Source organism: Oncorhynchus gorbuscha, linkage group LG17 (genome assembly GCF_021184085.1).
Source record: "Oncorhynchus gorbuscha isolate QuinsamMale2020 ecotype Even-year linkage group LG17, OgorEven_v1.0, whole genome shotgun sequence".
NCBI lineage: Eukaryota > Metazoa > Chordata > Actinopteri > Salmoniformes > Salmonidae > Oncorhynchus > Oncorhynchus gorbuscha.
In genome coordinates, this window is record NC_060189.1 from 41641669 (window position 1) to 41712070 (window position 70402).

The 70402-nt window shown below is 46.0% G+C and overlaps 4 protein-coding genes across 11 annotated transcripts; 3 read left to right on the forward strand and 1 right to left on the reverse strand.

Annotated features, from left to right (window-relative positions):
- The first annotated feature begins 17622 nt into the window (after positions 1 to 17622).
- Positions 17623 to 27124, forward strand: LOC124002236 (protein eva-1 homolog A-like). Of its 7 annotated transcripts, none has more exons than XM_046309601.1 (5): positions 17623 to 18225; positions 19539 to 19630; positions 23651 to 23989; positions 24792 to 25148; positions 25267 to 27124. In XM_046309601.1, the coding sequence occupies exons 3-5, from the start codon at positions 23881 to 23883 to the stop codon at positions 25377 to 25379; spliced, it is 579 nt and encodes a 192-aa protein (XP_046165557.1). In that variant the 5' UTR covers positions 17623 to 18225; positions 19539 to 19630; positions 23651 to 23880; the 3' UTR covers positions 25380 to 27124. The 7 variants fall into 7 exon arrangements, 6 of the variants coding, with proteins under 6 accessions (XP_046165557.1, XP_046165559.1, XP_046165558.1 ...); XM_046309603.1 differs by having other exon boundaries at positions 19542 to 19630; XM_046309599.1 differs by lacking the exons at positions 17623 to 18225; positions 19539 to 19630 and adding exons at positions 22857 to 23299; positions 23411 to 23461.
- Positions 27125 to 27840: 716 nt separating this feature from the next.
- LOC124001805 (XK-related protein 5-like) lies at positions 27841 to 41967 on the forward strand. The gene is made up of 9 exons (XM_046308891.1): positions 27841 to 28051; positions 28933 to 29128; positions 36696 to 36862; positions 36993 to 37126; positions 37212 to 37290; positions 37537 to 37706; positions 37845 to 37956; positions 38054 to 38466; positions 38772 to 41967. Exons 1-9 carry the CDS (start codon positions 27943 to 27945, stop codon positions 39474 to 39476), a joined length of 2085 nt encoding a protein of 694 aa, XP_046164847.1. The 5' UTR covers positions 27841 to 27942; the 3' UTR covers positions 39477 to 41967.
- Positions 41968 to 42803: 836 nt separating this feature from the next.
- LOC124001459 (cathepsin B-like) lies at positions 42804 to 47824 on the forward strand. Its single transcript, XM_046308210.1, has 9 exons — positions 42804 to 42936; positions 45175 to 45386; positions 45609 to 45723; positions 45804 to 45919; positions 46032 to 46117; positions 46222 to 46368; positions 46486 to 46602; positions 46709 to 46837; positions 46927 to 47824. The coding sequence occupies exons 2-9, from the start codon at positions 45181 to 45183 to the stop codon at positions 46998 to 47000; spliced, it is 990 nt and encodes a 329-aa protein (XP_046164166.1). The 5' UTR covers positions 42804 to 42936; positions 45175 to 45180; the 3' UTR covers positions 47001 to 47824.
- Positions 47825 to 48215: 391 nt separating this feature from the next.
- On the reverse strand, positions 48216 to 55978 carry LOC124001460 (cell growth regulator with EF hand domain protein 1-like). 2 transcript variants are annotated; one of them, XM_046308211.1, is made up of 6 exons: positions 55705 to 55978; positions 55115 to 55220; positions 54521 to 54592; positions 49948 to 50018; positions 49750 to 49874; positions 48216 to 49448 (listed from the first exon to the last, which is right to left on the reverse strand). In XM_046308211.1, the coding sequence occupies exons 1-6, from the start codon at positions 55739 to 55741 to the stop codon at positions 49044 to 49046; spliced, it is 816 nt and encodes a 271-aa protein (XP_046164167.1). In that variant the 5' UTR covers positions 55742 to 55978; the 3' UTR covers positions 48216 to 49043. The 2 variants fall into 2 exon arrangements, with proteins under 2 accessions (XP_046164167.1, XP_046164168.1); XM_046308212.1 differs by having other exon boundaries at positions 55682 to 55978.
- Positions 55979 to 70402: the final 14424 nt, after the last annotated feature.

The following is a 70402-nucleotide window of genomic DNA, read 5'->3' on the forward strand; positions in this document are numbered from 1 at the left end:
GTATGTACCGCACCGGGCTATGCACCCGCGCGCTCCACAGCATAACACGGTGCTTGCCCGATCTCTCTAGCCCCCTGGTAAGCCCAGGAAATGTGCCCAGGTCTCCTACCTGGCGTAACCATACTCCAATGAGCCCCCCCCAATATTTTTTTGGTGCTGACTCCTGGGCTTCCTTCCACGCCACCGTGTTCGTCTCGCCAACCTCATTCTCCTGTAACCTTCCTGGCACTGCTCCATCGAATCCCAGGCGGGCTCCGGCACTCTCCCTGGGTCAACCGACCACCTGTCTATCTCTTCCCAAGTAGTGTAGTCCAGATTCTGCTCCCATGTCCCAAAATCCTGACATCGCTGCCTCTCCTGCTCCTCATAATGCCGCCTCTCTGTTTTCGCTGCCTCCAGCTCTGCTTTGGGGCGGCGCTATTCCCCAGCCTGTGCCCAGGGTCTTTTATCATCCAGGATCTCCTCCCAAGTCCAGAAGTCCTGTGATCGCTGCTCCTCCTGCCGCTGACTGTCACCACGCCACTTGGTCCTGTTGTGGTGGGTGATTCTGTCACGGTTTTCTTCTATCTCCTCCTCTGACGAAGAGGTGTAGCAAGGATCGGACCAAAATGCAGCGTGGTCATTTTCATACATGTTTAATAACGAATAAACACGAACAACACAAAAACAAGAAATGAAAACCGAAACAGCCTATACTGGTGCAAACACAGTAACACAGAGACAGGAACAATCACCCACAAAACACTCAAAGAATATGACTGCCTAAATATGGTTCCCAATCAGAGACAACGATAAACACCTGCCTCTGATTGAGAACCACTTCAGGCAACCATAGACTTTTCTAGATAACCCTACTAATTCACAATCCCAATACCTACAAAAAAACAAGACAAAACACACCACATAAATAAACCCATGTCACACCCTGGCCTGACCAAAATAATAAAGAAAACACAAAATACTAAGACCAGGGCGGGACACTATGACTAGGGTGGCTGGGGTCTTTAGCAATTTTTAGGGCCTTCCTCTGACAACGCCTGGTATAGAGGTCCTGGATGGCAGGAAGCGTTGGCCTCAGTGATGTACTGGGCTGTACACACTACCCTCTGCAGTGCCTTGTGGTCGGAGGCCGAGCAGGCAGTGATGCAACCACGTTCATCTGTATGCTCTCAATGGTGCAACTGTAGAACATTTTGAAGACCCATCCCAAATATGTTCAGTCTCCTGAGTGGGAATAGGCTTTGTCGTGCCCTCTTCACGACTCTCTTAGTGTGTTTTGATCATGATAGTTTGTTGGTGACGTGGACACCAAGGAACTTGAATCTCTCAACCTGCTCCACCACAGCCCCGTCGATGGGAATGGGGGTGTGTACGGTCCTCCTTTTCCTGTAATCCACAATCATCTCCTTTGTCTTGATCACGTTGAGGGAGAGGTTGCTATCTTGGCACCACACGGTCAGGTCTCTGACATCCTTCCTATAGGCTGTCCCATCGTTGTCTGTGATCAGGCCTATATGTACCACTGTTGTGTCATTGGCAAACTTGATGATGGTGTTGGAGTTGTGCCTGGCCATGCAGTCATGAGTCAACAGGGAGTACAGGAGGAGACTGAAAATGCACCCCAGAGGGGCCCCCGTGTTGAGGATCAGCTTGGCGGATGTGTTGTTATCTACACCTGTTCCTTTTGTCCAGGTGGGAAAGGGCAGTGTTGAGTGCAATAGAGGTTGCATCATCTGTGGATTTGTTGGACCGGTATGCAAATTGGGTCTAGGGTTTCTGGGGTAATGGTGTTGATGTGAGCCATGACCAGCCTTTCAAAACACTTCATGGCTACAGATGTGAGTGCTACCGGTCATAAGTCATTTAGGCAGGTTATCTTAGTGTTCTTGGGCACAGGGACAATGGTGGTCTGCTTGAAACATGTAGGTATTACAGACTCGGTCAGGGACATGTTGAAAATGTCAGTAAAGACACTTGACAGTTGGTCCACGCATGCTTTGAGTACACGTCCTGGTAATCCATCTGGCCCAGCAGCTTTGTGAATGTTGACCTGTTTAAAGGTTTTCTTCACATTGGCTACCGAAAGCGTTATTACACACAGTCATCCAGAACAGCTGGTGCTCTCGTGCATGCTTCAGTGTTGCTTGCCTCGAAGCGAGCATACAAGGCATTTAGTTCGTCTGGTAGGCTCACGTCACTGGGCAGCTCGTGTCTGTGTTTCCCTTTGTAGACCATAATAGTTTTGAAGCCATGCCACATCGGACGAGCGTCAGAGCCGGTGTTGTAGAATTCAATCTTAATCCTGTATTGACGCTTGTTTGATGGATCGTCTGAGGGCATAGCAGGATTTCTTATAAGCGTCTGGATTAGACTCCCGCTCCTTGAAAGCGTCAGCTCTACCCTTTAGCTCCATGCGGATGTTGCCTGTAATCCATGGCTTCTGGTTTGGATATGTACAGTTGAAGTTGGAGTCATTAAATCGTTTTTCAACCACTCCACAAATGTATTGTTAACAAACTATAGTTTTGTCAAGTCGGTTAGAACATCTACTTTAGGAATGACACAATACATTTTTCCAACAATTGTTTAAAGACAGAATATTTCACTTATAATTCACTGTATCCCAATTCCAGTGGGTCAGAAGTTTACATACACTAAGTTGACTGTGCCTTTAAACAGCTTGGAAAATTCCAGAAAATTATGTCATGGCTTTAGAATCTTCTGATAGACTAATTGACATAATTTGAGTCAATTGGAGGTGTACCTGTGGATGTATTTCAAGGCCTACCTTTAAACTCGGTGCCTCTTTGCTTGACATCATGGGATAATCAAAATACATCAGTCAATGCCTGAAGGTACCACGTTCATCTGTACAGCTGTCATACTGCTCAGAAAGCAGACGCGTTCTGTCTCCTAGAGGTGAACGGGCTTTGGTGCGAAAAGAGCAAATCAATCCCAGAACAACAGCAAAGGACCTTGTGAAGAGGCAACAGGTACAAAATTATCTATATCAACAGTAGAACTAGTCCTATATCGACATGGCTGCTCAGCAAGGAAGAAGCCACTGCTCCAAAACCTCCATAAAAAAGCCAGACTACGATGTGCAACTGCACATGGGGACAATATCGTACTTATTGGAGGAATGTCCCCTCGTCTGATGAAACAAAAATAAAACTGTTTGGCCATAATAACCATAGTTATGTTTGTTTGAAAAGGGGGAGGCTTGCAAGCCAAAGAACACCATCCCAACCGTGAAGTACAGGGGTGCCAGCATCATGTTATGGGGTTGCTTTGCTGCAGGAGGGACTGGTGCACTTCACAAAATAGATGGCGTCATGAGGGAGGAAAATATGTGGACATATTGTAAGGGTTTTCCTCCTCCTCTTCGTCTGAGGAGGAGAAGCGAGAAGGATCAGAAGACCAATGCACAGCGTGGTAAGTGTCCATGGTTGTTTATTTAAAAAACATAAACGGAACACTATGAATACAAAAACAAGAAACGTGAAACGAACTAAAACCGAAACAGTACCGTGTGGTGAAAAGCACAGACACGGAAACAAACACCCACCCACAAACAGTGAAACCCTGTCATGTTTTGTCTTAGATTGTCTTGTCATTATGCTTTCCCTTCTGTTCGTTTCCCCCTGCTGGTCTTATTAGGTTCGTTCCCTTTTTCTATCCCTCTCTCTCCTCCTCCCTCTCTCTCCTCTCTCTATCGTTCCGTTCCTGCTCCCAGCTGTTCCTATTCCCCTAATCATCATTTAGTCTTCCCACACCTGTTCCTTATCTTTCCCCCTGATTAGAGTCCCTATTTCTCCCCTTGTTTTCCGTTTCTGCCCGGTCGGATCCTTGTCTATTGTTCACCGTGCTGTGTCTATGTATTGCCCTGTCGTGTCGTGTTTCCCTCAGATGCTGCGTGGTGAGCAGGTGTCTGAGTCTGCTACGTTCAAGTGCCTTCCCGAGGCAACCTGCAGTTCTTGATCAAGTCTCCAGTCTGTTCTCGTCATTACGAGTAGTATTATGCCTTTTGTTTGTAAAGTAACTTTACTGGATTACTGGACTGTTTTCGCCAAGTCGCTTTTGGGTCCTCATTCACCTGCATAACAGAAGGATCCGACCAAGGAATGGACCCAGCGACTACATTTACATTTACATTTAAGTCATTTAGCAGACGCTCTTATCCAGAGCGACTTACAAATTGGTGCATTCACCTTATGACATCCAGTGGAACAACCACTTTACAATAGTGCATCTAAATATTTTAAGGGGGGAGGGGGTGAGAAGGATTACTTTATCCTATCCTAGGTATTCCTTAAAGAGGTGGGGTTTCAGGTGTCTCCGGAAGGTGGTGATTGACTCCGCTGTCCTGGCGTCGTGAGGGAGTTTGTTCCACCATTGGGGAGTCAGAGCAGCGAACAGTTTTGACTGAGCTGAGCGGGAACTGTACTTCCTCAGTGGTAGGGAGGCGAGCAGGCCAGAGGTGGATGAACGCAGTGCCCTTATTTGGGTGTAGGGCCTGATCAGAGCCTGGAGGTACTGAGGTGCCGTTCCCCTCACAGCTCCGTAGGCAAGCACCATGGTCTTGTAGCGGATGCGAGCTTCAACTGGAAGCCAGTGGAGAGAGCGGAGGAGCGGGGTGACGTGAGAGAACTTGGGAAGGTTGAACACTAGACGGGCTGCGGCGTTCTGGATGAGTTGTAGGGGTTTAATGGCACAGGCAGGGAGCCCAGCAAACAGCGAGTTGCAGTAATCCAGACGGGAGATGACAAGTGCCTGGATTAGGACCTGCGCCGCTTCCTGTGTGAGGCAGGGTCGTACTCTGCGGATGTTGTAGAGCATGAACCTACAGGAACGGGCCACCGCCTTGATGTTAGTTGAGAACGACAGTTTGTTGTCCAGGATCACGCCAAGGTTCTTAGCGCTCTGGGAGGAGGACACAATGGAGTTGTCAACCGTGATGGCGAGATCATGGAACGGGCAGTCCTTCCCCGGGAGGAAGAGCAGCTCCGTCTTGCCGAAGTTCAGCTTGAGGTGGTGATCCGTCATCCACACTGATATGTCTGCCAGACATGCAGAGATGCGATTCGCCACCTGGTCATCAGAAGGGGAAAGGAGAAGATTAATTGTGTGTCGTCTGCATAGCAATGATAGGAGAGACCATGTGAGGTTATGACAGAGCCAAGTGACTTGGTGTATAGCGAGAATAGGAGAGGGCCTAGAACAGAGCCCTGGGGACACCAGTGGTGAGAGCGCGTGGTGAGGAGACAGATTCTCGCCACGCCACCTGGTAGGAGCGACCTGTCAGGTAGGACGCAATCCAAGCGTGGGCCGCGCCGGAGATGCCCAACTCGGAGAGGGTGGAGAGGAGGATCTGATGGTTCACAGTATCGAAGGCAGCCGATAGGTCTAGAAGGATGAGAGCAGAGGAGAGAGAGTTAGCTTTAGCGGTGCGGAGCGCCTCCGTGATACAGAGAAGAGCAGTCTCAGTTGAATGACTAGTCTTGAAACCTGACTGATTTGGATCAAGAAGGTCATTCTGAGAGAGATAGCGGGAGAGCTGACCAAGGACGGCACGTTCAAGAGTTTTGGAGAGAAAAGAAAGAAGGGATACTGGTCTGTAGTTGTTGACATCGGAGGGATCGAGTGTAGGTTTTTTCAGAAGGGGTGCAACTCTCGCTCTCTTGAAGACAGAAGGGACGTAGCCAGCGGTCAGGGATAAGTTGATGAGCGAGGTGAGGTAAGGGAGAAGGTCTCCGGAAATGGTCTGGAGAAGAGAGGAGGGGATAGGGTCGAGCGGGCAGGTTGTTGGGCGGCCGGCCGTCACAAGACGCGAGATTTCATCTGGAGAGAGAGGGAGAAAGAGGTCAGAGCACAGGGTAGGGCAGTGTGAGCAGAACCAGCGGTGTTGTTTGACTTAGCAAACGAGGATCGGATGTCGTCGATCTTCTTTTCAAAATGGTTGACGAAGTCATCTGCAGAGAGGGAGGAGGGGGGGAGGGGGAGGAGGATTCAGGAGGGAGGAGAATGTGGCAAAGAGCTTCCTAGGGCTAGAGGCAGATGCTTGGAATTTAGAGTGGTAGAAAGTGGCTTTAGCAGCAGAGACAGAGGAGGAAAATGTAGAGAGGAGGGAGTGAAAGGATGCCAGGTCCGCAGGGAGGCGAGTTTTCCTCCATTTCCGCTCGGCCTTCCGGAGCCCTGTTCTGTGAGCTCTCATTGAGTCGTCAAGCCACGGAGCGGGAGGGGAGGACCGAGCCGGCCTGGAAGATAGGGGACATAGAGAGTCAAAGGATGCAGAAAGGGAGGAGAGGAGGGTTGAGGAGGCAGAATCAGGAGATAGGTTGGAGAAGGTTTGAGCAGAGGGAAGAGATGATAGGATGGAAGAGGAGAGAGTAGCGGGGGAGAGAGAGCGAAGGTTGGGACGGCGCGATACCATCCGAGTAGGGGCAGTGTGGGAAGTGTTGGATGAGAGCGAGAGGGAAAAGGATACAAGGTAGTGGTCGGAGACTTGGAGGGGAGTTGCAATGAGGTTAGTGGAAGAACAGCATCTAGTAAAGATGAGGTTGAGCGTATTGACTACAGATGCTCGTAACACTGCCGTCGAGATCCAAGGAGCCATGCTCGGCAGACACGAGCAGGAATTGTCTGCTGCTCGCCATGCCGTGGAGAACCTGGCCGCTCAGGTTTCCGACCTCTCTGGACAGTTCCAGAGTCTTCGTCTCGTGCCACCTGTTACTTCCTGGCCTGCCGAGCCTCCGGAACCTAGGGTTAATAACCCACCTTGCTACTCCGGGCAGCCCACGGAGTGCCGCTCCTTTCTCACCCAGTGTGATATTGTGTTCTCTCTCCAACCCAACACATACTCTAGCGAGAGAGCTCGGGTTGCTTACGTCATTTCACTCCTTACTGGCCGGGCTCGAGAGTGGGGCACAGCTATCTGGGAGGCAAGGGCTGATTGTTCTAACAATTACCAGAACTTTAAAGAGGAGATGATTCGGGTTTTTGACCGTTCAGTTTTTGGTAGGGAGGCTTCTAGGGCCCTGGCTTCCCTATGCCAAGGTGATCGATCCATAACGGATTACTCTATAGAGTTTCGCACTCTTGCTGCCTCTAGTGACTGGAACGAGCCGGCGCTGCTCGCTCGTTTTCTGGAGGGACTCACGCAGTGGTCAAAGATGAGATTCTCTCTCGGGAGGTTCCTTCCAGTGTGGACTCTTTGATTGCTCTCGCCATCCGCATAGAACGACGGGTAGATCTTCGTCACCAAGCTCGTGGAAGAGAGCTCGCGTCAACGGTGTTTCCCTGCTCCGCATCGCAACCATCTCCCTCCTCTGGCTCAGAGACTGAGCCCATGCAGCTGGGAGGTATTCGCATCTCGACCAAGGAGAGGGAACGGAGGATCACCAACCGCCTGTGCCTCTATTGCGGATTTGATGGACATTTTGTCAATTCATGTCCAGTAAGAGGCCAGAGCTCATCAGTAAGCGGAGGGCTACTGGTGAGCGCTACTACTCAGGTCTCTTCATCTAGATCCTGTACTACTATGTCGGTCCATTTACGCTGGACCGGTTCGGGTGCTACATGCAGTGCCTTGATTGACTCTGGGGCTGAGGGTTGTTTCATGGACGAAGCATGGGCTCGGAAACATGACATTACTTTCAGACAGTTAGACAAGCCTACGCCCATGTTTGCCTTAGATGGTAGTCATCTTCCCAGTATCAGATTTGAGACACTACCTTTAACTCTCACAGTATCTGGTAACCACAGTGAGACTATTTCTTTTTTGATTTTTCGTTCACCTTTTACACCTGTTGTTTTGGGTCATCCCTGGCTAGTATGTCATAATCCTTCTATTAATTGGTCTAGTAATTCTATCCTATCCTGGAACGTTTCTTGTCATGTGAAGTGTTTAATGTCTGCCATCCCTCCCATTTCTTCTGTCCCCACTTCTCAGGAGGAACCTGGCGATTTGACAGGAGTGCCGGAGGAATATCATGATCTGCGCACGGTCTTCAGTCGGTCCCGAGCCAACTCCCTTCCTCCTCACCGGTCGTATGATTGTAGTATTGATCTCCTTCCGGGGACCACTCCTCCTCGGGGTAGACTATACTCTCTGTCGGCTCCCGAACGTAAGGCTCTCGAGGATTATTTATCTGTGTCTCTTGACGCCGGTACCATAGTGCCTTCTTCCTCTCCGGCCGGTGCGGGGTTCTTTTTGTTAAGAAGAAGGACGGTACTCTGCGCCCCTGCGTGGATTATCGAGGCTGAATGACATAACGGTTAAGAATCGTTATCCGCTTCCCCTTATGTCATCAGCCTTCGAGATTCTGCAGGGAGCCAGGTGCTTTACTAAGTTGGACCTTCGTAACGCTTACCATCTCGTGCGCATCAGAGAGGGGACGAGTGGAAAACGGCGTTTAACACTCCGTTAGGGCATTTTGAGTACCGGGTTCTGCCGTTTGGTCTCGCCAATGCGCCAGCTGTTTTTCAGGCATTAGTTAATGATGTTCTGAGAGACATGCTGAACATCTTTGTTTTTGTCTATCTTGACGATATCCTGATTTTTTCACCGTCACTCGAGATTCATGTTCAGCACGTTCGACGTGTTCTACAGCGCCTTTTAGAGAATTGTCTCTACGTAAAGGCTGAGAAGTGCTCTTTTCATGTCTCCTCCGTTACTTTTCTCGGTTCCGTTATTTCCGCTGAAGGCATTCAGATGGATTCCGCTAAGGTCCAAGCTGTCAGTGATTGGCCCGTTCCAAGGTCACGTGTCGAGTTGCAGCGCTTTTTAGGTTTCGCTAATTTCTATCGGCGTTTCATTCGTAATTTCGGTCAAGTTGCTGCCCCTCTCACAGCTCTTACTTCTGTCAAGACGTGTTTTAAGTGGCGCTCTTACTTCTGTCAAGACGTGTTTTAAGTGGTCCGGTTCCGCCCAGGGAGCTTTTGATCTTCTAAAAGAACGTTTTACGTCCGCTCCTATCCTCGTTACTCCTGACGTCACTAGACAATTCATTGTCGAGGTTGACACTTCAGAGGTAGGCGTGGGAGCCATTCTATCCCAGCGCTTCCAGTCTGACGATAAGGTTCATCCTTGCGCTTATTTTTCTCATCGCCTGTCGCCATCTGAGCGCAACTATGATGTGGGTAACCGTGAACTGCTCGCCATCCGCTTAGCCCTAGGCGAATGGCGACAGTGGTTGGAGGGCGACCGTTCCTTTTGTCGTTTGGACAGACCATAAGAACCTTGAGTACATCCGTTCTGCCAAACGACTTAATGCCCGTCAAGCTCGTTGGGCGTTGTTTTTCACTTGTTTCGAGTTTGTGATTTCTTACCGTCCGGGTAGCAAGAACACCAAGCCTGATGCCTTATCCCGTCTGTTTAGTTCTTCTGTGGCTTCTACTGATCCCGAGGGGATTCTTCCTTATGGGCGTGTTGTCGGGTTGACAGTCTGGGGAATTGAAAGACAGGTTAAGCAAGCACTCACGCACACTGAGCATATTCTGCCCAGGGGAGCTGTTCTGTTCTGCCCAAGACGCAGGGTTTCTGAAAGAAAGGCTGCGTAGTATGCGACCAATCGTCTGATTGGCCCTCTCTGCTCCCAGGAAAATGTGTCAATTGACCGTTAGACTGGGGATGAAACCCGGAAGAGAGACTCGACGGACGCACAATCAAACGACAGAACTCCCTCCAAAACTGTGACGTGAATTGCGGGCCTCTGTCTGAAACGGCGTCTAACGGGAGGCCATGAATTCTGAATACATTCTCGATAATGATTTGTGCCGTCTCCTTAGCGGAAAGAAGTTTAGCGAGGGGAATGAAATGTGCCGCCTTAGAGAACCTATCGACAACCGTAAGAATCACAGTCTTCCCCGCAGACAAAGGCAGACCGGTAATGAAGTCTAGGGCGGGACCTGGACTGCCTCCGTTGCCGCCAGGATTCCTCCTCGGATAGTCATGTTTTGTCTTAGTTGTCTTGTCATTATGCTTTCCCTTCTATCGTTCCGTTCCTGCTCCCAGCTGTTCTATTCCCTAATCATCATTTAGGTCTTCCCACACCTGTTCCTTATCTTTCCCCCTGATTAGAGTCCTATTTCTCCCCTTGTTTTCCGTTTCTGCCCGGTCGGATCCTTGTCTATGAGACCATGGTCGAGAAGGAATGGGGAGCGGTCTGAGACGACCGGCAGGAGGAGAGTTACCCGACTTAGTCTGCGCGCAGTCCGAACAAGCAGCCACGAAACGGCGCGTGTCACGCTCCTGAGTCGGCCACCAAAGCGCTGGCGAATAGACGCAAGAGTGCCTCGAACACCGGGATGACCAGCTAACTTGGCAGAGTGAGCCCACTGAAGAACAGCCAGACGAGTGGAAACAGGAACGAAAAGGAGGTTACTAGGACAAGCGCGGCGACGCAGTGTGCGTGAGTGCTTGCTTAACCTGTCTTTCAATTCCCCAGACTGTTAACCCGACAACACGCCCATAAGGAAGAATCCCTCGGGATCAGTAGAAGCCACAGAAGAACTAAACAGACGGGATAAGGCATCAGGCTTGGTGTTCTTGCTACCCGGACGGTAAGAAATCACAAACTCGAAACGAGCGAAAAACAACGCCCAACGAGCTTGACGGGCATTAAGTCGTTTGGCAGAACGGATGTACTCAAGGTTCTTATGGTCTGTCCAAACGACAAAAGGAACGGTCGCCCCCTCCAACCACTGTCGCCATTCGCCTAGGGCTAAGCGGATGGCGAGCAGTTCACGATTACCCACATCATAGTTGCGCTCAGATGGCGACAGGCGATGAGAAAAATAAGCGCAAGGATGAACCTTATCGTCAGACTGGAAGCGCTGGGATAGAATGGCTCCCACGCCTACCTCTGAAGCGTCAACCTCGACAATGAATTGTCTAGTGACGTCAGGAGTAACGAGGATAGGAGCGGACGTAAAACGTTCTTTTAGAAGATCAAAAGCTCCCTGGGCGGAACCGGACCACTTAAAACACGTCTTGACAGAAGTAAGAGCTGTGAGAGGGGCAGCAACTTGACCGAAATTACGAATGAAACGCCGATAGAAATTAGCGAAACCTAAAAAGCGCTGCAACTCGACACGTGACCTTGGAACGGGCCAATCACTGACAGCTTGGACCTTAGCGGAATCCATCTGAATGCCTTCAGCGGAAATAACGGAACCGAGAAAAGGAGACATGAAAAGAGCACTTCTCAGACTTTACGTAGAGACAATTCTCTAAAAGGCGCTGTAGAACACGTCGAACGTGCTGAACATGAATCTCGAGTGACGGAGAAAAAATCAGGATATCGTCAAGATAGACAAAAACAAAGATGTTCAGCATGTCTCTCAGAACATCATTAACTAATGCCTGAAAAACAGCTGGCGCATTGGCGAGACCAAACGGCAGAACCCGGTACTCAAAATGCCCTAACGGAGTGTTAAACGCCGTTTTCCACTCGTCCCCCTCTCTGATGCGCACGAGATGGTAAGCGTTACGAAGGTCCAACTTAGTAAAGCACCTGGCTCCCTGCAGAATCTCGAAGGCTGATGACATAAGGGGAAGCGGATAACGATTCTTAACCGTTATGTCATTCAGCCCTCGATAATCCACGCAGGGGCGCAGAGTACCGTCCTTCTTCTTAACAAAAAGAACCCCGCCCCGGCCGGAGAGGAAGAAGGCACTATGGTACCGGCGTCAAGAGACACAGACAAATAATCCTCGAGAGCCTTACGTTCGGGAGCCGACAGAGAGTATAGTCTACCCCGAGGAGGAGTGGTCCCCGGAAGGAGATCAATACTACAATCATACGACCGACTGAAGACCGTGCGCAGATCATGATATTCCTCCGGCACTCCTGTCAAATCGCCAGGTTCCTCCTGAGAAGTAGGGACAGAAGAAACGGGAGGGATGGCAGACATTAAACACTTCACATGACAATAAACGTTCCAGGATAGGATAGAATTACTAGACCAATTAATAGAAGGATTATGACATACTAGCCAGGGATGACCCAAAACAACAGGTGTAAACGGTGAACGAAAAATCAAAAAAGAAATAGTCTCACTGTGGTTACCAGATACTGTGAGGGTTAAAGGTAGTGTCTCAAATCTGATACTGGGAAGATGACTACCATCTAAGGCGAACATGGGCGTAGGCTTCTCTAACTCTCTGAAAGGAATGTCATGTTTCCGAACCCATGCTTCGTCCATGAAACAACCCTCAGCCCCAGAGTCTATCAAGGCACTACATGTAGCACCCGAACCGGTCCAGCGTAGATGGACCGACAAAGTAGTACAGGATCTTGATGGAGAGACTTGAGTAGTTGCGCTCACCTGTAGCCCTCCGCTTACAGATGAGCTCTGGCTTTTACTGGACATGAATTAACAAAATGTCCAGCAACTCCGCAATAGAGGCACAGGCGGTTGGTGATCCTCCGTTCCCTCTCCTTAGTCGAGATGCGAATCCCTCCCAGCTGCATGGGCTCAGACTCTGAGCCAGAGGAGGGAGATGGTTGCGATGCGGAGCAGGGAAACACCGTTGATGCGAGCTCTCTTCCACGAGCCCGGTGACGAAGATCTACCCGTCGTTCTATGCGGATGGCGAGAGCAATCAAAGAGTCCACATCTGAAGGAACCTCCCGGGAGAGAATCTCATCCTTAACCACTGCGTGGAGTCCCTCCAGAAAACGAGCGAGCAGCGCCGGCTCGTTCCACTCACTAGAGGCAGCAAGAGTGCGAAACTCAATAGAATAATCCGTTATGGACCGTTCACCTTGGCATAAGGAAGCCAGGGCCCTAGAAGCCTCCCTACCAAAAACTGAACGGTCAAAAACCCGAATCATCTCCTCTTTAAAGTTCTGGAACTTGTTAGAGCAATCAGCCCTTGCCTCCCAGATAGCTGTGCCCCATTCTCGAGCCCGGCCAGTAAGGAGTGAAATGACGTAAGCAACCCGAGCTCTCTCTCTAGAGTATGTGTTGGGTTGGAGAGAGAACACAATCTCACACTGCGTGAGAAAGGAGCGGCACTCAGTGGGCTGCCCGGAGTAGCAAGGTGGGTTATTAACCCTAGGTTCTGGAGGCTCGGCAGGCCAGGAAGTAACAGGTGGCACGAGACGTAGACTCTGGAACTGTCCAGAGAGGTCGGAAACCTGAGCGGCCAGGTTCTCCACGGCATGGCGAGCAGCAGACAATTCCTGCTCGTGTCTGCCGAGCATGGCTCCTTGGATCTCGACGGCAGTGTACCGAGCGTCTGAAGTCGCTGGGTCCATTCCTTGGTCGGGCCAAACTTCACCCAATTTGTTGTGGGAAGCTTGTGGAAGGTACCTGAAATGTTTGACCCAAGTTAAACAATTTAAAGGCAATGCTACCAAATACTAATTGAGTGTATGTAAACTTCTGACCCACTGGGAATGTGATGAAAGAAATGAAAGCTGAAATAAATAATTATCTTTACTATTTTTCTGACATTTCACATTCTTAAAATAAAGTGGTGATCCTAACTGACCTAAGACAGGGAATTTTTACTAGGATTAAATGTCAGGAATTGTGAAAAACAGAGTTTAAATGTAATTGGCTAAGGTGTATGTACACTTCCGACTTCAACAAGTTTAGTATTTGGTCCCATATTCCAAGCATGCAATGATTACATCAGGCTTGTGACTCTACACACTTGTTGTCCAACATTATTTTCTGTTGGACACAAAATAATCTGAAACACAATCGAAATAAACTGCAAATGCATCCAACAAGGTTGTAGAGTCACAAGCTTGATGTAGTCATTGTGTGCTAAGAATATGGGACCAAATACTAAATATTTGATTACTTTAAAGGAGAATTAAGTGCACTTACCCCAACCAGCGATTCACTTCCTGTTGTGCAGTACCGGGGCTCAGAATATTTTTTTAACAAATGCTACAAAAACATTTAAAGACCTGCATCACTGTACTGAGAGCTTTTCAGTTTCTAAAAGGACATATTTGAGTGTTTGTGGAGCATTCGTTCATGATCCCCCGTACTGCACAACAAGGATGAGGATGTGAATCGCTGTTTGGGGTTTCTCAAAAACAAGTGAAATTGCAAAAAAAAGTAACTGGACCCTTCTCAGCTCTAAAACACTCAGGGTGTGTGTGTGTGTTTGTGTGTGTGAGTGTGTGTGTGTGTGTGTGTGTGTGTGTGTGTGTGTGTGTGTGTGTGTGTGTGTGTGTGTGTGTGTGTGTGTGTGTGTGTGTGTGTGTGTGTGTGTGTGTGTGTGTGTGTGTGTGTGTGTGTGTGCGCGTGTGCGTGTGTGTGTGCGTGCACGCCATGTGTGTCTGCAGTCGCATACAGTGAGGTCCATTTGGACAAATGTTTTGTTGTTTTGGCTCTGCACTTGATATTATTACAATGACGATGAGGTTAAAGCGCAGACTGTCAGATTTCATTTGATGGTATTTTCATCCATATTGGGTGAACCGTTTAGAAATTACAGCACCTTTTGTACAGAATCGCCCCCATTTTAGGGAACCAAAAGTATTTGGACAAATTAACTTAGAATGTATATTAAAGGATCATTTTTTACAACCATATCTCTATTTTTGATGTAAATGGCATGTTGAAGCTGTGTAAATGAATTTACTCTTGGAGGAAATCTATATCTGAGTGCACTCTCAGTTCAGCTGAACTCTGATGTTGCCTGAATGAATCGTGTCTGGCACTGAGGTTAAACCCACACTAAAGCCAATATTACACACACACACACCCACACAAACACATAGCTTTTATCATCCCTAACCTGGCCCCGAGGTCAAACCCTCAGTAAAGCCTATATGACAGTGTAACATTAGAGAGGAGCCAGTGGATGACAGGCTGTGTGATACAGTGTGTTTGTTAACCAATCTCAGTCTGTTCACTGGCCAACACACACACAAGGCAGAGAGACTAACAGGAACGCACGGCAGTACACAAACATACACACTCTGCTGCTGCTCTCTTGTCACATGTGGTTAGGACCCGAAGTGCTCTTAAAGATGTGTTACGGTTGTTTGTCAGTTCTGGTTGAAACCTCTAAAGAAAATGTAGCACAGGCAGTGAGAGAATCTCTCCACACGTCCATGTTGTTTCACACACAAACACATACACAGAGACAAACCGGCATAGACACGCACACGCACACTCGCACGCACACATGGTTGGAGAACAACATGGAGAACAACATCTCGTCTGTAGAGAGCAAACATTGTCAACACAACTCGAAACAACGATCTTTGTAACCTGAAGGCAGATGATTTCTTAGGGTTCAGCACAGAGAGACAGTGGCTGAAAGGTTGCATAATGATCCTCCAATGAGATAGAGGCACAGAGGGTTGTGGATAAGTGAGGGGCAGCAGTGCGCACTAACGACTCTGAAGTGTCCTGTACGCCGCTACGTTTGCATAGTGACAACTCTCGAGTGCACTCCATGACACACTTATCAGAGAAGAATTTACTTTTGAGAGCACTCCATCTCCATTGTGCTGTATACTGTGTCTATATAAATCTAACGTGACTAATTAAAGTGAAGCTTCTCACTGGAACTCTAAGGCAGGGGTTTTCTCCACCACTGCACTAACACATCTGTCAATTCCCTAAGGAGCAGAGCTACCCATGCCTGTATCTTGTGCTCAGTGGGCTCACACTTTTAGCTCAGTGGGCTCACACAGTCTTGAGTCATGCAACCAACTGCCATTGCGACATGTTCATGTCATCTTTTGTATTAACACTGCTAAGAGTGTTTTTATACAGTATACTGTATGTGCTGGTGAAAAAGGGAGGTGTATTTTTCCTGACGCACGTGTGTGTGTGTGTGTGTGTGTGTGTGTGTGTGTGTGTGTGTGTGTGTGTGTGTGTGTGTGTGTGTGTGTGTGTGTGTGTGTGTGTGTGTGTGTGTGTGTGTGTGTGTGTGTGTGTGTGTGTGTGTGTGTGTGTGTGTGTGTGTGTGTGTGTGTGCATGTATTTTCCCTGACGTGACCTCTATCTGAATGCCAGTCTTGGTTGGTTTGTGTTTTTGGCTCAGAGATAGTCCCTTCATTATTTTTTGAGATGTTTGTGTGTATGTTACATAAGTCGTGCTCATGCACAGTGCTAATCGAATCATTCCCATGACCGAGTCAGCTGGAGCAGAGGCCCAATCTGCCTCTTTCTCTCCTCTCCTCTCGACCCAGATTTCTCTCTCCGGCTTTCTCTCTCTCTTTCTGTGAGTCCCTCTCCTAATCTAGTCATTAATATGTTATTAACATGTAATATGTGCCCTTTAAAATGAGCATTTCTGCATCTCACCGGTAGACACGGGCCATCTACATTTCCTAGTTGTAAGCAAACAATATCCAGAATTGTGTTCCGAGCTCCAACAGTGCAGTAGTATCTAACAATTCACAACATTACACACACATCTCAAAGTAAAAGAATGGAATTAAGAAATATATAAATATTTATAATATATACAGTATATATAAAGTTGACACACACACACACACAGAGAAAGGGAGAGGACAATCATAGAGGCACACAATAGCTGTTCTCACACAGAGGACTGAATGGCTGCCCTGTTGGCCGGTCAATAGGTAGGTGAAAGGGAGTTGTGTGTAGGTTGTATGGTGGTTGTGTTGTTCTCTAAAAGGTTGTGTGAGAGTGGTGAGCGATGGTGCGTTATTGGTCAAAGTTGTGTATATTTTTGCTCCCTAGGGGGAAAAGTTGCATTGGTATGTTGTGCATTACTAAGGTCTGGTAGAATAAATGATGCAGTCAACAAAGCGAAAGACAGATGTCATGTTTCCTTATCATCTAACACTGATTGCATTTGATTGGCTCTTTCAGATTCTTCAATCATTGTCGCAGCTCTCAGACACACACACACACTCACACACACGCACACGCACACACACACACACACACACACACACACACACACACACACACACACACACACACACACACACACACACACACACACACACACACACACACACACACACACACACACACACACACACACACACACACACACACAGATATCTCATACTGAGAATTTTTCACACCATATTAAGAAGGTTCACAAGGGTTGGAGGTCAAAGTAGGTCTGCTCCCGGGTGTGTGTGGTCGGGCAGTGGGGGTGGGTGTTCGGCCCACTGGATCAGGTGACAACAACAGATAACTCAGGGTTTCAAGCAGACATGGGCAAGACATCTGGAATAACTGTTTTGTCTACTAGATTGGTGTGTGTTTGTGTGTGTGTGTGTGTGTGTGTGTGTGTGTGTGTGTGTGTGTGTGTGTGTGTGTGTGTGTGTGTGTGTGTGTGTGTGTGTGTGTGTGTGTGTGTGTGTGTGTGTGTGTGTGTGTGTGTGTGTGTGTGTGTGTGTGTGTGTGTGTGTGTGTGTGTGTGTGTGTGTGTGTGTGTGTGTGTGTGTGTGTGTGTGTGTGTGTTATAGCATCTGACGCCCCCAGGGAATGTTCTCTGGAAAATTCAGCAGGCAAATTCCCAGTCAAAGCTGAATGAAATTCCCATGTCATACTCACTCCTCCCTCCCTCTCGCTCTCTCTCTCTCCCCCTCTCCCCTGGCTTCTCTCTCTCTCTCTGTTTCTCTCCGTCTTTCTTTGTGCCCCAGTGTTGCTCTCTCTCTGTTCAGTATAATCATCAGGTTGAGGGGTAGGAGGGGGAATGCATGGCAGAGACTGAGGGTCTTACTGAGTATGGGAGATGAGAGTGTGAGGGTTTTTTAGGAAGAAGAGTGTGAGGGGATTATAGGAAGACGAGTGTGGGGCAAGAGAGTGTGTGTATATGTGAGTGAGGGTAGTTTGTTTGTGTGTGTGTGAGTGAGTGTCCGTGGGGGTGAGCTGCTCGCGTGTCACATTCCAGCTTCCAGGGATCGACCCCTGTCTACCGGGAGACGGACCTGGAAAACTTTGAAGAATCATTATTGGAAAACTGTGATTGTAAAACCTCTGTAAACCTGTATCTCGCTGTGAGTTTGAGCTGTTGCTGGTCTCGCTCGGAAAATACTAATCTGTTGAAGGAGGGATTCTCTCTACTCTCCACTTCCTCTGTTTCTGCTGCTGGGTCTCTGGGCTTTGGATATTGGTTTCACTGGTGCCGCACTTTCCACGGCTCAAAAACAGGACGGGAGGAGAAAAAAGAGGAGGGCAGATGAAGAAAGGAGAACATGAAATGTATTTTTTTTTCCGATGGAATGGATTAATAATCTGGATCATGGATGTGTAAGTATGAACAGTAGCCTATTTGTTGACGTTAATGTTCCCTTAACGTTTCTGGTGGATGAGTGGGACATATAGTATGTGTCTTTGTGTGTGTATGAAGTTGTGTGTTGGATAATGTGTGGCATTTAGAGAAGCATAATAATCTAGTGTGTCACATTGTGACTCCACTGCTGGTCTGTGGGTTTGGCTACAGGATGCGCATGATTGTATATGTGTAGGGAACACACACACACACACACACACACACACACACACACACACACACACACACACACACACACACACACACACACACACACACACACACACACACACACACACACACACACACACACACACACACACACACACACACACACACACACACACACACACACACACAGGCACCAGCAGAGAGTTGTTGAGTTGATTTATGAATAGGGGGCTCCTACAGTGTGGTTGTGAGGGGAGGGGGGGGGGTGCAGACTCTTTCTCTTTCTTGCTCTCGCTCTCCAACTGAGTGAACGCCTTCTCGTTCACTCAAAAGATGTGATCTACATTGCTTTATGTTAAAAGCAGACAGTCCAGTGTCACTCTGCAATCGTCTCTGAGTAACCACACACATGCACATACACGCTTTTTTGGCTAAATTTGGTCTGAAAGCTGGAGGTATGGCTTCTCTGGAATATTAATGGTCAGGGCTGTGTCTGTGTGTGTGTGGTGGGGGGGGGGGCTTTGTCAGAATTCTGCACACACTGATCGGAGTCATGCCAAAGTGGGGTAGGAGTTGAGCATTATAGGAGAGAAATAGGAGCCCAGTTTAAAACAGCACAGGGACTCTGCACTACAATGAACTATTGTGCTGTAAGACTGTCTGTCTGTCTCTGTCTGTACATGTCTGTGTCAATTACCAAGCAATAGGTTTTCGTCTGCACCTGCAGTCTCACAGAAACAGAGTAGAAGAAGAAGAAAAAAGGAGAGAAGGAGACATACGAATGGAAAGGAGGGAGAGGGGAGAAGGAGAGAGGAAAGGAGAGGCTAAAAAAGAAGGAGAGTTCATGAACTGTGTTTAGTCGAGTCATTCTAACTGTATTAGACTGTAATCCGTTGAGTTGAGTGTTCTAATGAGGTCTAACGAGCTGTGACCAGTTTTAACGAGCTGTGTGTGAGCCAAGTCTGACTCTTATAAAACTCACCTTTCATTATCAGCTCAGTCTGTTTGATAAGGGCATCAGACAAACCACGCCAGGATAATAGATTTAATTTCACCTTTAGCTGACCTGGTCTATTCCCCTCTTATTCTCTTTGTTTCTCTCTCCCCGTCCATCACAAAGCAGCCTTCATGGATTGTTTCACTGACAGTCAACTAAACTCAGTCTGCGTTCCAGAGGTGGGACCAACCAAGTCATTGTTTTACAAGTCACAAGTAAGTCTCAAGTCTTGGCACTCGAGTCCCAAGTCAAGTCCCAGGTCAGGGCAGGCAAGTCCAAGTCAAGTCTCAAGTCCTAAACTTTGAGTTTTGAGTCCTAAACAAGTCATAATGTGCTCTTCACCAAATGTAATAACATTTCACATTTATGCAAATCATGAATGCTTTTAAAAATATCTCTATATTTATTACACTCCAAATAAATGTTACATTTCCATGGAAATACATGGGTAGCCATGACAAAGACCCCCCCCCCCCAATAGTGATTGACTATCCAGGATCGCTATGGGGCACGATCGGGCGATGTAGGCTTGTACACAATCGTCCAACACACACACACGCACACACTCTCTGTGTGGTTACAGTAGGCTAACATATGTCAATGGTTTTAGGAACAGCAGTAACATCAGGCAGGATTTAAGCTGCCAACTGCCTAGCCAGTTGTAGCTCAATCTTGGGTGCAATGATCACGTTCCCGCACTGACTGACTGTGTGGAGGCTCATTGATGTAACATTACGTTAGCCTACATGATACACCAGTAAAGTAATAAAATATATAGCTGTCGGCTATATTAGCCACGACTTTTAATGTCCTTTGTGCAGCTTCAAATGTCGAACAAAGATGGAAAATGTTGCGCCTCCATCTGTAATTTTCTTCCCGCGTGTTTTGCAAGTTGCAATCTGTTTCTTGTTGATACAGCGTCATCTTTATATCCAAAAATAATACTTTTGGGTATCATCTTTCCAAGGGCTCCATCTGAATTCACCCGCCCACGTTCCTCTGCAATGCCACACACATCCTTTTCTCAGCTGGTAAAATTTGTTGGCTGCTGTCCGATTCAAACTGTAATCTGTTCAATTAAGAGTTGATGCGCTGCGCACTTTTTTTAATAGCATCATTTTTACTATTTGGGCTTGGGGAGGGTATCAAGTCAAGTCGTGAGTCATTGGTGTTAAAGTCAAAGTCGAGTTGCAAGTCATCATATTTGTGACTCGAGTCTGGCTCGAGTCCAAGTCATGTGACTCGAGTCCATGTGACTCGAGTCCACACCTCTGCTAAGTTCACACGCAAACACACACTATTGCGCGCACACACACACACAACCAGCGCTGAAACTGTGTACATCTTCAAACATGTTCAGTACTGTCCAAATCATCTCCACGGAAGATAGATGAATATGTACCTGTCACAAATTTACACAGGGCTTCCTCCCTTATTTAAGTTATTTCTTTCCTTCTTTCTGTTGAGTGTGTGTGCTTGTGCCTGCCTGGACGATTGCTTGAGTTTATGTGAGAAAAGGAGAGAAGACCATGCAACTTTATTTTCTGTCTGGAATATGAGTCCTACTGTATGTGTGTAGGAGGGAAGAGAATGAGAGGGGGAGCGGAGGAAAGAGAGACAAGGAGAAAGTGGGTAGGAGGGGAAATGGAAGAGAGGGGTGTTTTCTTCAGGATTGCCGGTCTGCTATTCTGATCAGACAATGACTCATGGACCCTATATTCCCACACCTTCACTGTCTCCCTCTTCTCTCTCTCCTTCGCTCTTTTTCTTTCTCTCCTCTCTCTCTCCCTCTCCTTGGAAAACCGTAACCCAAGGAACAAGGCTTTATAAAAAATAAAAATGTGTTTTTTTTTAGGGGGTAGATCAGCCTTAATATTGTGGATAGATTGTTGCTTCCATCGATGTAATTGTCTGCATCATTTCCAATCCCCCATATATTTTGGGGGTAAATATATCTAAATACATACATACACATACCCATATACATATACAGTGGAAGTCGGAAGTTTACATACACCTTAGCCAAATACATTTAAACTCAGTTTTTCACAATTCCTGATATTTAATCCAAGTAAAAATTCCCTGTTTTAGGTCAGTTAGGATCACCACTTTATTTTAAGAATGTGAAATGTCCGAATAATAATATAAAGAATGGTTTATTTTAGCCTTCATTTCTTTCATCACTTTTCCAGTGGGTCAGAAGTTTACGTACATTCAATTAGTATTTCGGGAAGGCTTCCACAAGCTTCCACAATAAATTGGGTGAATTTTGGCCCATTCCTCCTGACAGAGCTGGTGTAACTGAGTCAGGTTTGTAGGCCTCCTTGCTCACACACGCCTTTTCAGTTCTGCCCACAAATCGGGGCTTTGTGATGGCCACTCCAATACCTTGACTGTGTGGTCCTTAAGCCATTTTGCCACAACTTTGGAAGAACGCTTAGGGTCTTGGTCCATTTGGAAGACGCAAGCTTTATCTTCCTGACTGATGTGTTGAGATGTTGCTTCAATATATCCACATAATTTTCCTCCTTCATGATGCCATCTATTATGTGAAGTGCACCAGTCCCTCCTGCAGCAAAGCACCCCCACAACATGATGCTGCCACCCCCATGCTTCACGGTTGGGATGGTGTACTTCGGCTTGCAAGCCTCCCCCTTTTTCCTCCAAACATAACTATGGTCATTATGGCCAAAGTTCTATTTTTGTTTCATCAGACTAGAGGACATTTCCCCCAAAAAGAACGATATTTGTCCCCATGTGCAGTTGTAAACCGTAGTCTGGCTTTTGTATGGTGGTTTTGGAGCAGTGGCTTCTTCCTTGCTGAGCGGCCTTTCAGGTTATGTCAATATGGGACTCGTTTCACTGTGGAAATATATACCTGTTCCCTCCAGCATCTTCAAAAGGTCCTTTGCTGTTGTTCTGGGATTGATTTGCAATTTTCGCACCAAGTACGTTCACCTCTAGGAGACAGAAAGTGTCTCCTTCCTGAGCGGTATGACGGCTGCGGGGTCCCATGCTGTTTATACTTGTGTACTGTTGTTTGTACAGATGAATGTGGTACCTTCAGAGGTTTGGAAATTTCTCCCAAGGATGAACCAGACTTGTGGAGGTCTACAATTTTCTTTCTGAGGTCTTGACTGATTTCTTTTGATTTTCCCATGATGTCAAGCAAAGAGGCACTGAGTTTGAAGGTAGGCATTGGAATACATCCACAGGTACAACTCCAATTGACTCAAATTATGTCATTTAGCCTAACAGAAGCGTCTAAAGCCATGACATAATTTTCTGGAATTTTCCAAGCTGTTTAAATGCACAGTCAACTTAGTGTATGTAAACTTCTCACCCACTGGATTTGTGATACAGTGGGATAAGTAATAAGTAAAATAATCTGTCTGTAAACAACTGTTGGAAAAATGACTTGTGTCATGCACAAAGTAGATGTCCCAACCGACTTGCCAAAACTATAGTTTGTTAACAATACATTTGTAGAGTGGTTGAAAAATTATTTTTAATGACTCCAACCTAAGTGTATGTAAACTTACGACTTCAACTGTACCTTTATTATTTTAAAGAGTTTTGAATCCGGCGTAATTTTGCGTGTCAATTCATTAACCATGTGCCATGGAATCGGTACATTGAAAATCTCTTCCCAACAATTTAGCAATTTATATGGCACAGCTGTCCATTTTTTGGTCATTAAATTAAATTGGTATATATTTTTTATTTATCACAACGAGGTTTGCCAAACCATGAAAAGCAGCGCTGCCTTTCTAAGTTTACAGTGTTTACAATTTCTTTCCCTTCACTAAATACTGCCTTTGTGTCCTCTCCTGATTGGGTGGAAGGCCACTGTGTTTGGATAACATCTAAGTGGTATGTCTGGGGTAAATTAGAGCATTTTGTATTGCTTTATTGACTACATAACTGCAATGGCATGTTTACAAGGGGGAAAAGTGGAAACCAATGATTGTCTCGGGCTCTGTAATTTTCTCTAGACTCGTCAAACAGACCCACAATCATCCAGAGCCATCAGAGTTTGAGACGGGGTTCGTCGCTTGCTCAATGTTTTTGTGACACTTTTATTTAACATGTGGCTAACGAGGAGATACCAGGATAGGGACATTTCTCAAACTTTCTTGTAAATCATGCAATAATTATGAGATCAATTAAAATGATCTTACTTTGTCACTCACTACTCTCCTTCCCTCCCTCTCTCCCTCCCCCCATATTTGAAGCCTACAGTGACAGAGAAGACTGCTGTGCTGTTCTCAGTTGAGGAAAGGAGAGAATTCAGTTCAGACTTTATGGAAGGGGGTAGCCAGAGGACCTTATGATGCCCTAAGGGTTCAGATTCTGTTTCCATAAAACCATATTGAATTAAAGACCAGAGTCAGCCGAGTCTGACTTATAGACAGAAGATACTAGTCTAGACCAGAGAGGCCAAAGACGCAGTTAGTGCATCATCATGAATGCCCCGCCCACAGGAAGTCCCAGCCCAAATATGGAGGTGAAGGTGGTCTCCCAGGAGATGGCGTTGTTTAGCAACGCCCTGGCGGCCTACACCTTCATAGCAGGTAAATATTGACTGATACAACAGTTGTACAGCACAGGAGGGTGCTGAGTGGGGGAAGGCTCAAAACAATGGCTGGAATTGAGTGAATGGAATGGTATCAAGCACATGGAAACCACATGTTTGATTCCGTTCCAGCCATTACTATGAGCACATCCTCCCCAGTTAAGGTGCCTCCAGCTGCCTGGATTGTACACGTGTTATTGCTATTGTTTGGAATATATTTTTGTTACAAATGATGACTGAAAAACATATACGTTTTTTACCTTTATTGAACTAGACAAGTCAGTTAAGAACAAATTCTTATTTACAATGATGGTCTATCCCGGCCAAACCCTAACCTGGACAACTGTGAGCCGCCCTATGGGACTCCCAATCACGGCCGGTTGTGATACAGCTTGGAATCTAACCAGGTTCTGTAGTGATGCCTCTAGCACTGAGATGCAGTGCCTTAGACCACCGCGCCACTCGGGAGCTTGACAGGTGTCTGTCAGTCTTACTTGCATATATAAAGAAGATTACTCTTATTAATCTTGGCAGGTAGCCTAGTGGTTAGAGCGTTGGACTAGTAACCGAAAGGTTGCTGGATTGAATCCCCGAGCTGACAAGGTAATAATCTGTTGTTCTGCCCCTGAACAAGGCAGTTAACCCACTGTTCCCTGGTAGTCCTTCATTGTAAATAAGGATTTATTCTGAACTGACTTGCCTCGTTAAATAAAGGTATCATTTAAAAAATATATTTTCTGCTCTCATGCTCTTTGTTTGTCTCTCTTTCTCTCTCCCTCTCCCTCTCTCTCTTGTCTCAGACCAGCCGGAGCGAGCAGCTCTTGTGTTTGTTAGTGGTGTGTGTGTGGGTCTCCTTCTCACCCTCTGTGCCCTGGTGGTGCAGATACACTGTCGCACCGACTGTCACTACAGTAATCGACGGCGACATCACCATCAGCATAGAAACAGGACTCACCACCATCACCATGGGGACCATCACTGTCACCACCACCACCAACCTGGAAACCCTAACACAGGCAACCCTGGCGTAACCACGGAGACGAGTGAAGACAGCGACTCAGAGGACTGGGACGACAGGAACTCTGACCTTACGGCTCGACGACGGAGGCGATTTGAGAGAACGCTGCTGCAAACCAGCGTTTTCACCTCCGCAGAAGGTAACACACACTGTGGAAACATTTGAAGTGCTTTTTTGTTTTTAAGTGTACAGTTTATTATTAAAATGTTCTGGAAGCAGTTGAAATAAAGATGGTTGTGTTTTGTTTTGTTCTGTAGAGTTGGAGCGAGCTCAGAGGGTTGAGGAGCGAGAGAGGATCATGCGAGAGATCTGGATGAATGGACAGCCTGATGTCAACACTGTCACACGCAGCCTCAACAGATACTACTAACAGGAATGGAGAAAGAGAGGAAGAGAGAGACAAAGAGAGTGATGGATACACATACGGATGGAAGAAGAGAAAAAGAAAGGATAGGAAAATGATGCAATTTTAGACAATGTCGCATTGGGTGCGTGAAGCCTACAAATCAAATCAGATATTATTGGACACATAGACATATTTAGCAGATGTTATTGCGGGTGTAGCGAAATGCTTGTGTTCAGTAGTTGTGGATAGTGACAAATGGGAATTGATGAGGGAGAGGACAATGACCTCCCTCCAGTCCCTCTGACACTGGGCACAGAACCATGAGGTTTAGGGTGTGTCTGGCGCAGTGATGTAGTGGTAAAGAAATAGGTGGGTACACGCTTGATTGCCTTCGCAGTGAGTAAAGTAACGTTCCTTATACTTTCAATGCATTTTCCACAAAATTTGCGCAAACATAAAAAAGGTGTGTAAAACAGCTTTTACGTGCATTTACCCTCCACTACACCACTGGTCTGACATGACACCAGGCTTACGCCAATCTAAGGCTCTTGGGAGCTGTGATGGGGAGGGAGAAAGTGCACACTTCACACTAGAGGAAAGAAGTAGGTCATGAGAATGCAGCAGCCTAATCGTTGCCCAGGGTGGTTCCTCTGGAGTCAGCCCCCGCCCGAGACCTGAGGTGGAAGTTGTCATCAACCTGTGTGTAAACTGTGACCTTCCTGACGTCATCCCCATCACCGTTGACAGCGGCTCACAATTCACATCTATAGAAATCTCTGTTTTCCTGGCTAAACGTTCTGTTTTTTTTTATCCTTCGTTCCAGACAGGTACTGACTTACACAGCACAGTTCACTACAAGGACAAGGACCACAGAAAAGACCTGTCAACTGGAATGACATTTTTTTTTGCCTTCACTCAATCTTAATGTGCATTTAATTGATTCACTGTTGTACTTTGTGGATTCATTCCTTTTTATAAAATAGCAACACTTTCTTAGTTTGTCTCAGGGACGCTTTGAAGGGTTGTCGTTGGGGAAATGTTTGCATTTTGAAGATGACGCAACAATCCTTCCTTAGAGAGACTGTGACTATAAAACTGCGTCAGTTTGGTTTGTCAGCAGGAGTGTGCATTCGTGAGGTAACTTAGCACGGCTGTGTGCCTTAAACGTAGTCACGGCAGACAGAGGCACTGCTCCAATTCAGTCAGCTCCTGAACAGTGCCCTTCAGACAACAAGTGCAATACAGTCCCCGTACAGTCCTAAAAGAAGCCACCACCATATTGCTAACACCTATCTTTTCCCTTCAGATGTGAAACACTGAAGAGGTAGCTAGAGTCTCTACTATATGTGTTGCTTTTGGAGTGAAGCTGGGTGGTGGAACACTATGATGTTTTTAATCGGGTAAATGGCGCAACGCAACAGTGTTATTATCTCTGCAGTGTTTCTGGGTGTTTCCCCGAGCTTGTCGTCTATATTAGAAAAGCTGTCTGTGAAGTGAAAAGTCTGTCTGAGAGAGAGGTTCTGTATGCATCCTTCCTTCCGCTCTTCCTTGAGGGAATCGCAGGTCTGAGAGAGGTGTCGAGGTGAAAACAGTCTCGTTCTCACTTATCCAGTCCATACAGATCAGTGATTTCCTCAACAAATGGAGAAAAGACGGGAAATAAACATTGCATTGAAGGATACTTTAATTTAGTACTCAAACAGGGACAGTGAATGACTGAGACTAACACACGGACCTTTTATTGAATAATAAAACCCTTTGGAAACAAATGGTCTGCCTGTTTCGGTCTGTCCTGTGGGATTATACTACCATCTGATGTTAACTGTAGTGTACTACACCGCTTGTTCAATCCCTCCAAAACGAGATGGGATGGATGAAGGGGCTTCCTTTCCAAATATTTGGTCAAATTCTTAGTTATTTTGGTAACAAATGCAATCACGAGACAAATATTGTATTAACTATCTAATACAGGACACTAAATACTGTATTAACTATGTATTATGAAAGTCATGCTTTTTACCAGTGTTATTCATTAGTTTAAATGAAAAAAAATCGGAGACTTTGCCTTTTAAAGGGGCAATCGGTAGTTGAAACAATAGCAAAGCCACACCCCTCCCCTTTCGGTAAAAAGCTGAGGGATGGGACTGGATAAGTGTAACCACTCTCAAATTCATAGACAGAGCTATGAATACAAGGACTAACCATCCATGATATGAACATGATAATTGTAACCATGTTTTGAGGCTATATAATGTTTGTTTACAAACATTTGAATGAAATAAAAAAACGCGTATATTTTGGATTCTGATGCGGGAAAGACAAATGTACTAAGCTCATGAGATATTTACAAGGTATATTCTTCAAGAATCAATGGGTACATATCATTAATTTATACGTCTAAAAACAGATGTAGCAACTGCAGATTGACTTTTTAATGGACCATGACGGGCCATGACGTCAGAAGCCATCTTCAAAGGACTACGGATCCGAGCAGAGAACCGGGTACCCTCCCTACCTTGTACCGGATTATACTGCATGGGACTCATCACAATAACAACACAACAGTTAAAGATTCTACATATCCGTGATGAGACAATACACCACTTCCCGGGACAGGGGAGGCTCCTGCGTGGCCTGCTGCCAAGTTTGCGTTTTCGCGTTTACTGCATTTCTCATTGTGGCTGAGCGGACTGCGCGTAAGTTTAGCACTGCCGTTACCGAGAACGACCGAAACACACCTCTCCGGTGATGGAGATAGGCCTATTATATCTCTCACCACACCTAGGCTACACGTCAAATCATATCAGTACAGGGTTATACCACGAAAGGCTGCATGCATAAAGGTTTAATTCATTCATATTTCCTAAAGTATAAAAATGTTCATCTGCATTTCCAGATACATTCGAATCTTTATAGGTGCGTGCATCACTGGTGTTGTTTTTCTATATTTACCCAGATGGTTATGAAACCATGCAGCAGCACAGCCGCGAACACATTGCAGCTGTAGCTTTAGTTATGCTAATAGAAAAGTGGCGCATTTTTGTCATATTCGAGCGCATTTTTCAGGGTGCCGTGAATGGATAGCGGATTGGGGGGACCCGAGTCTACTCTTTCTCCTATACCGCCCATTTGGTCCGGCAGATGGTTCATATTGCCGAGACAGGAGAGGGAGAAAGAGGGAGGGTAGGGGAGGAGAAAGAAAATGCAGATCTGAAGGAAGAGAGCACTGCATCGTTCGCTCCCAGACATGAGGAGCGTGCATTTTGTAGCCAATTAGAGATACGGAAACAGCGCAGAATCTCCCAGACCCTACCCTGGCCTCAGCCTATAGTCGTGATGGAGGTCGCACACACACATACTATGCTGAAACTGCACTTGTTCAAATGCTTAGCACGTTTGTGGTGTCGAGTCAGAACAGATGTTAATTAGGATATTAATTACACATTAGTTCGATGTTAATTACATATCGATGACATTTTGCCTGTTCACATTTGTACATAAACACTGTCAGCAAGTAGATTACAGACAAAAGTGAACATTTGTGTAGATGTACTTACCAGTGTGTGTGTCTCCACAGTGATCTACTGTTTCGTGTACTACCTGTGGGTAGGGCATAACTATTGCTATGGCCACTGGGCAGGGCTTACAGCCTTGTTTCTCCTCCCTGGATGGGGCCCCCAGTTGCTTAGTTGGCTGTGGTACCAGGCAGATGGACGTATTTGCAGCAAAGATCTCAAATGGACTCACATCCTGCACCTGGGCATCTTTAGAAGGTAATGTACTACATAGATAATTGAGCTGTGTTGATTTTTCAGTGTAACATTTCAAGTGTTAAATTCACGCTGCAAGTGTGAAATTAACACTCATTGGCATAAAAGAGCCCCCAGTGTTGGTGTTAATAAACAGAGTTATTGTTTTACACTGTGGAGAGTAAAACAGTCCCATACACATCGTTATATTTCCCAGCATGCTCTACTGTAGGTAGAATCTTTAGGATTGTATTAATATCTGTATTTGCATGTACATTGATTCATCTTATACACTAAGATAAATAACATACATTTTTCATAACAAATCCAACCAGTTAGTTAGATTTACTGCACCCGTTACTGATTTAAATGGTTTATGGTTTTAGGTCATCTTTTTTATCAATTTTTCTAACCCTAACAGCCATTCTGAATGCAGTTTGTGGGTGAATAAAAACTGTTGGATATCCTAACTCTGGATTTCAATAGGAATTACACATCACTTTGCAAGCCAGCATAATGTGACCTGCAGGCCTGATGTGGCCTGTAATCCTGGAGTTTCCTAAAACTACTGTGTTAAGGCGTCCGCATCCTTCCCCTCTGAAACAGTTCGAAACAGTTTGTGCATATATCATGATATTTTGTGACGTTTTTGTTAGTTTTGGCCTTCGGCAAGGGTTTGTGAAGACAAAACAATTATTGAGGCAACGCCGAAGATCAGAAGCCGAAGTCTACGCCGATTCGACAGTGATTGGTCAACAGTAGGGATGCTTCAATAAAGTGTTTTTTGTCATTCAACGATAGACAACTCGTTTTCATGATTTTTTAAACTTGAGAAATACTGCACCAAACATCCTAGTTAGATGTACAATTACACAACTAAGCTTTCCTCTGCAAAAAGAAGAAACTGAAGATATTGTACAACGCTGTGTACTACTCCCTTCACAGAACAGTACAAACTGGCGCTAACCAGAGTAGAAATAGGAGTGGGAGGCCCCGGTGCACAACTAAGAAAGGGGACTAGTACATTAGAGTGTCTAGTTTGAGAAACAGATGTCTCAAGTCCTCAACTGGCAGCTTCATTTAATAGTACCCGCAAAACACCAGTCTCAACTGGTGGCGACTCCGGGATGCTGGCCTTCTAGGCACGGTTCCTCTGTCCAGTGTCTGTGTTCTTTTGCCCATCTTAATCTTTTCTTTTTATTAGCCAGTCTGAGGCCAGCATCCCGGAGTCACCTCTTAACTGTTGTCGTTAGGACTGGTGTTTTGCAGGTACTATTTAATGAAGCTGCCAGTTGAGGACTTGTGAGGCGTCCGTTTCTCAAACTAGACACTCTAATGTACATGTCCTCTTGCTCAGTTGTGCACCGGGGCCTCCCACTCCTCTTTCTATTCTAGTTAGAGCTAGTTTGCTCTGTTCTGTGAAGGGAGTAGTACACAGCGTTGTACGAGATCTTCAGTTTCTTGGCAATTTCTCGCATGGAATAGTCATCATTTCTCAGAACAACAATAGACTGATGAGTTTCAGAAGAAAGTGCTTTGTTTCTGGCCATTTTGAGCCTGTAATCGAACCCACAAATGCTGATGCTCCAGATACACAACTAGTCTAAAGAAGGCCAGTTTTATTGCTTCATTAATCAGTACGACAGTTTTCAGCTGTGCTAACAAAATTGCAAAAGGGTTTTCTAATGATCAATTAGTCTTTTAAAATGATAAACTTGGATTAGCTAACACAACGTGCCATTGGAACACAGGAGTGATGGTTGCTGATAATGGGCGTCTGTACGCCTATGTAGATATTCATTTACATTTACATTTAAGTCATTTAGCAGACGCTCTTATCCAGAGCGACTTACAAATTGGTGCATTCACCCTATGACATCCAGTGGAACAGTCACTTTACAATAGTGCATCTAAAACTTAAGGGGGGTGAGAGGGATTACTTATCCTATCCTAGGTATTCCTTAAAGAGGTGGGGTTTCAGGTGTCTCCTGAAGGTGGTGATTGACTCCGCTGTCCTGGCGTCGTGAGGGAGTTTGTTCCACCATTGGGGGGCCAGGGCAGCGAACAGTTTTGACTGGGCTGAGCGGGAGCTGTACTTCCTCAGTGGTAGGGAGGCGAGCAGGCCAGAGGTGGATGAACGCAGTGCCCTTGTTTGGGTGTAGGGCCTGATCAGAGCCTGGAGGTACTGAGGTGCCGTTCCCCTCACAGCTCCGTAGGCAAGCACCATGGTCTTGTAGCGGATGCGAGCTTCAACTGGAAGCCAGTGGAGAGAACGGAGGAGCGGGGTGACGTGAGAGAACTTGGGAAGGTTGAACACCAGACGGGCTGCGGCGTTCTGGATGAGTTGAAGGGGTTTAATGGCACAGGCAGGGAGCCCAGCCAACAGCGAGTTGCAGTAATCCAGACGGAAGATGACAAGTGCCTGGATTAGGACCTGCGCCGCTTCCTGTGTGAGGCAGGGTCGTACTCTGCGGATGTTGTAGAGCATGAACCTACAGGAACGGGCCACCGCCTTGATGTTGGTTGAGAACGACAGGGTGTTGTCCAGGATCACGCCAAGGTTCTTGGCGCTCTGGGAGGAGGACACAATGGAGTTGTCAACCGTGATGGCGAGATCATGGAACGGGCAGTCCTTCCCCGGGATGAAGAGCAGCTCCGTCTTGCCGAGGTTCAGCTTGAGGTGGTGATCCGTCATCCACACTGATATGTCTGCCAGACATGCAGAGATGCGATTCGCCACCTGGTCATCAGAAGGGGGAAAGGAGAAGATTAATTGTGTGTCGTCTGCATAGCAATGATAAGAGAGACCATGTGAGGTTATGACAGAGCCAAGTGACTTGGTGTATAGCGAGAATAGGAGAGGGCCAAGAACAGAGCCCTGGGGACACCAGTGGTGAGAGCGCGTGGTGAGGAGACAGATTCTCGCCACGCCACCTGGTAGGAGCGACCTGTCAGGTAGGACGCAATCCAAGCGTGGGCCGCGCCGGAGATGCCCAACTCGGAGAGGGTGGAGAGGAGGATCTGATGGTTCACAGTATCGAAGGCAGCCGATAGATCTAGAAGGATGAGAGCAGAGGAGAGAGAGTTAGCTTTAGCAGTGCGGAGCGCCTCCGTGATACAGAGGAGAGCAGTCTCAGTTGAATGACTAGTCTTGAAACCTGACTGATTTGGATCAAGAAGGTCATTCAGAGAGAGATAGCGGGAGAGCTGGCCAAGGACGGCATGTTCAAGAGTTTTGGAGAGAAAATAAAGAAGGGATACTGGTCTGTAATTGTTGACATCGGAGGGATCGAGTGTAGGTTTTTTCAGAAGGGGTGCAACTCTCGCTCTCTTGAAGACGGAAGGGACGTAGCCAGCGGTCAGGGATGAGTTGATGAGCGAGGTGAGGTAAGGGAGAAGGTCTCCGGAAATGGTCTGGAGAAGAGAGGAGGGGATAGGGTCAAGCGGGCAGGTTGTTGGGCGGCCGGCCGTCACAAGACGCGAGATTTCATCTGGAGAGAGAGGGGAGAAAGAGGTCAGAGCACAGGGTAGGGCAGTGTGAGCAGAACTAGCGGTGTCGTTTGACTTAGCAAACGAGGATCGGATGTCGTCGACCTTCTTTTCAAAATGGTTGACGAAGTCATCTGCAGAGAGGGAGGAGGGGGGGGGGGAGGAGGATTCAGGAGGGAGGAGAAGGTGGCAAAGAGCTTCCTAGGGTTAGAGGCAGATGCTTGGAATTTAGCGTGGTAGAAAGTGGCTTTAGCAGCAGAGACAGAGGAGGAAAATGTAGAGAGGAGGGAGTGAAAGGATGCCAGGTCCGCAGGGAGGCGAGTTTTCCTCCATTTCCGCTCGGCTGCCCGGAGCCCTGTTCTGTGAGCTCGCAATGAGTCATCGAGCCACGGAGCGGGAGGTGAGGACCGAGCCGGCCTGGAGGATAGGGGACATAGAGAGTCAAGGGATGCAGAGAGGGAGGAGAGGAGGGTTGAGGAGGCAGAATCAGGAGATAGGTGGGAGAAGGTTTGAGCGGAGGGAAGAGATGATAGGATGGAAGAGGAGAGAGTAGCGGGGAGAGAGAGCGAAGGTTGGGACGGCGCGATACCATCCGAGTAGGGGCAGTGTGGGAGGTGTTGGATGAGAGCGAGAGGGAAAAGGATACAAGGTAGTGGTCGGAGACTTGGAGGGGAGTTACAATGAGGTTAGTGGAAGAACAGCATCTAGTAAAGATGAGGTCGAGCGTATTGCCTGCCTTGTGAGTAGGGGGAAGGTGAGAGGGTGAGGTCAAAAGAGGAGAGGAGTGGAAAGAAGGAGGCAGAGAGGAATGAGTCAAAGGTAGACGTGGGGAGGTTAAAGTCGCCCAGAACTGTGAGAGGTGAGCCGTCCTCAGGAAAGGAGCTTATCAAGGCATCAAGCTCATTGATGAACTCTCCGAGGGAACCTGGAGGGCGATAAATGATAAGGATGTTAAGCTTGAAAGGGCTAGTAACTGTGACAGCATGGAATTCAAAGGAGGCGATAGACAGATGGGTAAGGGGAGAAAGAGAGAATGACCACTTGGGAGAGATGAGGATCCCGGTGCCACCACCCCGCTGACCAGACGCTCTCGGTGTGTGCGAGAACACGTGGGCGGACGAAGAGAGAGCAGTAGGAGTAGCAGTGTTGTCTGTGGTGATCCATGTTTCCGTCAGTGCCAAGAAGTCGAGGGACTGGAGGGAGGCATAGGCTGAGATGAACTCTGCCTTGTTGACCGCAGATTGGCAGTTCCAGAGGCTACCGGAGACCTGGAACTCCACGTGGGTCGTGCGCGCTGGGACCACCAGAGTAGGGTGGCCGCGGCCACGCGGTGTGGAGCGTTTGTATGGTCTGTGCAGAGAGAAGAGAACAGGGATAAACAGACACATAGTTGACAGGCTACAGAAGAGGCTACGCTAATGCAAAGGAGATTGGAATGACAAGTGGACTACACGTCTCGAATGTTCAGAAAGTTAAGCTACGTAGCAAGAATCTTATTGACTAAAATGATTAAAATGATACAGTACTGCTGAGGTAGGCCAGCTGGCAGTGGGTGCGTTGTTGACACTACACTAATCAAGTCGTTCCGTTGAGTGTAATAGTTTCTGCAGTGTTGCTATTCGGGGCTAGCTGGCTAGCTAGCAGTGTTGTTTACGTTACGTTGCGTTGCGTTAAAAGAACGACAATAGCTGGCTAGCGAACCTAGAAAATCGCTCTAGACTACACAATTATCTTTGATACAAAGACGGCTATGTAGCTAGCTATGTAGCTAGCTACGATCAAACAAATCAAACCGTTGTACTGTAATGAAATGAAGTGAAAATGTGATACTACCTGTGAATGCGACCGGGTTGTGAGTCAATTCGGTAGACGTTGGCTAGCTGTTGGCTAGCTGTTGGCTAGCTAGCAGAGTCTCCTACGTTAAGGACGACAAATAGCTGGCTAGCTAACCTCGGTAAATTAAGATAATCACTCTAAGACTACACACTCTAAACCTAAACAACACAATTATCTTGGATACGATGATACGAAGACAGCAAAGACAGCTATGTAGCTAGCTAACACTACACTAATCAATTCGTTCAGTTGAGTGTAATAGTTTCTCCAGTGCAGCTAATCAGTGGACGTTAGCTAGCTGGGTAGTGAAGACTACGTTAGGACGGCGAAATACGATAATTACGCAATTATCTTTGATACAAAGACGGCTATGTAGCTAGCTGAGAAGAAATTGCTAAGATTAGACAAATCAAACCGTTGTGCTATAATGAAATATGATGAAAAAGTTATACTACCCGCGGGAGCGAAGTGCAGATGCGACCACTCGCTCCAACCGGAACCGGAAATCTTTTTATTCCATTCAAAATCATCAGTTTCCAGCTAAAATAGTCATTTACAACATTAACAATGTTTACACTGTATTTCTGATCAATTTGATGTTATTTTAATGGACAAAAATTTTGTTTTTCTTTCAAAGACAAGGACATTTCTAAGTGACCCCAAACTTCTGAAAGGTATTGTACTGTCGTGGCCAAACGTTTTGAGAATTACACAAATATTCATTTTCACAAAGTCTGCTGCCTCAGTTTGTATGATGGCAATTTGCATATACTCCAGAATGCTATGAAGAGTGATCAGATGAATTGCAATGAATTGCAAAGTCCCTTTGCCATGCAAATGAACTGAATCCCCCAAAAACATTTCCACTGCATTTCAGCCCTGCCACAAAAGGACAGGATGACATCATGTCAGTGATTCCCTCGTTAACACAGGTGTGAGTGTTGACGAGGACAAGGCTGGAGATCACTCTGTCATGCTGATTGAGTTCAAATAACAGACTGGAAGCTTAAAAAGGAGGGTGGTGCTTGGAATCATTGTTCTTCCTATGTCAACCATGGTTACCTGCAAGGAAACACGTGCCATCATCATTGCTTTGCACAAAAAGGGCTTCACAGGCAAGAATATTGCTGCCAGTAAGATTGCACCTAAATCAACCATTATCGGATCATCAAGAACTTCAAAGAGAGCGGTTCAATTGTTGTGAAGAAGGCTTCAGGGTGCCCAAGAAAGTCCAGCAAGCGCCAGGACCGTCTCCTAAAGTTGATTCAGCTGCAGGATCGGGGCACCACCAGTACAGAGCTTGTTCAGGAATGGCAGCAGGGGCCTCCCGGGTGGCGACACACAATTGGCCTAGCTTCATCCGGGTTAGGGAGGGTTTGGCCGGTAGGGAAATCCTTGTCTCATCGCGCACCAGTGACTCCAGTGGCGGGCCGGGCGCAGTGCGCGCTAACCAACGTTGCCAGGTGCACGGTGTTTCCTCCGACACATTGGTGCGGCTGGCTTCCGAGTTGGATGGCGCTGTGTTAAGAAGCAGTGCGGCTTGGTCGGGTTGTGTATCGGAGGACACATGACTTTCAACCTTCGTCTCTCCCGAGACTGTACGGGAGTTGTAGCGATGAGACAATATAGTAGCTACTAAAAAACAATTGGATACCACGAAATTGGGGAGAAAAAAGGGGTAAAAATTCAACAACCAAAAAAAAAAGAAAAAAAGAAAGGAATGGCAGCAGGCTCAGTGATTTTAATTTGGAAATCTGTTCTAAAGTATTCCTACAAATAATAGAGAGATATATGTGATTGTTTTAAAAAATGTAAGCAAGGTTTGTAATGATTATGTTTTAGTCAAATATTATATCTGTGTGGGCTTTTTGCGGTCTACAAATTATTTTAATTATTTTCCGTCCCCCTGATCATCCACTCAAGAAAAAATTGGGCCACGGCTGAATCTAGTCCCTGCCATACAGTGTTAAAACAACACCCAAAATGACTTACTGTAACAGTGTTTTTGTTTAACACTAATATATATATATATATGCAGTTTACATTTTCTACACTACAGAGTGTTACATTAACACTATAATTAGAGCACTTTTTACACTCAGAGATAGTGTTAAAATTAACTATTTAAGTGTTGATTTAACACTGCAAATTTTGCTGTGTGCTACTGTAGTACCTCTTTAGGGTTAGGGGTCAGTGGCCAGCGATGAAACAAAAACTGTGTTCTCTCACTCCCTCTAACTCTGTTTTGTGTGTGTGTGTGTTCCAGGTTATGGGAGACTATGACATCCACTGGAGAGGATCGGTGTAGTGAGATAATGCAGCAGGCTGATGTTTCAGCTCTCCGCCTGTTGGAGGCACTGGTGGTAACTCTGCCACAGACTGTCTTGCAGACATATGTCCTCATCTGTACCGATGTAGGACTCTCTTCACCAGGTACTACTTGTCTGTGTGTGTGTGTGTGTCTGTGTGTTTGTTTGATACAATCACCCTACAGAGTATTCCTTTTATCTATCCCTCTACCTCTCTCCCCAACCTCTTTCTCTCTCTCTCACTCTCTCTCCAGTGTCAGTGTGTTTTGCGGTGTGCCTGCTGTCCCTGTCCTGGGCCTTAGTGTTGTATGCCAGAGCCTGTTCCCTCATCAGACCTGGACATCTCCCCATGACCCCTGCTGCTATTGCCTGTAGACTGCTCTGGAGGGTAGGAGGGCTGGCTGGGCTGGGTGTGTTTTTGTGTGTGTGGAAGTGTGTGTGTGATAGTAACAGACTTGTTGTATTGTGTTTAGGTCAGTATGTTGGGAGCACGTCTCGCCACCCTCACTCTCTTCACACGCCTGTTCCGCCAGTGGGTACTTGGTGTTATTGGTGAGTGTGTGTATATATATATATGTGTGTGTGTGTGTCTCTTTTAGTGTGCGTTTGTAGATTGATGTGTGTGTGTGTGTGTGTGTGTGTGTGTGTGTGTGTGTGTGTGTGTGTGTGTGTGTGTGTGTGTGTGTGTGTGTGTGTGTGTGTGTGTGTGTGTGTGTGTGTGTGTGTGTGTGTGTGTGTGTGTGTGTGTGTGTGTGTGTGAACATTCAGTGATGTTTGTCCTGCTCCTGTGTGTCTCAGGTCTTCACTGGTTGGGTGCTACGTTCTGGTTGGTGTCGCAGCATAGTGACATCATTAAAACACCATTGCGCTGGCGCCTGTTCAACCTGGTTCTGGGAGCTGTTCACATCTTCCTCTTCCTCAACGTCAAAGATGGAGCCTCCAGATGCCGCATGGCCGGCTTCTACTTGGTGTGTGTGTGTGTGTGTGTGTGTGTGTGTGTGTGTGTGTGTGTGTGTGTGTGTGTGTGTGTGTGTGTGTGTGTGTGTGTGTGTGTGTGTGTGTGTGTGTGTGTGTGTGTGTGTAACTCTCTCTACTCTCTCCTGCAGGTCATGTTTATCGAGAACGCTCTTCTTCTGCTGGCAGGTTCCGACTTCTTCAGTGTTGCATCATGGGATAGCATGGGTATCCCAGCCGCCGTGTTCTGTAGTTTCCTCATTGGTGAGACACGTGCACACACACACACACGCACACGTGCGAGCACACACGCACACACTCTCATACTCACACACTCAAATGTCGGTCTTTGTTATTACAGGAGTGATAGCTTTAGTCCTGTACTACCGGTTCCTCCACCCTAAGTCCTTTGAGATCTTCCAGAGCATACGTCACCATGGAATGGGCGGAGCTTGTGCAGTCCGGGGCTCTTCTCTCTCATTGGAAGAGAAGAGCCATCGCCACAGTCAACTTGTGGGTGGCGGGAATCTGTTGGAGCTCCCTAGCCAATGGCAGGGCTGGAAGCACCACCACTGGTTGCTGATTCGCCTAGCCATGAAGACAGGTGATGTGGCTAGAATAAGCCATGCCTATGTTGAAGGGGGATTGGTCAGGCTGCTGGGACTAGAGGAAGAGACTCTGCCAAGGTCCCCAGACATTCCGCAACGTTCTCTCAACGTTCCACAATCTTCTCCCATCGTTCCCCAGGTTGACGAGGTCAGACAGGTGGAGGAGGTGAGATGAGCACCCAATTCCATTTTTCCCCCTTCTGCTTGAAGTGTATCCTTGACAGGTTATTGTTTTGGTCAAGTTTCTGTGTCATGTTTAGATGTTCAAAACGCCAATATTTTCCAAATAAACCCGCACTCTGGTATCTGCTTTTGAATGGGTGCAGATTTATTTGCTATTCTCTACTACTGTTGGATGTTCTCTGATAAGTTATCTATTTCCTGGATGTGAAAACTGGACAAATATAAGCACCAACCACATTATTATTATTATAGAATATCATTCACCATAGCTGTCCTTCTTCTTCCTAGGTTATAAAGGCAGCCCCAGCCAGAGACATCATCAGTGAGGTGAGACAGGCAGTGAGACAGGGGGAGGTGAGACATGTGCTGCCCTCACCCTCTCCCATCCAGGAAGTCAACCCGCCACTGGTGGAGGTCCTAGTTGAGGAGGTCAGAGTTCACCTCTCTGAGCCCTCCAACCCACAAGACGACTCCAGCCCCCCTCATTCCAGTCCCCCTCCCTCTGAAGAACGAGATGAGGAAGACTTCCAGAGCGCAACCTACTGCTCCCCCACACCCTCTTCACCCAAGTACCCAGACTACCGCCACATCGACAGCAACGTGGTCACCTCGAACACCGAAGGGTCATCTTCTGCGGGGTCATTGGATGCCAGACGTGATTCGTCTCCAGAGAGATCACCGTCCCTGCTGTTGGGCATGGGAAGCCCCCAGCGGAACTTTAACCCCACGGAATCTGGCACCGCCTTGTACTTCAGCACTGACACAGTCTCCCCATCCAGTGGCAGTTACCTGGGCTGGGGCTCTGAGCTGTCGCCCATCTCCACCTACCGGAGACCCTACCGCATCAGGGAGCCCCTCTTTACCTCCACCCCCAGACAGGAGCCTCGTGCTGTTCCAGAGGAACCAGGTCCTAGCCCCTCTACCACCGCCACCACCACGCACGCTAGAAAACAACTGGTCCAGTTTGTAGACCGTAGAGAAAAATTGATCTAAAGGAGGACAATGGGTGGAGTGAGATGATCAGACCTGGTCAAATACATGTAAAATACTCTCAAATAATTATTAAGGTGTATTTGATTTAGCTTGACCGGGGTGGAGCTGGGTGGGTGAGGTTTACACTTTCGGGACTATTTAATTGGTTCCATTGTACCACTGTTCCATTCCATTCCAAGCTAAATCAAGTGTACCTGAAGTATTTAAAAGTATTTAACATTATTGTATTTGACCCAGGTCTAGAGATGATAAAGAACACAAAATATAGAGAATATGTTACAAGATATATGACGTTAGCCTGAGTGTCAGGCTGGTTCTGTATTCAACAGTGCTATTACAAAATTGTTGTCATGCCAGATAACTGGTCTATTACTAGCCAAGGGCTTATTGACTAAATTAGAACCAGCTCGGCACCCAGGTTAGCCAGATGTGTTTCACACTAAATAACAATAGCTTGTCTTGAGTATCCATTTTAATTAGCCGGTGCGAGGTTGTGAATCCACATGTATCTATCACACACAGACACACTAATAGAGAAACTGCACTGGAAGTAGTCTTTAGTTAAGGAACAGAGGGATGTCCTTTTGCTCTTAGGCCCCGATTCAATCAATCACAGATGAATGATAATGTCCGTGAGAGTAATGGCGTGTGTGGTGTGTCAGATTTAACATGGTTAAAGCCTCTGCTAGAGGATATACCATAGAAATATAATCTAAAACTAGATTATATTTCTATGACATAGAAATTGTGAGTGAACTCTCAGTGTGGTTTACTTCATGCTATGGATTGAATTAGTGCCATTATAAAGCGTTATGATTCATCATTAGGCTATGATAGCTTAAGTTGGGGTTTATTAAGGTTTGACAGAGAAGAGAGTTTATATGTTTGTCTTTGCTTCTTTCTTTCTTGTATATAACTGCAATAATTTGAGGCAGTTTGCACTTTTATGAGGTATTATGATATGATTGGGATAATTGAAGGGGTGCTAATAGTTAGTCAATGGAGACGCTCTGATCACATGTTAGGTTTTACTCTACTATTATAGGCTACTGTATATACATTCATTATTATAGTATTCAAATGTGATATATAATCTAACGGTAACCTAACAATAATAGGTAATGTACGTAAATACTTTCATTATGTGAAATTTTAACCGATATTCTTACTCTTATTTACAATTTGTTTACAGCTAGTCCCGACATGTCAAGCAGACCTTTAAGTCTGATAGGTACTAGTATTTAAATATATACAAAATTATTCAAATGTGTTCAGTGTTCAATTCATTTCGGTCAGTATAGGTGCTATTTCTAAGTCTCGAATTGACCTCAAATGGCGAAGATATAAGATCTTTGTGAACCATTGTCGGGTTCATTGAGACAGGAGAAAGATCCAACTAATCGTATCTATTCACGTGGCATCAAAGCAGACTGTATCTATCAGTGTGGAAGTGCCTGAAACAAGCTGCTAGTAGTATTGATGAGCTTCCAGATCCTCTACAGCCTGGTCCTATTCCTATCCCTATCCTATCCCCCCTAAGGGGCCCTTTGTTCCTAGAAGAAGCTAGGAAGAGAAATAGAGCTAGGCCAATCTAGAGGTTATAGGTCATGTGCTGCTATGAATGTTTGGAGGTCAGTGTTATCAGAATGTTGTGTTTTTTACATTGTTTTTACTGTTGTTTATTTTTGTTTGATTGTGTTTATAGTGAATTCAGAACTAACTTAGTCCCCAGGCTCAAGAGAGAGAGAGAGAGACAGCTCGGGACGAGATCAGTTCAGAACTATTGTTTTATCTCTGTTGATATAAAGGTAATGTGTGAGCTACCTAGAGCTGAGGAAAATGGTACTATTGCATGCTCGTTCTTATTTTTACACAGCCTGTCAAAGACAGTGTACTGTATCAAATGATAGATGTGAAAAGAGAAATCACTTACACACACATTGCATTAACCAGCTTTTAGAATGTATGTCCATGCAAAGTTAATATACTAGCTAATATAGCCTACTAATATCAGTATGGACTTTTAAATGTATCTTGGTGCACAAACACGCTTTAGAATGCTATCTCAATGCCTGGCTTGATAATGAAATAATCAACGCTTGCCTTGTAGAAACGACAGCATCAGCTGCAATGGCTGTCAGTCTCATTGCCTTATCTGTATATGCTCGTCACAATGAATGGAATGGTGCACTTCAATTTCCAGCTTCCTGCATTTGTATACATCTTTCTTCTTTTTTTGCCCACATTTACTGTATGAAATGTGTACAGTAGTGTTGTACAGTAGTGTGATTCACTGTGTTTTGACTCGGTAAAGTTTTGTATCTGTACTTGACAATGTATTAATAAGATCTTGTTGTTGTTGTTTTTATTATTGTTACACCAGGTGAACGTGATGCATCTGATTGCTTCGTCTAATGTCGTTATTCAAATAATATAATGGTTATTCATAATTGTATAAAGTACACCTGAATAAACACGAGCGTTACCACGATGGAAGGATGCTGTTGCTGTTGTTTATCTAGTCATGCAAACGACCAGGGTTCAAGCCCAATCTGTCACACCTTCTTTATTCTGTTTCTTCATGATTATCTAATAAGTTGTTTGTCAGCTGAGTCAAACGAACAGAGGAACAGAAAGAAGACTGATCATTCATTAGTTACACAATAGCTTTGCTGTGGTTTATGTCTTTTGCCCTCTGATGCTTTATTTTATATGATGACTTGGCTTGTTTTGCAGTCACAAGTTGTTCTTGAAACGCAGTCTTTTGTGTAGAAAGTGTTAGTAAATGCAAATCCTATAGGCCTACGTTTCTGCTTTACCTGCATCGAGGGGCCTGTTCAGGAGGAGTGCATTTATTTGTATTTTACCTTTATTTAACTAGGCAAGTCAGTTAAGAACAAATTCTTATTCTTATAAAATGACAGCCTACCAAAAAGCAAAAGGCCTCCTATGGGGACGGCCTATCAAAAGGCCTCTTGCGGGGACAGGGGCTGAGAATAAAAATACATGTAATTAAAATATAGGGCAAAACACACACCACGACAAGAGAGACAACACAACACAACATGACATAAAGAGACCTAAAACAACAACATAGTATGGCAGCAACAACATGGCAACAGCCAACATGTTAGCAACCCCAAAACATGGTCCAAACATTTTTGGGCTAGAACTGTCTGACATTGTGCACATTTCATCTCGCCTGAATATATCCCCTACTCATCATAGTTGTTATAAATAAATAAGCCTATAGTGGTTAAATCACGGGCCTATTGTATCAATTTACTCGTTACCAAATCAAACGTGCATCTGCAAGAATCACGAGGGATACGCCAGAGGCTCGTGACAAGTCACGTGATTCACCGGATTTAAACGTCAGACTCGGGAAGGCGAAAGCAGTTTAAGAAAGGTGCACGTGTAGTGTAATTGTTATTCGGTACACCGGACAAGCAGACAACAGGTAACGTATCTGAATTCACAACTTGGGGAATGTTAATGTAGCGACAGAAACTGCCAACATCGTTAGCTAGTTTACGTGAACTACTGTAGGCAACAATAGCTACACTAACGTTAATTCGCAAGCGAGCAAGATTGTCTTCTTGGATAAGACAACAATGGATAGATAACGTTAGCTATTTATTTATTGATGTACATTTTGCTGTGACACACAGATCGATATTAATGTTACTTAGAATGACTTAACGTTATGCGGCTTGAAACGCGGCGGTGTTGTTTTGGGCGGTGTCTCTGTCACCCGCTACGTCACTTGAGTGCCAGTTCTGAAATGGGTTGATGGCAACCTGATGCTATTCTCGTCTCACAACTTGTTTTCGCTATACGCGTGTGCGCGCTATGAGTTGTGCGATGACAATCTGCAATGACTAGAACTCTCAATACCTTTTCTGAAAGAGTTCGGATAAATTCCCTACCCTATGTAAACAACATGTCTGGACTGGTATGTAACGGAAATCCTGGTTTCAATGTAAACAAGTCTGATAGCCCTGGATAAGAAATTGAAAGCCAGACACTCCCTTAGTAATTGGATCTCAAAGTGACTCTTGTGGTGTCCGAAGTCAAGTGATCTGAAGTGCCTGCCCCCCCCCCCCCATATTTCATATGCAGTGTTCACTTCATGTGATGAGGCTAGTGATTCATGTCAAAGCAGAACAATAAGAGTCACTGCTGAGAAATACTCCTTCCATTTCCTCTGTGTTTGAGTGGGTGGGTACAATTTGTGGTGCGTTCCAACAGGAATCTGTAACAACTTCGTAGAAAACAAGGTTGGTAACAAACAACGCATACAAAGTTGTATAGTGGCAGAATAAGATGGCTATTTAATCACGTCTTCACACACTTTTTTCGGGAATAAACAAGTTCTGTCCTCACTCTGGTAGCCTATGGACAAACATTAAGCATAAGCTACGTTCAGGTATCTTCTCCTTACTAAACGTTGCCCTGTTTATCTCCTTTTGAGACTAGTTTAGACGTGGTTGGAGTTACCCTAACCTTGACCTACTGATGGAAGACATGGTGCTGCTTTATCAATTGCCAATGGGATAGCTTGTTGCTCTAGTCTCAGACAGGATGGAAAAAAATGTCTTATAGGCATGTAGCAATACCCCCAATCAAGTCAAAAAATGAAATCTGAAAGTCTTGGTGAGTCATATGTTCCTCTACCATATGACCAGTGGTCCTGTGCTTTAGAGAAGTTATTGCTACTGGCCCTGCCTATTAGGGAAGTAGTACTTGGCTCCCTGTCTGGCTGAATATTGTCAATGCTGAGTTGAGAGGAGCCCTAGGCAGTCATGTTTTCGAGGGGAATTTCATGTTGAACTACTTGCCCCTTTCTAGATGATTTTGCTGCTGACTTATGCCTGCCATGTGACTTCAATATTGCAACCCCCCCCCCCCCCCACTCCCCTACCAAGAATGACTGCAGTATCTGAACCATGCACACACCACACCCTCTCTGCCCTGGTATTGATCTGTGGGTTTGAGCCAAGTCCCCCCCCCCTCCAGTTAAACGGAAGACTTCTTTCTGTCCTCTTGATCTGATTGTGCTGAGTGGTCTGTTCTGTGGCCTTGCTCTTAAGAGCTGCTTTAGTTCAGCTCACGTGTTTGTGTCCCTGCATGACTGCATGATCACGTCACAACACTTGTGGCTACCTGACGCCAGTCTGCATGTGGTATTAGCTTTGTTATTAACTAGGCGATTACGTACCAAACTTGTTGATTAGGGCCTAGCCTTCACCTTTACAAGGATCACATGGAGTGGAGATGTAACGGATGTGAAACGGCTAGCTTAGTTAGCAGTGGTGCGCGCTAAATAGCGTTTCAATCGGTGACGTCACTTGCTCTGAGACCTTGAAGTAGTTCCCCTTTCTCTGCAAGGGCTGCGGCTTTTGTGGAGCGATGGGTAACGATGCTTCGTGGGTGACTGTTGTTGATGTGTGCAGAGGGTCCCTGGTTCGCGCCCGGATGGGCGAGGGGACTGTCTAAGGTTATACTGTTACAGAGAGACTAGTGTCTTTCAACAGTTGGTGGAAGAATTCCCATCGTCAGTTGACATCTCGGTAAATGTGCCACATTCCACATTTAGTTAAGTCTAATTTCCACCTGTGGGTGTCTAGATACGGGGCTGCCTTTACTCTTCTTTAGTTTGCACTCCAGTTCCCATGATGCCTTAATGTCCTTACAGGAAGTGATGTGGTGTGTGCTGTTGCTGGTATCTGGGCTGCTGTCAATCAGCTGGGCCCGGCCCCGCCTACCTCCGCTCTCCCATGAGATGGTAAACTACATCAATGAGGCCAACACTACATGGAAGGCTGGCCACAACTTTCATAATGTGGACTACAGCTATGTCAAGAAGCTGTGTGGCACCCTGCTCAAAGGACCCAAACTCTTCACCATGTGAGTGTCAGCTGTGTGGGTTGTATTGAGGGAATGTACTAGCTAGTGTGTTGGTGCTGAATCGAGACTGCAAGAAGGAAGTGAAAAGTGGCTCAACTTCAGGTTGATTCCACCAACACTCTCCTGTTATTCTCTCCCCTCTTTCTCCATGGCGGTCTCTCTGGAGGGTTAGTGTGTAAGGTAGGTTGTAGGGTTAATGACCGCTTTGTTCCTCCTCTGTAGGGTGCAGTCTACAGGGGACATGGAGCTGCCTAAAAACTTTGACCCCAGACTGCAGTGGCCCAACTGCCCCACTCTGAAGGAGGTCAGGGACCAGGGCTCCTGTGGCAGCTGCTGGGTAAGAACACACACACACGGATATTCCTGTGACTGATCTGTGAAGTTGAGTGCGTGTTTGACATGCTTGTTCCTCTGAAGGCATTTGGTGCTGCGGAGGCCATCTCAGACCGTGTGTGTATCCACAGCAATGCCAAAGTCAGCGTGGAGATCTCCTCTGAAGACCTGCTCAGCTGTTGTGAAAGTTGTGGCATGGGGTATGTGCATATAAATGTTTCTCGTTCACCTGCTCTGTGCCCTGGGGTTGCGCAAGGAATCGGAGGTTGGTGGGATTTGTGCGCTTACATTGTTAATGGTCTGTGTTATTAGATGTAATGGTGGTTACCCCTCTGCTGCGTGGGACTTCTGGACTAAAGAGGGGTTGGTCTCTGGAGGACTCTATGACTCTCACATTGGTGAGTAGTGGGCACACTTTCTCACTGTTTCCCCACAGTCATCCCTACTCCATCCTCTGAGCATCATGTGAAACACACTTATTCTCTGTCTGGTCTCCTCTCAGGTTGCAGGCCCTACTCCATCCCTCCCTGTGAGCACCATGTCAACGGCACACGACCCCCCTGTAAAGGAGAGGAGGGTGACACCCCACAATGTACCAACCAGTGTGAGCCGGGATACACACCTGGCTACAAGCAGGACAAGCACTTCGGTAAGACTCATGCATTATGTATTACTTTGAAAATGAGCGATTTAATCTGTACTGTTAGTGTATTCAAGCAAGGCTCTGGCCCATGGAGATTCACATGCCCTATCTCCTGTCCTCTAGGTAAGCGTTCGTACAGTGTGCCCTCTGACGAGAAGGAGATCATGAAGGAGCTCTACAAGAATGGGCCTGTAGAGGGTGCTTTCACTGTCTATGAAGACTTCCTGCTCTATAAGTCTGGTGAGGTCACGCACTTATTTTCCACTCTTTTGCTTTCATTTACCCACTCCTCACTCTATCAAACATTTTTCCTATTTCTCACACCCTAACACTTATCTCTCTATAGGTGTATACCGGCATGTCTCTGGTAGTGCAGTAGGAGGCCATGCCATTAAGGTCCTAGGCTGGGGAGAGGAGGGGGGAACTCCTTACTGGCTGGCTGCTAACTCCTGGAACACTGACTGGGGAGATAATGGTGAGACACTCTGGTCAAATAAGACTTCACCTGTTGAGAAATAGCTTTGTCTGGTGTCTAATGTGTGTATTTTCTCTCCCGTGTCTCAGGTTTCTTCAAGATCGTGCGAGGTGAGGACCACTGTGGCATCGAGTCCGAGATGGTGGCTGGCATCCCTTTGTAACCATGACGATGTTAACGGGATGTGATGAGGCAGCTGCAGATGCGCCGGTTTCCTGTCCACTAGACGGAGACCCGGCAACTCTGTAGTTCCAAAATAATTTAAGAGAAGGAAACTCCACCCTATCAGAGGGAAAGATGGAGCTACTACCATATTGCTCATATCTGTCCTATTCTGATTTGCTTCAGATCTGAGTAGTGTGTAAGAGTAGTGGCTAGGGTTCTATGTGGACCATGGCTTAGTCTATTTTTCACTTTTTTTGAACCACAGGACAGAACACTACTAATGTCTGTGGTACAGTGTTACCTATGGCTCATGTTACATGTATGACCAGCTGTCTCGGGGTGGCTCTGGGTCAATGTCACACCCGGGTGTCTCTAGTGGCTTCCTCTTGTATCTGACAGCACAGACTGGGTGAAGGCAATATGGAGGATCCCTGTGATGTATATGCTTTCACCTGTCCAGTTGTGTTGTCAGTGCAGGGAGAATAATCACTATAGACTATTGAGACCGTCCCCAGTGAGTGAGTAGGATGTTGGCAGTGATGGCAAGGTCACCAGCTATGCTAAAATGCTTCTGTCCCAGTATGCATTTATTTAATTATGCTTTTAAAGTGTTAAACCCCTTTTTTTATAAAATATTTTTCATTCGATGTGATCAGTTGTGCACATTTTGTTAACTTGGATCATCAATGAGAATTTTTTTTTTTTGTACTGATGGGTTGTGATTTGAATGATTTTTCTTCTAATGGTTCTCCTTACTCTGATCAAAAGTGTTCTAAGATGCTTGTTTGAGTTGCATGATGAAATAAAAGTTTACATGTTTGACTTTGCCTCAAACTGCCCCCCCCCCCCCCCCCAGAACATGTTTTTCTAAATGTCCACCTAATGTTCTATTCACGTTCATGCATGCCTTGGCGTTCTTTGTTTTACTTTGACCCATCTGGTGACTGAATTGTCATTAGTAGGTATGGACCCATAGGCACTTGTGGGTTTTGATAGTGTAAGCAACATGGTGAGACTTCCACATACTGGTAGCTTAGATGGCAAGGTGGTGAATATTGCTTACAGCTGTCAAATCCTCTTGGCTCCAAGTGCTTAGGGGCCCAATTTGTGTTTTGGCATAGCAATCCCTGAGTGGAAATGTTGTAAAAGTGAGTGGACATTCCTTTTCTTTTAAAACAAGGTGCGATCAGTGACCACTGACAAACTACAAAGGTGGCAGTCATGTTGGCTTTTTTTTTTTTGTCAAATATACAAACCTTCCAATTCAGGAAATTAACAGCAAACCAAATATTTATCCCATGTTCCTAAATCATTGCAGAGTTGTGAAATCAAAGTGTTTACTCCCCTCATGGATTTTAAAGGAACTAGTGCACACTTCTAGAAGTGAGACTAAATTGGGCTCTATAGTATTACTGAGCAGGCAGCAAAATAAATCACCAGATGGCACTTCAGTTTATAGCCTTTTCACTAAGTGAAAAGGCCTGGGGTTTTTGATCTGGAAAAGGAGAATCTAGTCAACAGCTGCTGTGACGGAGCCCAATTCCATGAGTTAAAGGGCTTTTCCCACTGAATTTCTTAACCCAAACCACTCCTTTTGCATCCATGAGGGGGAGTGAACATTTTAATATTGCACTAGAGGGGAATACTTTCTCAAAGTATCATTTAAAGGCATTGCGTTTGACAAGTTCATACATGCAGTCCATTAACTTTTCAGATTGTCCATTCTAATATATGGCTTCATTTTCATAGCTTCAACAGAAAGCAACTATTTAGCAGTGTGAGGTATCTTTTGGCAAAATACATTTAATACTGAATTATATTCTCAATTGATCTTGTTCAGAAGTGCAATGTGAAATAACAGCAGCTTAAACAATATGGCTGACATCTGTCTATAATTCAGTACCAAAGAAAAATCCCTCAATGTGAAAGATACAAGCCCCTCAAGGTAGATGAGGGGCTGTGATTTGCTGTCTGTCAGTCAAGGGCTCCTGCTATTGTCTGGACGGAAGTGTTGGAGTGCTGTTTGCATGTTATTGTGTGTTTACATTTCAGGCTGCCCCTGATGTACAGGAGCAGGCCTATTTTGCTCATGATCAGCAGCAGGGGCCTCTGGGATATGCAGTCCTTTCTCCTCTGCCTGTATAGGATGTTCATTGGTCTGAACTTCCTGTCCCACAACTCTTGGCTTTGACTCTTCTTCCTTGGGCTGTTCCTCTACATTCCTCTCTTTCTGTGCTGCTTTTTCTAGTTTTGGTTCCTCAACAACTTTGACTTCCACTTGGACCTTTACCTGCTCCTGGGCCACACTTCCTCCCTGTTCAGGTGCACCCTGGGAGTAGGAGTCTGGTTGTTGTAGTTTGGGGGGAGAGAGTAGCTCAGGGGGTGCTATTAGACCGTCCATGTTTAGATCCTGAGTCTGCAGGAGAAAGTCTACCATGTCCACCACCTGGGACGCACACACACAAAAAACATTGGCTTTAGTGTACATATTCACTAACTGAAACACTGTACGGTCAACTTCAGCGTTAGTGGAGATTTACTTACAGCTAAAGTGAGTCCAACAGTAACATCTTCATACTGACAACAGTACAGGCTACGTTATCTATTTGAATCCTGATACACAACCCTTGTATTATGTCCTGCTAGCTAGTAGGCCAAACTGACTAAGATCAAGACAAAGTATGTCCTAACCATAACAATGAAGATCTTTTCTACAGATGTTCCACACACACATAACCCCCTCTCACCGGCTCAGCTGACTGTTCTCCAGGCCTATTGTGAGAGTTGTATTCAGAGAGCAGCCTCATCATCTCCAGGCCATCCATGTCACCGCTGCGGTCATAGTCATGGAGACTAAACAGGAAAAACACCTCTGACCAGCAGAAAATAGGAAGATGTTTTATTCATTATTTATGTCAATGATTGTGTGTGTGTGATGTGTTTACCTTGTTCCCAGGTGCTATCTGGTCCTCCCTGTCCCTCCTTCAGGTTGGCCTTGATGTAGCTCTGCAGCAGCCTAACACACAAACACAGGTTAGAGGCCAGCAGTTACAGTTCACAGAGGTTAGGGCTCGGGATAGAAGGTTCAACCTCAGGCCCACCTGACTGGGTAGCACATTACTTCACTGTACAGAAAGTGTAATCTAGTCTCAACATGTCTCAAGGTTTTACAAACAAGCTCTCTGTTCCCTCCCTGGTGTGTTCTGTGTATACAGTAGGGTTAAATATCTTCCCTGTATTTTTCAAATGTTCAAACAATCCTGAGAATAAATCACTTTTCTCCCGTGTAAGCAGATATTTTCCCACCCAAACCGGAAGTGTCATGTTAAAACATTACGAACACCTTCCTAATATTGAGCTGGAACGGGGTATGGGACGGGGTATGCTAGGACATCTATATATACACACAGTGTACTGAGTGTACAAAACTTTAGTAAAACCTTCCTAATATGGAGTTGCACGTCCTTTTGCCCTCAAAACAGCCTTAATTAAATCGGGGCTTGGACTCTACAATGTGTTTTCCCATATTGACTCTAATGCTTCCCACAGTTGTGACAAGTTGGCTGGTAGTGGATCTCTACTCCAAATAGGTTGTTCCATCTCATCCCACAGATGCTCAATTAGATTGAGATCTGGTGGCTGAACACCATCCCCACCGTCAAACATGGAGGTGGAAACATTATGCTTTGGGGGTGTTTTTCTGCTAAGGGGACAGGACAACTTCACCGCATCAAAGGGACGATGGATGGGGCCATGTACCGTTAAATCTTGGATGAGAACCTCCTTCCCTCAGCCAGGGCATTGAAAATGGGTCGTGGATGGGTATTCCAGCATGACAATGACCCAAAACACACGGCCAAGGCAACAAAGGAGCAAAATCCTGAGGAGAAATCCAAACCTGAGCTTTGTATGTATTGATTCTGTACTTAGTTTGAAATGTTTCGTCGACCAGTAATATAACATTTTGTCCGATGTAACACTGACCAGAATGAGCTTTTGGATATGTATACCAAACGCGCTAACAAAAGGTAATTGGACATAAATAACGGACATTATCGAACAAAACAAACATTTATTGTGGACCTGGGATTCCTGGAGTGCTTTCTGATGTAGATCATCAAAGGTAAGGGAATATTTATCATGTAATTTCTTGTTTATGTTGACACCATCGTTGCGGCTATTGTGACGTTTACTTCTGAGCGCCGTCTCAGATTATTACATGGGTTTCTTTTTCCGTAAAGATTTTTTGAAATCTGACACAGCGGTTGCATTAAGGAGAGGTATATCTATAATTCCATGTGTATAGCTTGTATTATCATCTACATTTATGATGATTGTTTCTGTTGAAAATCACTGGATGTTTTTGGAACTAGTGAATGTAACGCGCCATTGTAAACTCATATTTTGATAAATATGAACTTTATCAAACAAAACTTACATGTATTGTGTAACCTGAAGTCCTATGATTGTCATCTGATGAAGATGATCAAAGGTTAGTGATTAATTTTATCTCTATTTGTGGTTTTTGTGACTCTGGCTGGAAAGTCTTTTGCTGGTAAAATGGCTGTGCTTTTCTGTGGCTATGTGGTGACCTAACATAATTGTTTGTGGTGCTTTTGCTGTAAAGCATATTTGAAATCGGACACTGTGGTGGGATTAACAACAAGATTAGCTTTAAAATGGTATGAGATACATGTATGTTTGAGGAATTTTATGAGATTTTTGATGTTTTGAAATTGGCGCCCTGCACTTTCACTGGCTGTTGTCATATCGCTCCCGTTAACGCGATTGCAGCCATAAGAATTTAAGGTCCTGGAGGGGCCTAGCCAGTCTCCAGACCTTAATCCCATAGAAAATCTGTGGAGGAAGCTGAAGGTTCGAGTTGCCAAACGTCAGCCTCAAAACCTTAATGACTTGGAGAAGATCTGCCAAGAGGAGTGGGACAAAATCCCTCCTGAGATGTGTGCAAACCTGGTGGCCAACTACAAGAAACGTCTGACCCCTGTGATTGCCAACAAGGGTTTTGCCACCAAGTATTAAGTCATGTTTTGCAGAGGGGTCAAATACTTATTTCCCTCATTAAAATGCAAATCAATTTATAACATTTTTTATAACATTTTTGTTGTTGTTAATTCTGTCTCTCACTGTTCAAATAAACCTACCATTAAAATTATAGACTGATCATTTCTTTATCAGTGGGCAAACATACAAAATCCGCAGGGGATCAAATACTTTTTCCCCTCACTGTATCCTGTGGCAAACGTTGCTCCACTTTTATCAAGGGACCCAATGTATGGAATGAAAACACCCCACACCATCACCACCAGCCTGCAATGTTGAGATGAGGCATGATGGATGGATGTACTCGTGGTTCTCCATACCCTAGTCGTCCTATCATTGTGAAACAGCAGGAACCAGGATTCATCAGACCAGGCAATGTTTCCAATTCTCCAGTGTCCAGTGTGCCCAACTGGTGCGCATGGCATGTACTACTGTACACAATGTTCCCTCAAAATGTTTCGTCACTGAGCAAATTTCAGGTCTGCTGAGCGCAAGCTTGAATGTTATGAAGATTCTGTGCAACTTCCAGTGAGCGTTTACTGTGAACACTGAGGCTGTACCCACTTTAAGTTACAGTTGTAACAGTGGCCAACTAGGCTACTGTGGATATTTGATCATAATATAGGCCTACCAGAGTGCCCTACCATAAAAAAAACTATGGAGAAAATACATCCCATGACATATGAACGTGGAAATTGCTGTTCTATCATTCAGCCTACAGTAGCAGCCAATGTATGGTGTTCAATGTACTGTAGACCTACATTCCATGAGACTTAAAAAAACATGCAGGGCTTGGCATTAACCTGTTTATCCACTTGTCCTTCAGACAAGGAGATGACTGAAAATGGTGTTGTTTGATGCAAGAAACCACTTTACAAAATCAAATGCAATTATTATTCCCATACCATTATTACAGAGAATCAGACAAATTATGCTGCTCTCTGCCTATTGGCTACTTAGATTATTCAAGCCTGCCTCAAAATACAACACTGCCCCTTTATGACAAAAAAAATATCTTTACCTGACTTGCTTTTCAACGATGTCTTGAAATGTACACATTTTGTGCTCTTGTAGGCAGTCACGACCCTATTGCGGACTAGAAGTTATCTATAACCAGGCTAATATCTCACTAACTAGCAAAGGATATGAGCAAAATGTGCACAAATGGCTACATGGAGCTCTTGCTTTGATCTGCACAGTACAGTTCAAGTAAGATCCATATATGACAATGGTCTATTTGCATATAGGCCTACTGCAGCTCTGATTTGTTATGCCGCACTGGTCTGGTCATGCGAAATAGACTCCTACTCTGAAATCTCTTGCATAGTTGGTTTTGTTTCGGTATGTTGCAATGAAAGCGGCTAATATTGCGCTGATTTGATCCCTATTGCCACAGTAAAGGGAAATGTTGACGAGTGTGGCTGAAATAGCCCAATCCACTCATTTGAAGGGGAGTCCACATACACTATTTATACAAAAGTATCAATCTTGAACATAATTATCTATTTTGGCGAGAGAGAAAGAGTGCGAGAGTGCTCGCGAGCGCACTGACTTAAAGCAACGATATTCAAGCTATATGCTGTGTTAAAACTCTGCAGCTGAAATTACATTTAAAAAAAGCTGACCCCTGAAAGCCAGATGGAGATGTGTAAATAAGACGCAGATTCAGTACTTATAGCCTGTTAATGTAGTATTGGCTATGCTGCAGCACATTGGTGATGCATTGTGAACTGGGCTTCATACTGAGATGCCCTGTCTGTCCCCCACCCTGAGTGATGATGATTGATCATGCAGATCGCAGAGAGAAGTCTGTAGACAAGACAGATTTAGAAATTGCATTTCATTTTAAAGTTCCATTTCACATTATGCTGTTCATAGAAGGAATTTATTATAATTTACCAGTTTCTCGCAGTTATTCATCCCAGGAAAAGGGAGTGGGTTCTGACTGAAATACACTATTCAACCCCTAGTGTACAGTTAGCATGCCCTTGTGCCCACCTGTCTTAAATCACACAGTAGGCCAACCGTAATTTCCGGACTATAAGCCTCTACTTTATTCACACGCTTTGAACCTCGTGGTTTATACAATGACGCGGCTAATTTATGGATTTTTCCCACTTTCACAAGACTCATGCAGCCAAAAATGTGGTAATTGTGTAATAGCAGAAACTGATTTTTTATAACAGCATCATAAACCTGTGTTAGAACATAGCTACATGCAGTATCTTATCTGTCTGGGAGACACATCATAACACCTACTCAAAGTCCAGAGCTGATGTTGTGAATTAAGATAATACATGCCCCTGTCAAATTAAAGGGTTAAATTAGGGAAGGAGCAAAGCCCTGCGCATACAGCAACTCTCCTGGAGGAGGGTTGGCCAGATTTGGCCTCATTAAACCCTTTATTTTGTAGAGTTGACCACCCCTGTAATAATTCAAGTAAAAGGTGCCACTCACCTGCGCTCCTCGTCTCCAGAGCCAAAGGGATTGGCCAGTGTGAGAGGGGGAGGGGCTCCTGCTGACTCTACTCTGTGGGACAAATACACACACAGAGAAAGAGAGAGCCTGATGTGATAACAAATACTTTGTTGGTTTTATTAATAGGATTAAGTGCAGGGAAATATTATCTTTGACCTCTACCTGAGGTACTATTTAAACAGGCTCACTCGGAACTCTGATCCCTATTTCTCCTCTGTTGTTGTTACCACCCAGGGACAGGATGTGATGTAATTCCCTAAACATCATACTTCCTGTCTCTGTTATTCCTATATGACTTCCTTGGTTGAAAAAAATATTTTTACTTCAGGTGGCATCACTCCTACACAACGCTAGTCCCTCAGTGCTGGCTGATGGCTGAATGCTGTCAGGAGCACTACACATCATGTTGTCTGACTGGCTCACCAAATAAACAACAAAAGAAAGGAAGGCAAAATATACCCAAGCCAACAGGAAACCTAAACCTGCTGGAAAATCCATCTAGGTTCATATTAAAAACTTGAGGCCAAACCCTATACCTTCGATGTGTGTATGTGTGTGTGTGTCAGGGCCCACCTTTGGTCTCCGGGCACCTGTGGTGCAGAAAGACACTGGTGCGCGAGTAGGAGCAGGGAAAGCACACCCGTCACCAACATGTCAGCGCCAGTCTCTAACGATGCACCTGCAAGTACGAAAATAACTGGGGCTGTCATTCCGCTCCGACATTAAACATTTTAGGCGTATTGTAACATTTAGGACGTTCATTTTGATTTTGTTATTCAAACATTTCTGAATGATGTTCTGGAAGATGTAACTAAGGCAATAACCGTAGGATATGAGAAATCATTTATGCTTTCAGCCCATCAGTTCTGCATCCGTAGGAAGGCCAGACGAGCGCAGGCTATTTTACAGTTGCAGTGATTTGGCATTTGTGTCCAACGTTGAATTATTAAGCGGTATCATCATAACATACAGTAGGCCTGGTGCTTTAAAACATCTCCATTATTACTACAGAGATGGCTGTGATGCTAATGCTGCAACATTGTATCCATCTGACGCTACAAAAGTAACGTAGCAATCTCTCACTCAAAAACGTCTGTCAAATAAGTTATGATGCATCGTTTTAAATAGTTGCAATCTTACATGGCAATGTTGCCTTATCCTACCTGATGGCCCGTTTGACGAGTAGACAGAGAAACGCATGCTAACGCCGTGTTGTAAATTGAGGTTGTGATTTCATAGCGGGAGATTCTACAGTTCAGCCCTCCCGGTAATATCTGCACTGCGCAGCGGCGAGAGCGAGTCACCGGTCGAATCATTACAATACATCCTTCTTTTCTTCCCTTTAAGTGTTCACTTATCTGACTTAACAGCAGAGGTGGACGATATATGGGGGGAAGGATGTATTTTGAAAGTATTCGAACTGGCCCACGGGATCTGTTTTGGTCAATGACTGGGTCCACGTGGAACCCCGGGCGAGGAGAGGACGTGTCATGGTCAGTGCGGTCTCTCGCTTTCTCTCAATTTCAATTTAAGGGCTCTCTTTCCGCCCTATACTGGCGATGCCACGTAGCTGCAGCTGACTAGGCACGACTCAGACGGGGAGGGAACGACGGTAGATTGTGTGTGCAGCTGCGATGCTACTGTTCTGTAGTGTAATTTCCCCCTGCCTCTCTTTCTCGTATAAGCCCATGAACTGCACTTTTCTACATGAATTGTGAGCATGGATGTCCCCCGCTACCGAGCAAATGGTGCACCGCAGGGCGCTCATCCAGCCAGCCAGCAGCCGCAATAAAATAGCTCACTCACACATTCTCACTGGCAGACTACATTGGTCCAATACCTACTTTTCATCATTATAACTGACATGAAAACATTCACCTTCATTTATAATGTTTCTTTTGACTACACAGCTACGAATTTCCAGTTGGAACAAATGGATTGTTTTGGAAAATGTAGTCCACTTGTCTCTCTCTCTGTTGGAAAAGCTTGGTGGAGTAGGGTGTGGCTGCTTGGTTATAGAGAGTTTGAGCAATGATTAGTCCAAAGGGCGACATATACAGAGTATACAAAACATTAAGAACGCCTGCACTCTCCATTACATAGAATGAACCAACTGAATCCAGGTGAAAGCTATGATCCCTTATTGATGTCACTTGTTAAATCCACTTCCATCAGTTTAGATTAAGGGAAGGAGACGGGTTAAAGAAGGATATTTAAGCATTGAGACATGGATTGTGTGCGCCATTCAGAAAGTGAATGGGAAAGACAAAAAATTTAAGTGCCTTTGAACGGGGTATGGTGGTAGGTGCCAGCAGAACCGGTTTGTGTCACAAACGGCAACGCTGCTGGGTTTTTCATGCTCAACAGTTCCATGTATATCAAGAATGATCCACCACCCAAAGGACATCAAGCCAACTTGACAACCGTGGGAAGCATTGAAGTCAACATCCTCTTGGAACCCTTTTGACACCTTGTAGAATCCATTCCCCGACTAATTAATGCTGTTCTGAGGTCAAAAGGGGTGAGGGGACTCAATATTAGGAAGGTGTTCCTAATGTTTGATATACTCAGTGTAGGTTTGCGTGTGTGTTTAACCACATTATTGTAATGTTCCACTGTAATGATTTGTTTTCACCACTAGACGGCAATATTGTCTTACTAGCGGATTTCCTCCCAGTGCTGTTGTCTCTCACTTGATATGGAAATAAAAAGTTTGCCTGACACACTTTCCCTATTTTGGACCTCTCTTTCCTTCTGTGAATTGTGGTGGGCCAAAGGACGGTAAATGCAAACAGAGGAGAACGAGAGAGGGAGGCGGCGAGGGAGGTAGGAAATAAGAACATGTGGTAGAGGGAAGGAGAGAACAAACAGAGGGCCTCTGTTATGCAGGTGAATGAGGACCCAAAAGCGACTTGGCGAAAACAGAGTCTTTAATCCAGTAAAGTAAAATACAATCAAAAAACACAATTTCCACTCGTAATGACGAGAACAGACTGGAGACTCGATCTTGAACAGCAGGTTGCCTCGGGAAGGCACTTGAACTTAGCAGACTCAGACACCTGCTCACCACGCAGCATCTGAGGAAAACACGACACGACAGGGCGATACACAGACACAGCACGGTGAACAATAGACAAGGATCCGACAGGACAGGAACGGAAAACAAGGGAAGAAATAGGGACTCTAATCAGGGGAAAAGATAAGGAACAGGTGTGGGAAGACTAAATGATTGATTAGGGGAATAGGAACAGCTGGGAGCAGGAACGGAACGATAGAGAGAAGAGAGAGAGGAAGGGAGAGAGAAAAAAGGGAACGAACCTAAAAAGACCAGCAGGGGGAAAACGAACAGAAGGAAAAGCAAAATGACAAGATGATATAAGACAAAACATGACAGTACCCCCCCACTCACCGAGCGCCTCCTGGCGCTCTCGAGGAGGAACACTGGCGGCAACGGAGGAAATCATAGATCAAACGGTCCAGCACGTCCCGAGAAAGAACCCAACTCCTCTCCTCAGGACCGTAACGAAAAACGATAAAAAGGGAAACTAGGGTACTACTCTAAAAAAAAAATGAGACACGGGTAGAGAACTGAAAACTTTAGAGCAAACAGGACCAAACAGGCCAGGAGAGTAACAACTAGGGACAGACTGAGACACAGCAAGGGCAGGAACAAGAACAGGAGAGATGCGATGGCAGGGAACAGACTGAGACCCAGCAAGACCAGGAGCAGAAGCAGAAAAAAAAATTACCAGACTTCTTCTGCGCGCAGTCCGAACACGCAGCCACGAAACGGCGCGTGTCACGCTCCTGAGTAGGCCACCAAAACCGCTGGCGAATAGAAGCAAGCGTACCCCGAACGCCGGGATGGCCAGCTAACTTGGCAGAGTGAGCCCACTGAAGAACAGCCAGACGAGTAGAAACAGGAACGAAAAGAAGGTTACTAGGGCAAGCGCGCGGCGACGCAGTGTGCGTGAGTGCTTGCTTAACCTGTCTCTCAATTCCCCAGACAGTCAACCCGACAACACGCCCAACAGGAAGGATCCCCTCGGGATCGGTAGAAGCCACAGAAGAACTAAAGAGACGGGATAAAGCATGAGGCTTGGTGTTCTTAGTACCCGGGCAATAAGAAATAACGAATTCGAAACGAGCGAAAAACAGTCGTTTGGCAGAACAGATGTACTCAAGGTTCTCTTGGTCAGTCCAAACGACAAAAGGAACGGTCGCCCCCTCCAACCACTGTCGCCATTTGCCTAGGGCTAAACGGATGGCGAGCAGTTCGCGGTTAGCCACATCATAGTTACGTTCCGACGGTGACAGGCGATGAGAAAAATACGCACAAGGGTGGACCCCATCGTCAGTATCGGAGCGCTGGGACAGAATGGCTCCCACGCCCACCCCCGACGCGTCAACCTCAACAATAAACGGTTTAGTGACGTCAGGTGCAACAAGGATAGGAGCGGATGCAAAACGCTTCTTGAAGAGAACAGGACAACAATCATACGACCGGTGAGGAGGAAGGGAGTTGGTTCTGGACCGACTGAAGACCGTGCGCCGACCATGATATTCCTCCGGCACTCCTGTCAAATCACCAGGTTCCTCCTGAGAAGAGGGGACAGAACAAACAGGAGAAATAGCAGACATTAAACACTTCACATGACAAGAAACGTTCCAGGAAAGGATAGAATTACTAGACCAATCAAAAGAAGGATTATGACACACTAGCCAGGGATGACCCAAAACAACAGGTGTAAAAGGTGAACAAAAAATCAAAAAAGAAATGGTCTCACTATGGTTACCAGATACAGTGAGGGTTAAAGGTAGTGTTTCATCTAATATACTGGGGAGAGGACTACCATCCAAGGCAAACATGACCGTGGGCTCCCCTAACTGTCTGAGAGGAATGTCATGTTCCCGCGCCCAGGCTTCGTCCATAAAACAGCCCTCTGCCCCAGAGTCTATTAATGCACTGCAGGAAGCTGCCGATCCGGTCCAGCGTAGATGGACCGGTAAAGTAGTACATGTACTTGACGGAGAGGACCGTCTAGTAGCGCTTATCAGTCGCCCTCCGCTTACTGATGAGCTCTGGCCTTTAACTGGACATGAAATGACAAAATGACCAGCGGAACCGCAATAGAGACAGAGGCGGTTGGTGATTCTCCGTTCCCTCTCCTTAGTCGAGATGCGAATACCCCCAGCTGCATGGGCTCAACACCTGAGTCAGTGGGGAAAGACGGTAGTGTCGGAGAGAGGGGAGACACAGTTAACGCGAGCTCTCTTCTATGAGCTCGGTGACGAAGATCTACCCGTCGTTCAATGCGAATAGCGAGTTCAATCAAAGAATCCACGCTGGATGGAACCTCCCGAGAGAGAATCTCATCCTTAACCTTAGCGTGGAGTCCCTCCAGAAAACGAGCGAGCAACGCCTGCTCGTTCCAGTTACTGGAGGCAGCAAGAGTGCGAAACTCTATAGAGTAATCCGTTATGGATCGATTACCTTGACATAGGGAAGACAGGGACCAGGAAGCTTCTTTCCCAAAAACTGAGCGATCAAAAACCCTTATCATCTCCTCTTTAAAGTTCAGATAATTGTTAGTACACTCAGCGCTTGCCTCCCAGATAGCTGTGCCCCACTGCCGAGCCCGACCAGTAAGGAGTGATATGACGTAGGCAATCCGAGCTCTCTCTCTTGAGTATGTGTTGGGTTGGAGAGAGAACACTATATCACACTGGGTGAGAAAGGAGCGGCACTCAGTGGGCTGCCCAGAATAACATGGTGGGTTATTAACCCTAGGTTCCGGAGGCTCGGAAGAACCGGAAGTAGCTGGTGACACGAGACGAAGACTCTGATACTGTCCTGAGAGGTCGGAGTCCTGAGCGGCCAGGGTTTCAACGGCATGCCGAGCAGCAGACAATTCCTGCTCGTGTCTGCCGAGCATCGCTCCCTGGAACTCGAGAGTAGAGTAGAGAGAATCCATAGTCGCTGGGTCCATTCTTGGTCGGATCCTTCTGTTATGCAGGTGAATGAGGACCCAAAAGCGACTTGGCGAAAACAGAGTCTTTAATCCAGTAAAGTAAAATACAATCAAAAAACACAATTTCCACTCGTAATGACGAGAACAGACTGGAGACTCGATCTTGAACAGCAGGTTGCCTCGGGAAGGCACTTGAACTTAGCAGACTCAGACACCTGCTCACCACGCAGCATCTGAGGAAAACACGACACGACAGGGCGATACACAGACACAGCACGGTGAACAATAGACAAGGATCCGACAGGACAGGAACGGAAAACAAGGGAAGAAATAGGGACTCTAATCAGGGGAAAAGATAAGGAACAGGTGTGGGAAGACTAAATGATTGATTAGGGGAATAGGAACAGCTGGGAGCAGGAACGGAACGATAGAGAGAAGAGAGAGAGGAAGGGAGAGAGAAAAAAGGGAACGAACCTAAAAAGACCAGCAGGGGGAAAACGAACAGAAGGAAAAGCAAAATGACAAGATGATATAAGACAAAACATGACAGCCTCAGTCTCAAATCAGGGAGAGTGAGGCAGAAAGGGAAGGATGGTGAGAGGGATGGATGGAGAGCAGGAGAGAGATGAAAATATTGTCTTCTGTTACCCAATCTCAGCATGATCCCTGTGCTGGAGCGCCAGATTGGTTGTTGGGGAGAGGCTGACACGCACACACATACTGAGGCAAGGGCACAGACACGCGCACGCTAGAGATGCGCGGGTCAGCTGTTTCTTCAGCACCCACCGGCTATTTCCAATAACCCATCGCAACCGCCCAACTATAGGCTACAGTGATAAAGTTCACATTTTAGGATTAGATAGCCTACACGCAGCTTCTCTTCTGTCATTCTGTCAGCCCTTGCTCACCAGAATAATGTCATATATAGATAGAATAAATACACTCGCTCACTAGTGTAATGTCATAAATTGATCGAATGAATGCTTCAATTGAGTTGACATGGGTAAAGTTGGTTCTCTCTTTGCTTTTTCTATCCATGCCTCTCTTACGCACAGAAAATACGCTTAGGGACGGGGAGAATATGCCAACCCCCCAAAAAAGGCCAAAGATTTTCCATTAAAAATGTCCAAATTACATCAGTTTGTTCGGTTTTAAGGGACTGTATGTTATTTTTAATGCGGGACACCTGGAGAAAATCGTAGCTCTCTGAAATAAAAATGGATGGCCCTCCCTTCAGTCAAATCTCTCTCACAGCTGCTAACTGGGATGGTCAGTGTGGCCTGTATGATTGCCTTCAATGATGGGAACTTTAGGCCTAAATGCTCAAGCGTACACACATTTGTTCTGACTATCTGAACAGACTAACAGCCTCACCTGTTGTTCCTGTCAATCAGACACACAGTGTCAACCAATGAACCAAAGCTGCATGAGGGAGGGCCGAGCCAACTCACTCACAGTCACACACTTAGCAGCCGAGGAGAGAAAGGACAGCTTTGAAAACAACAGCTGGAAAATGAGTCGGAAGCACAGTAGCATTTGGATGCATTTTTAAAAATGTAGACAATGTTAGAGCACAGTGTAGAATTTTCAAAAACAAAATCTCATATAAAGCCGGATCTACACATAACCTACACCGGCATATGCAAACTGTGCACCCAACTGTGAAGCTAGTTGTAGCGGAGCTTCGAGAATCTGCTAGTGATAGTGGTGGACCCAGCACCTCCACAAGTGGAGATGTATCCACTCAAGTCAATTCTTCTATGGACCAGTTTATGTCAAAGTCTATGTCTGTAGAAAAACAAGGCCAAATTGATATTGCATTGGCTAAAATGATTGTCACTGATTTCCAGCCATTTTCCATTGTGGAGGACAGAGGTTCCAGAAATGATAGCAATAGTCCAAATCTAATTTACACAATTCAGGAAAACCCTTTCAAAATCACTTATTCCACAACTGTACGAGAGCACACAGGCTTCAGTGCGGGAGAGAGTCCAAAAAGCTACTGCAGTTTGCCTTATCACTGACTACTAGACATCAAGGGTAACCATGTCAGTTACATGTCACTTCATTGATGATTTTTCAATGTCTTCTGGACTGCTTTGAGTTCAGCGACAGACACACCCCAGAGAACATGGCAGAGGAGCTGTTGAGAGTGGCCAGAGAATGGCAAGAAGATGGAAAAGAGGTATGTTGTGTTAGCGACAATACAGCTAACATTACCAAAGCCATTCAAATTTTAAAATGGACCCATCATCCATGTCTTGCCCACACAATCAACCTGATTGTAAGAGATACTCTGAAGGTGATGAAGCCCACTGTGGACAAAGTGAAATCAGCTGTGGAATACTTCCACAGGAGCACAGTAAGTGCTGAAAAACTAAAGTCCACACAACGCCAGATGGGGATGCCTGAGCTGAGGCCTAAACAAGACTGCACTACAAGGTGGAACTCAACATTTTATACGTTGAAGCAGTTTCTTGAGTCAAAGGAAGCCATCATCTCTACTCTGGCCATTGTCAATGCACCTGTTGATGCTCTGTTTCATGAGGGATGAGAGGTGGTGGAAGAGGTGTGCAGAGTCCTAGAACCCTTTGAGCAGGTCACTGTGGAGGTACAGTAAGCAGTTATTACATCATTATTTAATCCAGAAGTATATATGTATATGAGCAGTAGATGAGAATGTAGTATCAGTAGACAAAACATGAACCTGAACTAATAAGTTACTGTTCTCTCTTTTCAGCTATGTGACAGCCTCAAAAATAAGGGTCTGCAGCGAATCACAGCCAGCCGCCAGAGAGAAGCTAATTCAAATGTAACCACAGAACATGTGACAGACACCCTAAGTTCCACAGAATGGAATATAATCACGTGCTATCAGAAACCGCTGCACGGCGCCCAGTTTTAAGAAGTTAGCCTTCAGTGTTGCCAGAGCGATTGTTGAGGATCTTCAAAGAATAACCTCAGCACAGGGAGGGACAGCCCCAGCAGTCAGCTGGCTCAGGCACCAGGGCAACAGGAAGAAGAGGGTTCAGATGGAGCAGAAGCACCAGCAGTAGTGCCACAAATGTCTGCTGTTTGACGAGAGAGCAACTAGGGATGCAGCACGAAGGAATCCCTCAGTAGATGCCATGATGGAGGTCCGATCCTATTTGGAGGAGCCCCTCCTCCAAAGACCTGCAAATCCTCTGAGTTGGTGGAAGAACAAGGCCTCTGTCTACCCACGGCTTACTAAAGTCATGACAGGGAGACTTTGCATAGTGGGCACATCCGTTCCCTTAGAGGGTCTTCTCGAAAACGGTACAGATAATTACTGAGAGAAGAAAACACATCAGCCCCTCAAGTGAGGCAGCTTGCGTTTCTGAATGCAAATCTCTCATAAAAGAAAAATATGGTCAGCATTGTTGTGTGCTGCTGGTTATAACATGGCAATAAAGAGAGAAAAGAAGGACCAGTTTAATGTTTTAAGTGGGATGCTGCAGTTTTGCACATTGTTATTTATTTTTCTTTGATATGGTGCAATATTCTATTATTATGTTGTAAAGATTTTATTCATTTTGAATTGTTACATTTATATGCACTTTGTTTATATACATTAAAAAGTTATACTTTTGGGCCTCCCGGGTGGAGCAGTGGTCTCAGGCACTGCATGGGGCGACGCACAATTGGCAAGGTAGGGATATCCTTGTCTCATCGCGCACTTGCGACTCCTGTGGCGGGCGGGGCGCAGTGCACGATGACCAGGTCGCCACTGAAAAGAGCCAGAATGTCCATCACTAGTCTGGATCTCCTATACTATTACAGAGATGGCACAATATCAGTAGTATCGTAGCAATATGGAGTATTCTGAACAGACAAACACACAGAAGTAATATACACACACGCACACACACAATGCTTACCTGAATTGAGCTAAAGGTCAAATCTGGGATAATTTCTGTTCCTTAATGATATTAGCAGTTCACTCAATCTTAAACCTGATTAACATTCAACTGTCTTTACCCTTCACTGTCCACAATACTTGTGTTCTCGCTTTAGTAACAAAAATCAACATGCGTGCAACCATGGAGCAAAATAAACGAGTGCACACTTGTTGTTTCAAATACAGTACCAGTCAAAGGTTTGGGCACACCTACTCATTCAAGGGTTTTTCTTTATTTTTACTATTTTATACATTGTAGATTAATAGTGAAGACATCAAAACTATGAAATAACACATATGCAATCATGTAGTAACCAAAAAAAATGTTAAACAAATCTAAATATATTTTAGATTATTCAAAGTAGCCACTCTTTGCCTTGACAGCTTTGCACACTCTTGGCATTCTCTCAACCAGCTTCACCTGGAATGCTTTTCCAACAGTCTTGAAGGAGTTCCCACATATGCTGAGCACTTGTTGCACTTGTTGGCTGCTTTTCTTTCAGTCTGCAGTCCAACTCATCCCAAACCATCTCAATTATGTTGAGGTTGGGTGATTGTGGAGGCCAGGTCATCTGATGCAGCACTCCACCCCTCACCTTCTTGGTCAAATAGCCCTTACACAGCCTGGAGGTGTGTTTGGTCATTGTCCTGTTGAAAAACAAATGATAGTCCCACTAAGCACAAACCAGATTTGATGGCGTATCACTTCAGAATGATAGCCATGCTGGTTAAGTGTGCCTTGAATTCTAAATAAATCACTGACAGTGTCACCAGAAAAGCACCCCCACACCATCACACCTCCTCCTCCATGCTTCACGGTGGGAACCACACATGCAAAGATAATCTGTTCACCTACTCTGCATCTCACAAAGACACGGTGGTTGAAACAAAAATCTCAAATTTGGACTCATCAGACCAAAGGACAGATTTGTTTGACACTATTTCATAGTTTTGATGTCTTCACTATTATTCTACAATGTAGAAAATAGTACTGGTACCGTACATCATTACAGTTGTTGGTTAGCTAGCTCGCAAATTTTAGCCATTTTAGCATTGACATGAAAAATAATAGCCAAATCAGCCAAAAAAAACTCAAAATGAGACATGATATCAATAACATGATGAAACATGCTGAAAGAAGCCACGTATTCCCCACATGGCAGTGTCATTCTTGCTCACAATCTGGCCATCCAAAATCACAACACGCTGACTTCTGCCCCATGGAAGCGCGTTTTCGTGACATACTACGAAATAATGGGACAAAAGGGTGGCGTGCACGGTGCCACGGCGGTGTGAGTATGGTGTTGTGTGAATTAATATACAGTGTATATTCATATTATTATTCAATTGGAAAGGCAAACGGCATTATGAGTTATGTGAGCTGGACAATTAGCTTTCAGAATGCTATTGTTGGCACTGCTCAATAACCGGTAAACGGAGTGGTGTTTTCCAAAGGCTGTGACGTGTCTTATATCAAGTCCATGCTTTTCCAGACAGTTCATCAGAGCTTGATGTATGCCATTTGCAGTTTCATCACCGTCTTAATAAAAGTCAAGTAGCTTGCACTGCACTTCATCAGACACAGAAATATCTCACGCACACGTATTTATTTCCCTTGTTTGAGGCATCACTGGGGAAATACACGGTCTCACCTTCCGTAGGGGGCAGATCATCATTTTCCACAGGAGACGCCACGAAGAATGCACCGATATTACTAGCACTTTTAGCTAGCGGGGCCTTCTTGTGCATTTCCGTGGATGTATGTCGAGTTAGGTCATTTCCCCCCTCTATTGTCATGCTGGTGAAAGAGGACCCAAAAGCGACTTGGCGAAAACAGAGTCTTTAATCCAGTAAAGTAAATACAATCCAAAAAACACAACTTTCACTCGAAATGACGAGGACAAACTGGAGACTCGATCTTGAACAGCAGGTGAACAACAGGTTGCCTCGGGAAGGCACTTGAACCAGACAGACTCAGACACCTGCTCACCACGCAGCATCTGAGGAAAACACGACACGACAGGGCGATACACAAACACAGCACGGTGAATTCTAGACAAGGAACCGACAGGGCAGAAACGAATAACAAGGAGAGAAATAGGGACTCTAATCAGGGAAAAGGATCGGGAACAGGTGTGGGAAGGCTAAATGATGATTAGGGGAATAGGAACAGCTGGGAGCAGGAACGGAACGATAGAGAGAAGAGAGAGCGAGAGAGTGAGAGAGGGAGGGGGAGAGAGAGGGATAGAAAGAGGGAAAGAACCTAATAAGACCAGCAGAGGGAAACGAATAGAATGGGGAGCACAGGGACAAGACATGATAATAAATGACAAAACATGACAGTACCCCCACTCACCGAGCGCCTCCTGGCGCACTCGAGGAGGAATCCTGGCGGCAACGGAGGAAATCATCAATGAGTGAACGGTCCAGCACGTCCCGAGACGGAACCCAACTCCTCTCCTCAGGACCGTAACCCTCCCAATCCACTAAGTATTGGTGACCCCGTCCCCGAGAACGCATGTCCATGATCTTATGTACCTTGTAAATAGGTGCGCTCTCGACAAGGACGGGAGGGGGGGGGGAAGACGAACGGGGGTGCGAAGAAAGGGCTTGACACAGGAGACATGGAAGACAGGATGGACGCGACGAAGATGTCGCGGAAGAAGCAGTCGCACAGCGACAGGATTGACGACCTGGGAGACACGGAACGGACCAATGAACCGCGGAGTCAACTTACGAGAAGCTGTCGTAAGAGGAAGGTTGCGAGTGGAAAGCCACACTCTCTGGCCGCAACAATACCTTGGACTCTTAATCCTGCGTTTATTGGTGGCTCTCACAGTCTGTGCCCTGTAACGGCAAAGTGCAGACCTCACCCTCCTCCAGGTGCGCTCACAACGTTGGACAAACGCTTGAGCGGAGGGAACGCTGGACTCGGCAAGCTGGGATGAGAACAGAGGAGGCTGGTAACCCAGACTACTCTGAAACGGAGATAACCCGGTAGCAGACGAAGGAAGCGAATTGTGAGCGTATTCTGCCCAGGGGAGCTGTTCTGCCCAAGACGCAGGGTTTCTGAAAGAAAGGCTGCGTAGTATGCGACCAATCGTCTGATTGGCCCTCTCTGCTTGACCGTTAGACTGGGGATGAAACCCGGAAGAGAGACTGACGGACGCACCAATCAAACGACAGAACTCCCTCCAAAACTGTGACGTGAATTGCGGGCCTCTGTCTGAAACGGCGTCTAACGGGAGGCCATGAATTCTGAATACATTCTCGATAATGATTTGTGCCGTCTCCTTAGCGGAAGGAAGTTTAGCGAGGGGAATGAAATGTGCCGCCTTAGAGAACCTATCGACAACCGTAAGAATCACAGTCTTCCCCGCAGACAAAGGCAGACCGGTAATGAAGTCTAGGGCGATGTGAGACCATGGTCGAGAAGGAATGGGGAGCGGTCTGAGACGACCGGCAGGAGGAGAGTTACCCGACTTAGTCTGCGCGCAGTCCGAACAAGCAGCCACGAAACGGCGCGTGTCACGCTCCTGAGTCGGCCACCAAAAGCGCTGGCGAATAGACGCAAGAGTGCCTCGAACACCGGGATGACCAGCTAACTTGGCAGAGTGAGCCCACTGAAGAACAGCCAGACGAGTGGAAACAGGAACGAAAAGGAGGTTACTAGGACAAGCGCGCGGCGACGCAGTGTGCGTGAGTGCTTGCTTAACCTGTCTTTCAATTCCCCAGACTGTTAACCCGACAACACGCCCATAAGGAAGAATCCCCTCGGGATCAGTAGAAGCCACAGAAGAACTAAACAGACGGGATAAGGCATCAGGCTTGGTGTTCTTGCTACCCGGACGGTAAGAAATCACAAACTCGAAACGAGCGAAAAACAACGCCCAACGAGCTTGACGGGCATTAAGTCGTTTGGCAGAACGGATGTACTCAAGGTTCTTATGGTCTGTCCAAACGACAAAAGGAACGGTCACCCCTCCAACCACTGTCGCCATTCGCCTAGGGCTAAGCGGATGGCGAGCAGTTCACGGTTACCCACATCATAGTTGCGCTCAGATGGCGACAGGCGATGAGAAAAATAAGCGCAAGGATGAACCTTATCGTCAGACTGGAAGCGCTGGGATAGAATGGCTCCCACGCCTACCTCTGAAGCGTCAACCTCGACAATGAATTGTCTAGTGACGTCAGGAGTAACGAGGATAGGAGCGGACGTAAAACGTTCTTTTAGAAGATCAAAAGCTCCCTGGGCGGAACCGGACCACTTAAAACACGTCTTGACAGAAGTAAGAGCTGTGAGAGGGGCAGCAACTTGACCGAAATTACGAATGAAACGCCGACAGAAATTAGCGAAACCTAAAAAGCGCTGCAACTCGACACGTGACCTTGGAACGGGCCAATCACTGACAGCTTGGACCTTAGCGGAATCCATCTGAATGCCTTCAGCGGAAATAACGGAACCGAGAAAAGTAACGGAGGAGACATGAAAAGAGCACTTCTCAGCCTTTACGTAGAGACAATTCTCTAAAAGGCGCTGTAGAACACGTCGAACGTGCTGAACATGAATCTCGAGTGACGGAGAAAAAATCAGGATATCGTCAAGATAGACAAAAACAAAGATGTTCAGCATGTCTCTCAGAACATCATTAACTAATGCCTGAAAAACAGCTGGCGCATTGGCGAGACCGAACGGCAGAACCCGGTACTCAAAATGCCCTAACGGAGTGTTAAACGCCGTTTTCCACTCGTCCCCCTCTCTGATGCGCACGAGATGGTAAGCGTTACGAAGGTCCAACTTAGTAAAGCACCTGGCTCCCTGCAGAATCTCGAAGGCTGATGACATAAGGGGAAGCGGATAACGATTCTTAACCGTTATGTCATTCAGCCCTCGATAATCCACGCAGGGGCGCAGCGTACCGTCCTTCTTCTTAACAAAAAAGAACCCCGCCCCGGCCGGAGAGGAAGAAGGCACTATGGTACCGGCGTCAAGAGACACAGACAAATAATCCTCGAGAGCCTTACGTTCGGGAGCCGACAGAGAGTATAGTCTACCCCGAGGAGGAGTGGTCCCCGGAAGGAGATCAATACTACAATCATACGACCGGTGAGGAGGAAGGGAGTTGGCTCGGGACCGACTGAAGACCGTGCGCAGATCATGATATTCCTCCGGCACTCCTGTCAAATCGCCAGGTTCCTCCTGAGAAGTAGGGACAGAAGAAACGGGAGGGATGGCAGACATTAAACACTTCACATGACAAGAAACGTTCCAGGATAGGATAGAATTACTAGACCAATTAATAGAAGGATTATGACATACTAGCCAGGGATGACCCAAAACAACAGGTGTAAACGGTGAACGGAAAATCAAAAAAGAAATAGTCTCACTGTGGTTACCAGATACTGTGAGGGTTAAAGGTAGTGTCTCAAATCTGATACTGGGAAGATGACTACCATCTAAGGCGAACATGGGCGTAGGCTTCTCTAACTCTCTGAAAGGAATGTCATGTTTCCGAACCCATGCTTCGTCCATGAAACAACCCTCAGCCCCAGAGTCTATCAAGGCACTACATGTAGCACCCGAACCGGTCCAGCGTAGATGGACCGACAAAGTAGTACAGGATTTTGATGGAGAGACTTGAGTAGTTGCGCTCACCTGTAGCCCTCCGCTTACAGATGAGCTCTGGCTTTTACTGGACATGAATTAACAAAATGTCCAGCAACTCCGCAATAGAGACACAGGCGGTTGGTGATCCTCCGTTCCCTCTCCCTTAGTCGAGATGCGAATCCCTCCCAGCTGCATGGGCTCAGTCTCTGAGCCAGAGGAGGGAGATGGTTGCGATGCGGAGCAGGGAAACACCGTTGATGCGAGCTCTCTTCCACGAGCCCGGTGACGAAGATCTACCCGTCGTTCTATGCGGATGGCGAGAGCAATCAAAGAGTCCACATCTGAAGGAACCTCCCGGGAGA

Excerpts from the sequence above, each read along its gene's own strand:
- LOC124002236 (XM_046309601.1), top strand. The coding sequence starts at position 23,881 with ATGAATGCCCCGCCCACAGGAAGTCCCAGCCCAAATATGGAGGTGAAG. Across the intron at positions 23,990-24,791 it reads GGCCTACACCTTCATAGCAG|ACCAGCCGGAGCGAGCAGCT; the intron begins GTAAATATTGAC and ends CTCTTGTCTCAG. Across the intron at positions 25,149-25,266 it reads CGTTTTCACCTCCGCAGAAG|AGTTGGAGCGAGCTCAGAGG; the intron begins GTAACACACACT and ends TTTGTTCTGTAG.
- LOC124001805 (XM_046308891.1), top strand. The coding sequence starts at position 27,943 with ATGAGACAATACACCACTTCCCGGGACAGGGGAGGCTCCTGCGTGGCC. Across the intron at positions 28,052-28,932 it reads TGTGGCTGAGCGGACTGCGC|TGATCTACTGTTTCGTGTAC; the intron begins GTAAGTTTAGCA and ends GTGTCTCCACAG. Across the intron at positions 37,127-37,211 it reads CCTGTAGACTGCTCTGGAGG|GTCAGTATGTTGGGAGCACG; the intron begins GTAGGAGGGCTG and ends TATTGTGTTTAG.
- LOC124001459 (XM_046308210.1), top strand. The coding sequence starts at position 45,181 with ATGTGGTGTGTGCTGTTGCTGGTATCTGGGCTGCTGTCAATCAGCTGG. Across the intron at positions 46,369-46,485 it reads CAAGCAGGACAAGCACTTCG|GTAAGCGTTCGTACAGTGTG; the intron begins GTAAGACTCATG and ends CCTGTCCTCTAG. Across the intron at positions 46,603-46,708 it reads CTTCCTGCTCTATAAGTCTG|GTGTATACCGGCATGTCTCT; the intron begins GTGAGGTCACGC and ends ATCTCTCTATAG.
- LOC124001460 (XM_046308211.1), bottom strand. The coding sequence starts at position 55,741 with ATGCGTTTCTCTGTCTACTCGTCAAACGGGCCATCAG. Across the intron at positions 55,221-55,704 it reads CTCGTCAAACGGGCCATCAG|GTGCATCGTTAGAGACTGGC; the intron begins GTAGGATAAGGC and ends TCGTACTTGCAG. Across the intron at positions 49,875-49,947 it reads AGATAGCACCTGGGAACAAG|AGGTGTTTTTCCTGTTTAGT; the intron begins GTAAACACATCA and ends TCTGCTGGTCAG.